Raw genomic sequence first — 72089 nt, 5'->3', positions numbered from 1 at the left:
GATGAAAAGGTGGAAGAGTAGGCCCCCCCTCTCGAGCCACCAGAAGAAAAAGATGAAGAGAAAATCGAGGAGCAGATTCTTCCTTTTGAACCGTTGGCCAAAACTAAGGAGGTTCACTCCAAGGGTCTGACTCCTCTATCTCCGTGGCATCTGGCGAACCTTTCGTGAATGAGATTCAGCAAGAAGCTGATGCTCTTGATAATCTGCTGGTTCAGCCAGAATAAGAGGTAGAGAATATGGATAGGAAGCCCGAGGGTTTCGAGGCTGAGACCTCGAAGGGTGCTGAAACGTTGAAGGGAGCTGAGGTAAAATCAGAAAACATAAGTTCAGATCAGGTCAAATAAAAAAAAATAAGTTCAGATCAGATCAGATCAGAAAAAATAAGTTCAGATCAGAAAAAATAAGTTCAGATCAGATCAGAAAAAATAAGTTCAGATCAGATCAGGTCAGAAAAAATAAGTTCAGATCAGATCAGATCAAAAAAAAAAGTTCAGATCAGATCAGATCAGAAAAAATAAGTTCAGATCAGATCATAAAAAAAAAATAAGTTCAGATCAAATCAGATCAGCTAAAATCAGGTGAACTAAACAGCCTCTAAGGAAAGGAAAAAATTAAGGAAAGTTCTAGCGGAAAGAACGTTATAAGAGAAAGTTAAAGGAGAAAATAGCATATTGCGTTTCATTAATAGAAGCCTGCGTTTTGGCTTGTTGCAGCTAACTTGGCTTCATTTAATGCAGCCAATAATTTATACCATTACACCATTAAATAGTACTACCTATAATACTATACTAATGCGATTCTTTTTTTTCTCTCCAAAAGACCTTAAAATCGAGCCCATTTCCTTCTTTTTTTTTTTTTTTTTTTTTCACCTACCGATTTTTTTTGGTTAAGAGATATTTATGGTGGTTTTTTTTAACCTTTATCACCTACTTTGGTTAACAGATATTTATTGTTGTTTGGCTAAGTACAATACGTTTTGAAATAATACATTAGAATACATTAAATTTAAAAAAAAAATTTAATTTTTTTTTTTACCTTTATCACCTACCTATTTTTTGGTCAAGAGATATTTATGGTTGGTTTTTTTTTTCACTTACCTATTTTTTTGGTTAAGAGATATTTATTGTTGTTTGGCTTCTAATATAATGCTTTATATAATACTATTGTATTATACCAGCTAAAACTACAATATTCCGTCAATAGTATAATCATGTAGGGTTTTTTTTTGGCATATATTCTAATAACAACTAATCTAAATATGTTAACACTAACTTTTTTTTGACATAGATAAACTAAGTTAACATCCCGGGCATCGCACGGGTACACCTAGTGGTGCTATACACATATATTGATATTTACAGGTTCGCCATCCTATTTATTACAAAATAAATAGGCCATATGCGCCAACTCGCAATTGGAGGTGTGAATTCGGATAATCAAATTGAGTTTGGGTCGGGTCTATTCGAGTTGGGTCTGTTCGGGTTGGATATGTTCTGGTCAAAATTATTCTTTTAACTCGGGTCGGGTCAAATTCTGGTCGAGTCAAATTCAGTTCATGGTCTATTGAGTCCGGGTCGGATATGGTCAGGCCAACTCTAGATTGCGCATTTCATGTTCGGTTCGGATAAATTCAAATCGGGTTCAAAACAGATTTAACCGGGTTAATTTCGAGTCGAATGAATTTGGGTCGGGCTGTTTTTGGTTCGGATGATTTCGGTTCGGTCAAGTTCGATTTGATTCAAATAAGGTTGATTCAGTATTTGGTCAATTCGGATTCAAATCCTTTCTGTGTGTATCTAGATTTTGGTCGAGTTGACCAAATTTAATATCCAAATAAGGTCATTTTTAAACTAGAGTAATTATTTAATTTTTACCTTATTATTGGGTCGATATCAAGTCATTCATGCGTCTTTTCTCATATGGTGTGGTTAATTATTACGAAATGCGAAAATTTAGTTTTCTCATTCAATCAATTCTTGTGTAATATTATCTTGGAGCCAAATTTAAATTGAATAATTATCGATGACTTATCATACCTACGTACATAAGTGAGACAATTAGTAATGAACTAGTGATTGATTGATAGATTGATAGATGATAGGCACATATGGTGATATACAAAAAGAATGTCCTCTTTTTAAGGTACTACGCTTTAATTGTTTATTCTCATGAGGCTACGAGTACTATTAGTTTGCTTTATAACTAATTCAATTTGTATAAGATATTAGCTAGAGTGTTAGACCTTTTAACATATTAATAATTAGTAAATTTGTAAATATATAGTTCTCCCTCTGCCTACAATTATCTGCAACATTTGCCATAAATGGGTGCTCTCTATTATATTCAACAAATTTTTTTCTTTCCTCTTTTAGTAAATTTTAAAGAGTAAAAAGACCACCTTACCCTTACTTTTATTTTTTAACTTTGTTTAACATCTTTTAATTACACCCAATTTTCCACCTTTTTCCCACTCACTTTAACCCACCCAAAAACAAAAAATTAAGGGACCACTTCTTTCCCTCTTTTTTCTCACTTAATTAAACCCACCCAAACTTAATTAAACTCCACTAAAATTTTTACCTAGGAGTCCGTAAAAAGGACATTTGGTGCAGATAATCGTGGGCGAGGGAGTAGTATAAGAACTTCAAAAAAAAGGTCAATTATAGGTTAGGTTTAAAATTATGGCCGGGTTAAAATTGGATCGGGTTAAAATTGGATCAGTTTAAAATCGGGTTGGGTTAATATCAGTTTGGGTTAAAACAGATTGGATTAAATCGGTTATTTGTCGGATCATTTTCGGATCGGGTTTAGTTCAAGTCGGATCGAATCAGTTAGGTTTGAGTTCAATTCGGGTCATATAGGGTTTGGGTTGAGTTCAAGTTAGGTCAAATAGTTACCGAATTAAATTTAAATCGGGTTAAATTCGGACTCGAATTAACTATAAGTCGGTTATAGATCGGATTTGGATCCTAAATTTCTCAAATCAAATTGAATCGATTATAATTCAAAACGAATGATTTTTGTTAGATGGTTTCGATTTTGACATCTCTACTCACAATTGGCCTTTTGGGTTACCTAGATAGGCAAATTATGTAAAATTGTAAAGGCAGTAAAACCATATAACTAAAAAGATAATATTCGTTCTATACCCATTCGATTTCTAAAATGGCCCTCACCAACCACGAAGCACAGATTCGAACCTTATGGACCCCACTTAACACAAAACGAAAACGCCAAAACACCGTGGGAAGTTTATTTATTATTTTTGCTATTGAAAAAAATTCATATTTATTTGAATTTTAACCCCAAAGCTTTTTTAGACATACATGCAATATTTTACTAAAAATATCTATTACATATAATGTACAACAATATTTTTTTAAGTTGTTTTTCTCTATTCTTTATCTTTATGTTAAATATATTTAACACTCACAAAGAAATTTTGGTTAAGGAGTATTTGCAAACTCAATTGTTGCAAATAATAAGAGAAAGAGGTACTCTATTTTTCACAATGATCATCCAATATACATGTTTGCCAATGCATTACTTTGATTATAACTATTTTTAATTGCTTAAAAGTATAATATATAAGTATAATAATTAAATATTAATAGATTAATCATCAAGACAAAGTAAATAGGACCCAACATGATTATGTTATGTATTATATATTAAGAGTCGTTTATTAGAAGATTTTGACATTTTCTCATTTTATAAATGGTGGCAAGATCTTAAATGACAAAACCATATAAAACGGAGAAAATAGTAGTTTTTGTCATTAAGTTTAAAAATTTAAGAGAAAGGAAATTCTCAACGTTACACTAGAAATATAACCTTAATTACATTTGCGAAGAGTTTTAAATGTAAAGTCGATCGTAATCTAACAAGATACAACTGCGAACAATTTTATTTTTCTCATTTTGTTTATATGTAATTTTTAATTTAGTAAATAAATAAAACTAAAATATAGGTTGTACAACTGGTTGTGAAGTAAATAATTTAGAGGTGAGCATAATAGGGTACCCTGTTAAAATTATTAGAATTGGAACCGAAATCTGTTGCAATAGGTTCTCATAAATGGGAACTAGAACTTAATGAACAGGTTCCTGGAAATTGGAAACTGAAACCACAACCTGCAAGTTTCGATTCAGAATACCCTGTCTTTTAGTATACTGACTAATTTTTTGCAGAATTATTTTTAAAAATTTGGACGGTTACTAATTTATAACAATTACAACTCGCATATGCTACAAACTAAAAGTAGTTGTTTAGTAAATATAATACATATACTTATACTTATTATTGTTATTTTTATATTTATTATTTAAAACTTTAGCTTAAATTGGTGTATAATTTGAATTTAAGTAAAATCTTATATCAAGTTACAAGGTATCTTATAGGTTCCGATTCTAAAAAACTGAGAAAATAAATTGGAACCTGTTGCAATATGTTCTCAAATTTACCATTTAGAAGCTTCCATCAAAGAAAAAGCATCAAGAATTTTAACCCTATAATGGAATTGGTCCAGCCATATAATGTCGGTATAAGTCGCCCTACAACCATAGCCAAGTGATTGATACGTAGTACTAAAAAAATTGAACATTATGCAATATTCATTTAATTGCTATGCATTACCCCGTTATGAAGTTAAAGTTTCATTTATGATTTGCACATAGTTTTTTAAAAAAGGTGAATAAGATACTGAGCTAATGTTAGAAAAATGGGAAATGAGCTAATGTAGTTTATTGGATTAGAATCCCGTCAAAAAAATAAATTTATTAGATTAGAATATATTAAAAATTAATTAATACTCCGTTTTCCGTAGGTTCTACTCGTAATTAATTAAAATCAAGATAGATAGTGTGAATTTGTCGATTTCAAGTGAACGGAATTTTAGCCAAAATTAATGTTTTACGTCAACCTTTTTCATTATTTTGGCTTCTTAATATATACTGTAAATTCTATGTGGGAAAATCAAAAGGATTTTTTTTATTTTTTTTTTTGGTGTTCAAAAAAATAAAAATAAATTGATGAGATTTTTTATTTTTTATTATTATTTTTTTTTTTATCTTTTTCTGATAAAATACCAAGTTCTTCCCCTGATTTCTTTAAAACGCAATACTTTTCATTACATGTTTGCCAATTAGGGGCGGAGCTGCAGCCCAATCCCGCGGCCCATATTTTTTTTAATGTGGCCCATGTAAACTTTAGGCTTATATACTATTGAACTCCTTTATATTTCATACCTATGCTCTTGGTTCAACGGTAAGCCATTGTAATCTTTACACATGGGTTGCTGGTTCGGGTCAAAACGTAAATTTTTACTTTTGTCTAATTGTTCAGTACTAATTTGTCTATAGATCACTTTTTTTTAGGTTGATATGACATGATAGATATAATCATAAAATAAAAAACTCTTAATTTTTAGAGTGAATAAAAAATTAGTTAAACTTATTAAAATCTTGATAATTTTGAAAACTGACAACAGAAAAATGGAAACACCTTTTTCTTGTTTCCTGTTTTTGGTTTTTTGTTTTCCAAAAAACAGAAAACTGAAAACAAAAAACGATGTCAAACAAGCCCTAAGATTTTAGGTTTTACTCCATTTTAGAACCCTAATGTATATAAAAAAATATCTTATTCCTCACCAAAAAAAAAATGATTATATCCCATATACAATTATAAGTAAAAGTCTTGTATGTGACCACGTTTATTTATAAAAGTAATCATTAATTTTTTATATCAATAGCCTTAATTATTATTCATGGTGGTTACCTTAATTTGCCCATAGAGAAACCCAACTTCATCACTATACGAGTAATATCAATTACATACAAGAATATATAGCTCCAATTATTCATTCGAGTAATCCTCTTTTTTTTATGTTGACTATTAAATATTGGCTACACTTGTTTATAAGTTCAACCCTATTTTCCCATTACAGTAATTCCTTATTCGTCAAAGTAACTTCATTTATTTGTTCATCGTCGTAACCCTCATAACTTAATTAATTGTTTATATCTGAAGTGGTTACACCGTGTGGCTATCCACATACTTGTATAATAAGAATTTGTGTATAATTATAGTTTATGGTTTTTTAAACATGTTAATGGAGCATATGATTAATTGTCACTACTAGAAATAGGCTGATTTTCGATGGAAACACTCCGACGGACCAGAATTTCCGTCAGAAATTTTGAATTTTCCGAGGAAATTTAATTCGTCGGAAAATTCCGACGGAATATGCTTCGTAAATTTTCCGACGGAATTAATTTCTCTCGAAAATTAATACTTCCGATAGAATATTCCCTCAGAAAATATCTTCCGACAGAAAATTTGGTCGGAAGTATTAAGTTCCGACAGAAATTAATTCCGTCGGAACTAATTAAAAAAAAAAAAACCAATGCTTATCTTCACTTCTGCATTGTATCGAAATTGAAATAGAAAAGGAGAAAGAGAAAGAGCGGCGACTACTAGATCCACCGCCGCAACCACCGGCCTTACACCGCCGTTATCCCTTGGCCGCCGTTGGGTAAGTGTAGTGCATTTTTTTTTTTAATTTTAACTTTTTTCGGTCGGATCCCTAACCGCAACCACCATGTCTACAGCCACCCCCGTTCCTCCTTCATCGGTGCGACCAGAACCACCTTCTGGCGCCCCTGACGCCGCCGCGAGATTAGTATTGTTGTTTTTTTTTTCAAATTATTTCAAAGTAACCTGCGCTAAACCCTAACTACCTCTTCGCAGCCACCAGCGACGCCACCTCCACCAAGCTACCTCCGACCTCCTCCCCTCCGTCGCTGCGACCAGAACCACCACCCTTTCCCCTTACTGAAACTTCCGGTAAGTTCTCCTACTTTTTCCCTTTTTAAAAAAAAAATTTAATGAATTAATTTCCTCCACCACCCTTATTTTGCAACCACAACCGACGCTACCTCCACCAAGCTTGCCGTGCAGCCACCACCGAGTTTATATCTACCCATAGTGAGTTCCTTTTCCCCTTTTTTCAATTCAATTTTATTTTGGTATAATAATAAACCCTTATTTTTTATTTTTTTGTAGGATTTGTACAATTAGTTGGTTTAATTATCAAAAAGAAGTGCAGATCTAAAGGTTAGTCACATTACAAACCCTAATACAATGCATGTTAGTTTAGTTTAGTTTATTTTAATATAATGTAGTTTAATTTAGTTTAGTTTTATATAACGTATGTTAGTTTAGTTTAATATTATGATATGTTAGTTTGGTTTGGTTTAGCTTAATATGATGTATGTTAGATTACTTTAGTTTAATATAATGTAGTTTTGTTTTGTTTTGTTTAATATAATGTAGCTTAATTTATATAATGTATGTTATTTTGGTTTAATATTGTGATATTTTAGTTTAGTTTGGTTTTGTTTGATTTGGTTTATTTTAATATTATGATATGTTATTTTAGTTTAGTTTAATTATGATATATTTGTTTAGTATAATGCATGTGACCTTTACTTTATATATTTTGTAAATGAATCATTTGCATAACCATATACCCATTCAAGGCATACACATTAGGAGTATGCGTTGAATAGTTCCTAATTTGGACTGTCCTTGTACGCTTATTCTCACTTAGGTGGTGAATGTATGCCTTGTTATTAATTCTAGGGAATATCCTGGCTTCTCATTTCTCTACAATGTTCTCTAGGTACATATAAAGGTGTGTCTAATCGCCTACATTGTGTACTTGGAGAACTGCAGGGAAATGCTGCTAGATTTTCCATAGAATTGAAAACCTAGCTTACATTCACTAGTGGGATTAAACTTACAAGGATGGGTTAAGTTGGAGTGAAAAGGACCCCTGGACATCATTTCAAATCTCATTTGCATTTCCATAACACTTTGATGGATAATGAATATTATATACGCTTTGTGACTAATGTGATTACACGTATACGTGAGTTGTGTAGAATTTGTAATCATGAAACGAACAGAACGTAGCTGGATGTATGAAAGGAAGGTTGGGCTTTCTATTAATCCAGAGTTCGTGAAAGGGGTTGATGAATTCATTCAGTACGTTAAAAATCATCCCAAAAGTAGTAACCCGAATGAAGTTAGGTGTCCATGTTTTAAATGTAAGAACAAACGGCTTTGGGATGCGGAAACGATTAAAATTCATTTGTTTCACAAGGGTTTTGTACCTAATTACTATGAGTGGATGTGTCATGGGGAAGGGTTTCTAGGAGTTCTTGAAGTGCGGTCCAATGAATATCGTGAAATGGTTTTCGATGCGTTTGGTCATACTCAAGATCAAGGGCATTCTGAACAGTTTGGTGTTCCATCAGAGGAGGAGCCTAATGCACAAGCCAAGCATTATCTATATTTATTGAAGGCTTCTTAACAACCATTATACAAAGGGAGTTTATTGTCTGTGTTAGAGATGGCTGCTAGAATTACTAGTCTAAAGTGCGAGTATAATTTGCCCCACAAATGTGTTAATGGGTTTTCTTCTTTGGTCAATGAAGCGATTCCTAACAATGACCATATGGCCGACACATTCTATGAGGTGAAGAAGATTGTGAAGGGCTTGGAGCTGCCTTATGAAAAGATTTATGCATGCCCGAAAGGATGTATGTTGTTTTGAAAGGATGATGCTCAGCTATCTACATGTAGGGTGTGTGGCAGCGACCGATACAAGAAAACTTCTAAAGGTAGCTTAGTGCCTTTGAATGTTTTATTTTATTTCCCGATCACACCCAGGTAGCAAAGGCTCTTTGCAACCAAGAACATTTCGGAGGAAATGACATGGCATTCGAAAAACCCTTGAGTTCAAGGCACAATGGCACACCTTAGTGATATTGAAGCTTAGAAACACCTCGATAGTTGCTTCTAGAGTTTGCCTCCGAGCCTCGTAATGTTTGTCTTGGCTTGTATACAGATGGTTTTGCTCCTCATGGTAAGTTTGGGGGACAATATTCTTATTGGCCTGCCATTTTGACCCCTTACAACTTACCTCTCTCAATGTGTATGAAAAGACAATTCATGTTCCTTTCGTTACTCGTTCTTGGTCCTAAAAACCCTAAGGGAAACTTAGATGTGTACATGCAACCGCTGATAGAAGAGTTGAAACAATTATGGGAAGTTGGCGCAAATACTTACGATATTTTGAGGAAAAAAAATTTCAATCTTCGAGCAGCCATCCTATGGACCGTTAATGACTTCTCGGCTTATGGTATTTTGTCTGGTTAGACCACATCTCGTAAGAAAGCTTGTCCATATTGCATAGAGAAAAGCAAAGCATTTTGGCTCAAACATAGTGGTAAAATTTCTTGGTTTTGATTGCCACCACCAATTCCTTTCGACAGATCACCCTTTTCGGAATAGTAGAAATGCATTTTGTAAAAACAAAGTTGAAAAAGGTGCACCTTCATACATCATGTCAGGAGAGAAACTGTGGGAATGTGTGAAAGACCTTCTGAAGCCTACAGATGGGCCCGAGGCACTTAAACGCCTCAAAAAAGCTAAAAAGGGGTGGTTGAAGAAAAGCACATTGTGGGAGCTTCCATATTGGAAGCATCTGCTCATTCGTCATAACTTAGATGTAATGCACATAGAAAAGAACTACTTTGATTAGTTAATTCACATTATATGGATGTGAAAAGGCATACATGTGACACTCCATTAGCTTGAAATGACATTGTCTAATATTATAAACAGCCGCAGCTTCATCTTCAGGAGGATGATAGAGGAAAAGAGTGCATGCCAAAGGCTCCATTCGCTCTTGACAAGGCTCAGATAAAAGTTTGTGTGAGTGGGTTAAACAGCTGTGATTCCCTTATGGTTATGCCTCTAATTTGAGCAAATGCGTAGATTTACAAGCATGTAAGCTACGCGGAATGAAAAGCCATGATTGTCACGTGTTCATGGTGAGGTTGTTGCCCACTGCTTTGAGGGAATTGCTCCCTGGCCATATTTGGAGTGCAATTACAAAGATCAGCCAGTTCTTCCGCGATTTGTGTTGCTACATAACCATAGTTAGTGACATGGAGCGATTGGAGAAAAATAAGTTGAGATCCTTTGCAAGCTTGAGAAGGTCTTCCCTCCTGCATTCTTTAACTCCATGGAGCATTAACCTATTCATTTGCCATATGAGGGCAAGTTATGTGGTCCTGTTCAATATAGATGGATGTATCCCTTCGAAAGGTAAATGAAAGAACCTTTTACATCCTCTTTTTTACTTCCCATTCATTGTCATGACTTGTTTATACATTTATATAACTATAATTGCAGGTTCCTCAATCACTTGAAACGAAAAATTGGAAACAAGGCTCGAGTTGAAGGTTCCATATGCAATGCTTATCTCACCGAAGAGATAGCAAACTTCTGCTCTAATTACTTTTAGGCTTCAGTTGACACAAAAACACGAGATCTCGGTCGAAATGTGAATGCCGACATGGACTCCACAATGAACAACGTTGAAATACCAGAGTTGTTCACGGAGGATAGTAGTCGTGTGTCAAATGAGGGTAAAACTCGATTTTTAGATGAAAAAGAACTCGAGTGTGCTCATTTGTTCGTGTTACGAAACAACGACATTCTTGGTGTATACGAAAAGTATAATATGTTTATGAATGATTTGTATTCAAAGTTATGAACAATTAAAATGATTACAATGTTGGTTTAGCGCGTGTCTTTGACCTCGTAGGAAGTTCGAGGACTACATTCACTACGACAAAATAGGGCTATAGCAACGTCAATTTTTGCAAGTTTGGTTAGTGTTGCTATAACTAGACATATTGCAACAATTTTTATTTTATTAATGTGATTAGTCTCGGTCTATTAAAAATTGTTGCTATACAAAATATATGGCGACAATTTTTAATGACCGTGTCCAAAAAAGGTATGTGGCAACATTTTACTATCCTAATAAAAAAAATATAAAGAATAATATGGGATGAAAATTTTCGCTGTTTATTGAAAACTGATGAAAATTTTCGATGTTTATTTTTTCGATAAAATTTTCAGTAGGCGCTGTTTATTAAAAATTGATGAAAATTTTCGCAGTTTATTTTCTTGATAAAATTTTCAGTAGGTGTTGGTTTCCCTCATTTTCCCACTGTTCTAAAATTCCCCAAATTAAACCCTAATTTTTCGTTTCTCTATCCTCACTTAACTGACATCTCAAACTACAATCAATTGGTGAATTTCGTTCTTGTTTCAAAGACTAGGCAAAAGGGGGCTGATCATTCAACAGTTTAGGGATTATTTCTGCTATCTTCAAGATCGACATAGAGGTTAGTAGTAATTCGGTGTTTCTAATTTTTTTCTATTTGATACTATTTTCACAATTCTAAGGTATTTAATTGGGTGTACTAGTGTTGATAAGGGAAAATTGGGTTCCATTGATATAAAAATTAGGCAATTTGCATATTTGATGTAATTGTAAACAATCTGTATGCATTAATTCATAAAGTTGTTTATCAATTTCTAATAAAATTACGTGATATAGTTTTATTAGATGGGAAATTCGTATGATAATTTTTTATAGTGTTTGTGATTTTTGTTAGATGGTTTAATTACATCACAAAAGCTATCGCATTATTAAATGGTTTATTAGCTAAATTTTTTTATGGGTTAGATAATTTTTTATCTTTTTAGATACTAGCAGCGAGTAGGAGAGTGAATTGATCTAAAAGCTTTGTTAGGTTGTGTTTTATTTTTTTTTTATTTTTTTTTTGGACGCATTGTTAGTTCAGCAGCAAGTTTTGTGATGTGAATGTCATTCAAGCTTGATTGAATTTGAAAGACAAATCATGAATGACATGGAAAGCACTGAGACCTTAAAAGGTCTTCAATTGTTGGGTACTAACTAGCTTCTCAGGTGCACTTATGGGCTTGCTTCGATTTTGTGATATCCGAAGATCCAGATAGAAGCATTCTCTAAAAAACCTCTAATTTATGTCCACACTATCAATTGTCCTTATTTTCTAGCAGGTTATAGAAGCATTCTCTGAAAAACTTCTAATTTATGTCCACACTATCAATTGTCCTTATTTTCTGGCAAGTTGCTGCATTCTCTAGATTTTAATGAAACAAAGTAGTTCTATGAATGGTGTATAAATAGTACTTGTTAATTGTTGCACAAAACAAATAGTTCTATGAATGTTGTATAAATAGAGAGAGTGATGTTGGCTCCTAATGCAAAAGTCAAGCAGAGTAGACTATCACCGAGAAATGATATGTGTGATCCTCTCTAGACAATCCTGTTATTTAGCCAAAAAAATGCATAGAAAACTAAATTTCCTCTTATTCATGTACATTTGGAGTTGTGCTAATAACCAGACAAGTCATAGACCATTTTTCTCATAGAGCTGCTCTGTGAACTGATATTTTTTTTTTGCTATAGTTTGAAATTGAGATGGATGTTGGAGGGCTTTTTTTAGGTCCCAAGGCTTGTTGATGTGTTTGTGAGTTTTTGGACTGATATATATTTATATAACAAATACCTATTGGATGAAATAATTAAAAATGGGTGTCGAAATTATAGAAAGTATTTGGTTTGAAATGAATGTAATATGTAATTACTATTTCAGATAATAATACTCTATCCTTCCTATAGAATAGGGGCAAGAATTTTTGGTTTAAATTTATTTGTTTAGTTCAACTGATAAATAGGGTTTAAAATGCGCTGATATAAGTGAGATATTAGTGAAACATCTTGCAGAGGAGCAACCTTCTGAGGATTGGCTGAAAATATTCCATCGCTACTGAAGTAAAAAATTAAGGACACACCATCTATATCTTTTCTTTTTTAAAAAAAGAAAACTGTGTTGACCACTTAGCACCTTTCCTAGTGCAATGGCCTTCACTTCAAAATTACTAACTTTGGCTACACAAAGCCTGAAACCTGTGACATCAAGTATAAATTACATAGACTTATCCACTACAGTCTTATGGCTTCTCTTCTCATATATGAAACTGATATTATTGGGTCTTAATGTACTCTATAGATTACGTGTTCAATTTACACTGATAATAAGTACTCTCTCCATAGTGGTGTAAACAAATAATAATTAGATGATGAGATGATCTGATGAAAATTCTGCATTGACTGTTGAGCCTTGTTGTAAATGGTTGAGCAACTCACACAGAAGGATTAAATACTTGATGAGCAAGAATATGTGGAATAGTTTGAAATATAGTCTAAGGAATTTGAGATATAATGTCTGAATTTCCATTTGAATGGATGGCTATAAATGTTGGTGAGCTCTAATAGTTCCACTTAAATTTGGTATTTCTTGCTGTCAATAGAATTGTGATAGTATCTAGAAATAGCATCTTAAAAAGCATGGTAAAGAAATATAATCTTTCAATTTATTCTTCCTTTGGATTATTGCAAACTAATTATGATGTGGCCATTTTCATGGGCAGGATTCAGTCACTGTTGTAGGATATCCCCTTGGAAGAGATACAATTTTTGTGACAAAGGGGATGGTTTCAAAAATAGAGGTTTTCCTTTACTTTGAAGTATTAAACAAAATATTTTGCTGATGTCTCTCATGTACATTAGTACATATGAAACCTGTTATTATTTACTTGTTGATAATCAAAGCATTTCTTTAAAAATTAGTGATTTATATAAGCATCTGAATTCTCTTTTTCTATTATGTTTCTAGTTTTACATTCCTTAAGTTCCCACTTTATTACTACCTCCGTTCCATTATGCTGTTCTGAGTATCTCTAACCACACATAATAATTAAGATTTTAGAGAGTATAATTTTACTTTATCAATCTTATATTTTAACGAGATTAAGCGTATGTGAACCTAAAGATAGTTTTTAGCTAGAGATAGTTGATGCCAAGTAAGTGTTCCTTATAGACCAGTAGCATATTTCTTATTAGTCGGGAATTATTATGAGTTAATGGAATAATGTCTACCTAACTTTTATTTCATAGTTAGTGGTTTCTTACACTACTAGAAAACAGGTCATTTCCAACGGCAAAATTCCGTCAGAATCACCTTGAAATTCGTCGGAAAAGGTCGTTTCCGACGAAATTTCCGTCGGTACGGGTTGTTGGAAAACTTTTGTTGGAAAAACGACCTTTTGACGGAATTTTCGACGGAATTTCGTCGTTGGAAGAGGAATTCCGGTCACCGGAAAGTCCGTCGGAAATTTCCGACGGAATACAATTCCGCCGGAAACTTCCGATGGAAATTCCGTCGGAAATAACATTAAAAAAAATAAAAATAAAAACCTAGCACCACCCCAACCACCCTATCCAGCCACCACCCCTACCACCAGCCCACCCCCTGCCCCCCTACCCACCCATACCCCTACCAGCCCCACCCACCACCCCCACCACCAGCCCTAGCCTAAACCCACCCACCCACCTTACCTGAACCCACCCCCCTAACCCACCACCCTTAAACCGACACCACCGGCCTGCCCCCCTACCCACCAGCCCACCCCCTGCCACCACCCTTAAATCGACACCACTAGCCCATCCCCTACCCCCTACCCACCAACCCACCCCTACCCCCCTACCCACCCAGACCCACCACATTCCCACCCCAATACGAAACCAGACACCACCACAACAGCCCACCGACACCACCCCACCACAACAGGCCACCCTACCCCACCACCACCGACACCACCACACACCACCACCATTCCAAAAATTCAGTAAAAACCGAAATTAACCCCAAAAAACCGAAAATTAACCCCAAAAATACGAAAATTAATACAACATAATAAAATTTTACGACAAAAAAAATAATAAAAACCAGATCTACATATTAATCAGAATTTCAATAAAAAAATTTAACAAAAACGATAATTAACAAACGAAAATTTAAAGAAATAAATTAATATACAATTTTATCATAAATTTTATAAACTAATATTACAATTCCATACCTAAATTACAAGATCTAAAAAAAATAAAAAAACTTTGAGACTGGTGCAGTGCCTCGCGACGGTGGTAACTCGGTGTTGCTATGGCCGGTGATAGGCTTGAGAGAGGAGAGGAGAGAGAAAATACGTGTTGCTATACTCGGTGCTATGGCCGGTGAGGGATGCGGAGAGAGAAGAGAAAAGGAGGAGGAGGAAAAGAAAAAGAATGAAAAGAGAGAAGAGAAAAGGAGCAGGAGGAAGGAGAAGTGAAATGAGGAGAGAGAGAGAGAGGAGAAGAGATGGAGGCGGGCAGATGAGGAGAGGAGAGAGAAATGGGAAATAAAAGGGGGGGAGGAGAATCGGGTTTTTTTAAGGGTTTTTAGGGTTATTTTTTTATTATTATTTTATTATATTTCGACGGAATATTCCGTCAGAAATTTCCTACGGATTTATTTTCCGCCGGAAAATAATTGTTTCGACGGAATATTCCGTCGGAAATCTCCGACGAATTTTATTTCCGTCGAAACATTACGGTTCCGACGAAATAATCCGTCGGAAGGCCCATAAATTTCAACGGATTTTTATTTCGTAGGAAATCCGTCGTAAATTTCCGACGGAATAAAAATCCGTCGTAAATTTCTGACGGAAAACATGTCCGTCGGAAATCGGCCTGTTTCTAGTAGTTTTATTTGAAGTTTTATCTAAACACTTTGTAATTTTCAGTCTAGTTAGTGAGTACTACTAGAAATATGTACAATATGTACTATATTTTGGTTTATAACTAATATGTGTACGTGTTTAGATATCATAGATGATCTTTATATGTATTAGCTTCAGATTTCTATTTTCAGCTTTAGTACTGTATACTTTTCCAATTAATATCTATCAAATCTATTCTTTCATTTCATAATATAGATGATCGCTAAATTTAGTTGTTTGTGTAATTTAGGAATTGACAAAAATTAAGTTATATATGGATCAAAATTGGATGAACTATCCTAGAAGTTCGGAGGACTTTAAAGTTGCTTTGAATATTTTTCTTGATGATTATTTTGCCAAGGATGCCATTGGAGATCAAATATTTTTCCCTTGTAAAATGTGTTCGAGGCGTTTTTGCCATTCTAGAGATGATGTTTATGATCATTTGATTGTTAATGGGTTTGTGAAGGGATTCAAGGAGTGGGTCTTGCAAAGGGAGGGATATTCTTCTAATGATAGGCAAACTATGCATGAAGTAAATAATCAAAGTAAAAATGATGATATCGATGGCTTAGTACATGATACTTTTAGAGATGTGGGTGAAGGTCTAAATAGAGATCATGAGGTTGAAAGTGAGCCAAATGAGGAGGCTAGAAAGTTTTTTCATTTGGTGGAAGAAGGAAAGAAAGAGCTCTATCCAGGCTGTAAAACTTTCTCAAAATTGTCTTTTATAATTCGTTTGTTTCTCTTTAAGTGCCTTAATGGCTTAAGCAATGTAGCCTTTGGTGATCTTTTAGAGTTATTAAGAGAGGCATTTCCAATGGCCGAACTTCCTAAATCATTTAATGAATCTAGAAATATAGTGAAGAATTTAGGTCTGGATTATAAAAAAAATCCATGTTTGTCCCAATGATTGTATTCTTTATAGGAATGAATTTGAAGGAGCGGATGTTTGTCCTAAGTGTGGTACATCTAGGTGGAAGTCTAACAATATTCTTGCAAAAGTTTTAAGGCATTTTCCTTTGATACCTAGATTGCAAAAACTATTCATGTGTTCCAAAACAGCCGAATTAATGGTTTGACATGACAAAGGCCGAATAAAAGATGACAAAATTAGACATCCGGCAGATGCCCAATCTTGGAAGGACTTTGATTCATCATATCCTGCCTTTAAAAATGAAGCACGAAATGTACGTTTAGCTCTTGCTAGTGATGGATTCAATCCATTTCGAACTATGAGTGTTGCTCACAACACATGGCCTGTTGTGTTGATAAATTACAACCTTCCACCTTGGCTTTCTATGAAACCGAAATATTTTATGTTGTCTTTGTTAATTCTTGGCCCTAAGTCTCTTGGAAATGACATAGATGTTTTTTTACAACCATTAATTGACGAATTGAAGGAATTATGGGAATTTGGGCCTGAGACTTATGATGCATTTAAAAAAACAATCATTTCAATTGCATGCTGCATTAATGGGGACGATCAATGATTTTCCAGCTTATGCCATGTTGTCTGGATGGTCAACTAAAGGAAATTATGCATGTCCTAATTGTAACCATGATGTGAAACCTAAATACTTGCATCACAACAAAAAGAATTGTTATATGGTACTCGAAGGCATCTTGATATGGATCATCCTTGGCGGAAAAATACAAATTCATTCAATGGAGAAGTAGAGGATAGGTGTGCACCTTCTCCGTTATCAGGTACTGATTTGATGAATGAATTAGAGAACTTTGAAAATGATTTTGGGAAGAAAAGTAAAGGTGGAGGTGGTAAAGGTCCATGGAAAAAAATATCATGCTTTCTACAACTGTCTTATTGGTCTAATATTAAATATCGTCATAATTTAGATGTCATGCATATCGAGAAAAATGTCTTGTGGTAGGATGGATTATTTTGTTTAAGTGTAGTTGGATGGATTGTGGTAGGGGAATGAACATACATGAACAATACAAGCTTGTCGAAGTAAATCATACTAAGAAATACCCCAAGTATGATCCCTTTGTATTATCTTACCAAGTGACTCAAGTGTACTACACATCATACCCTAGCCTGAAACTAGATCGAGTTCAATGGTGGGCTGTGTTTAAAACACAAGCAAGGGCAGTGGTTGATGATCCAGTGGACTTAGAGTTTTTGCAGGCACCATCCCCACAAGTACATGCAACGCTTGCCATTCTAGACTATGTCCTAGATGATGATGATGAAGATGATGACGATGGCTTTGTTATCTCAAGCGATGAAGATGATGAATCTAGCATCGACTCTAGTGGTAGTGACGAGGATGATGACATCGATGTATTATTAGATGATAGTAGTGATGATTACATGTGATGAGATTAATGAATAGGAGAATATGTTAATCTCTATTAAGAATTTGGTTGTTATTGTAATATCAAAATATGACTTGGTTTTATAATAAATAGTTACTTTTTGTATAAAATTTTATTACATTACACTATACTAGTAATTTATAATATCATGTAATGTTACTAACAACTATTTTAGGTGGTCATGGGGGGGTAGAGGTGGAGAATTGTCGAAGAAAACAAAGGGGAAAGGGAAAGCTCCCGCCGTTGTGATCGACGACTATGCTGAAGACATGGAAGATGCACTAGTACAAAACTATCCTCAAGTAACACCCAAAAAGTGTTACAAAAAGTGGTACAAGTGTTATTATATACAATAGGTAACACTTTAGTGGGTGATACATCCGCCCATGTTACCTAAGGTCTTATGTAACACTTTGGACAACATATGGTAGCACTTTTCAAAGTGTTACTATATAACCTCTTATGTAACACTTTTTTAAATCATTAGTATCATTTTTAAAGTGTTACTTTTTATTTCTTAAGTAACATTTACTTATCTTTAGTAACATTTTTCAAACATATAGTATCACTTTATCCGACATTATGTATCACTTTTTCAACCTAATGTAACACTTTGTTGATTATTAGGTAACATTTTTCAATCATCTTTTGACATATAGTAGCACTTTATTCAACATTATGTATCACTTTTTACAAGTTAATGTAACACTTTATTCATTAATAGGTAACGTTATTATTACTATTATTATTAAATCATAAAATGATACGAAGTACTTTACTTGTTCATCATAAGCTATATTCATTATCAATAAAACTAAATTCAATCTTTAATTGATAAAGGTGAAGTCAAATACAAGAAAAAACCAAATAAATCAAAACTTAGTAGTACTCCATTACACTATTACTATATACAATTAAAAAGAAAAAAAACTGCACAACAGCTCCAAGGAAATTAAACTAATGGAATCAATTTTCTCTCTATCTTCTACTAATTGCTTGAAGATTTACGAGTATCTTTGTCTTCAATTAATCTGGACAATAAGCAAAAAAACTAAAATTAAAAATCAATCAAATATACACTAAAGTTAAACATAGAGACATAATTAGGCCTAACAAGTGAACACAAAAAATGTATACAGAAGCCTATAAAGATTGCTTAATTACTGGTAGAATACAAAAAAAAAAAAAAAAAAAAAGGAGTGAAACCATACTAATACTTGGCAGGCGTATTGGCGATTGCAATGACAAGCTAATTCAAATTCTCAATAACTTTATAAGATTAATTAGTTAAAATTGTATCTCACCTGAACAATAATTAGTTCCAAATTCAATTTTAACTAGAAATTTTAGCTTGGTTAATTTACCAATTCCAGGTCTCAATTTATATAAATGAGGTGTATCTAGAAAATTGAAACTGATAATTCCCCTAAAAACCTACAGGAATCTTAACGTACTCCTTAATGAAGGTATGAATTTTAAAATTAGCAAGCCATTAACGACAAGATTCATACAAAATTAAACCAAAACAGAAACCAAATTGACAAATAAATAGGTTTGACTACACTAATGATATGCTACAAGTTTATAAGATCAAAATATAGATTAAAAACAACATCAAATTCAATTAAATCAAAGAGTAACAGTTTATCGATAAAGAATCACAAATAAAATGTGGAGATTGAAGAAAAAAGCAAAGAATAAAGAGGGGAAAGAAAATATGAGAATACTTACAAAATTGTTGTATCAAACTGGCTCATAGAGACTGAAATTTGCTAGTGCAGTTGATTAGCAGGGGTGATTTGAGATCTAACAAATGAAGAAGGTGGTTCCCTTTAGACCACCTATTCTCCTTTTACATAAATATAGCCGGAAATCATTAGCTGGTCACTGTCTGTTTGCTTTAGAATTACCATTACATGCATTCAGCTAGCAAGAAAAATTAAACTTTAGACTTCTACGAGTAGTACATAACTTGCCTTTACTTTTCTCATAACAAACTCATAGAGATTAATACACTTATCTCATGCTTTTTCTCGAATTTCTACCTCTTTGTGAAGAAAGATGAACAGGAAAAATACACTAACATAGTGGAATTTAGATAAATCATAAATCACGTGCCTTGCTAGCACTAAGTCAATGCATATTCTAATTACTCATTCAAACTTTAGTCATTGCATAACTCAAGTACCACTTTACGGTAAAGTAAGACTATCATGCTGAACTACTAGTCCTTGTACAACTACTCAAGAAAAATAAATATAAAAGCATAGAAACTTAAAAACCATGGCCTCTATGGCTCAAACAATATCGTAGTTTCTAGCTAATTCAATTTTGTTTAGTGCTTTTCATGAAATGAATACTTATTAAACGGATGCCCAAGTAGCATGTTTTAGCGGATACTTATTAAACAGATGCCCAAGTAACATGCTAAAATGATATAGACTCGGAAAAACAGGCTTTGAATCAGAGCAAAATCAGGCTATATCATCATCACAATCTATAGCAGAACCAGTTTTTTAGCTACTGTCTGTGCCAAATTCTTCTAGGCTATATCATCATCATCACAATCTGCCAAATGCATAAACCTTTGTTGTGTAGAATTATACATGTCATAGGACCTCTACTGGTCACTTTCATTGATTAGGATACGGGTTTAAGAGCTTAATACCTTAGTTAGGCAGACAATTATGATCCCACTTGACTGCATATTCAAGTACCTGAGCACCTGAGTAGAGAAAGAGCACCCGATCACCTGACTTTACATAAAACAAAGTCTAGATTATTAATTCTTCCATAATCTTAGTAGAAAGGGTATTGCAGGCATTAAGTTTGGTAATCATAGGATTCAGAACTACGACATACAGACCAACCACCATAAGATTCCAAGGCATTAATTTTTTTTTCCACGAATTTAAGCAGAAAAAGAAAAAAATGAGATAGAGTCAGGAACAAAGAAAGAGCACCTGACTGACTGCAAATTCAAATACCTAAGCACAGAAAAAGCAAAAGAGCACCTAAGTGACTGCAAATTCAAATACCTAAGCACAGATAGAGCACCTGATTGCACACAAATGCAGTCTAGATTAATTTCTAACATATTCTTAGTAAAAGGGTAATACAACAGTAAACTAAATGTAATTTGGGTCCTGATGAAATTAAGAATGGCCCTCTGAATATTTAACAGCTCATAGGTATTCAACTACCACTATAATATCAAACCTCAAGTAAATTCAACCTGCAAAATAGAGTCAGAGCTTCTCTGTTACACAACACTAAATCACTAACTTACAAAAATCACACCATAAGCTTCTCTGTTGCACAACCAATAACCAGCTTAGCCACATTCATTTCAAAAAATCAAACATGTAAGCAGAAAATTCTTGACAGTACGGGACATCACTCTAGACAATACCGAATTTAAAAGCATGTAAGCAGAAAATTCTTGAAGGTGTTACTTTCATTCATAACAGTAAAATGAAGAAAGTAAAGGGGGGAGGGGGGTGACTAATCAAGCATGCAAAGTATATTGTAAATAACAGTAAAATTTTGTGAAAAGTTGAATAGGGATCATACTCAAAACAAACAGGAAGTAACGTAGGTGGCACCCAGTACATATCATATTTTTCACTATGAAACTATACCCAAAATTATTACCTAGACCTTCCATATATTTCCCAAGACTAGAATAATTGAAAGGTAAAGCTATAAATTTAGCAATTTCCATGTAAGTACATTGTAAATAATCGATTAAGATCACCAAATCATCACCCATATCAACTAAAAAATTCATCATGCAATGTATGTGTAAAAAATAGAACAAACAAGGAAACTCTATAATCACACTTGATTAGGGGATTTTGCTCCCACCAATCGGAATGCGCCACGTGGGCCAATCAGGTCCTGCCAAGTGTCCCCCAGTTGGAACTGTCAGGGCTTGCCACATGGCACACGCTTATTCGTCCACCTTGGACCTATTATGTCATGACACGTGGCATACTCCATGCCTAATGGAGAAACCGGCCACCCAGGCCCAACTTCCGAGGGAAGCCCAATCAGCCCTAGGTTAACCTAAACCTAGGATTGGCACGTTTCCCGAGGTTATAAATACCTCCCTTAATCCTCATTAAGGGGGATTACATGCAGATCACGCGAACAACGCAGATTAAGCAATTAAACACTCTCACCTAGAGAGACCCAATCACTTTAATTTCCGCATTAATTACTCCTTAATCAAGTACTAACTTGACCGTCGGAGGCGGAGCTCCCACCACCAGGAGTCTCCGTTGTTTTGCAGGTACAAGCGTCCGGTTCCAGTCTCGGAATTGTAACTCTCCCGCAGGACATCAGAAAACCCCGAAACATCTGGCGCCGTCTGTGGGGAGAGTACTTCTGAGATGGCATCCACGTTTGTACCGACTCCTGAAGAGAGACGTCCCCTGGACGACCCTCTAGTTCAGTCGGACCACGATACTGAGAATGAATTTGAAGTTGAAGCTCACACAGCTTCAGACGAGACCCTAAGGGCCCGACGTACCCGTCATACCGAAAGGAAGGAACGGGAACATCTTCAAACTGGAAGCGAGCCAGCAGGCGCACCGCCTGTTCGGCAACAGCCGACTGACGGGTCTGCTCCCATCACAAGGAACGAACTCATGACCTTCATGAGGGACTTCAAGGGAGAAATTCAAGAGTTGATCAACAAGAAGCCGCCTGCTCTGGACAAGGAGCAGTCGGCTAAGAAACCCTCCACTTCACAGAAGAGGAAGCCAGTTCAAGGGCGAGAGGCGACTCCTCATCCTAAATCTAGGAAGCGGGAGCCGACTACCCTTGATTTCACAAAATACCGTTTTCCTACTTCAGGAACTAGGAAACCTGTTCGTCATATTCAGGCGGACGGGTCGAGGAAAACATACACAGACGCTCGGCTACTGCTAGAGCAGAAGAAGAGTGACCGATTGTCAGAGTCGGCCTCTACTTCAAACTTCCAAGACAGTCTGCGAAATACCTCGATGAGGCATACTCAGTCGTATCGTGAGAGTCAGTCAGGCGGCACCTCCCGTCAGTCCGGCTTTTATAGCGACCAGGCGGTACCAAACTTACCGTTTGTACCGCAACAACAGTATTTTTTACATCCACCTCCGTTTGGTGGACATGCAGCAAAAAATGTCCAACCTATGGACTGGCAGCTACGGTTGCTTAGACTTGGTGAACAGCCGTCGGCCTTCTCCAAGGAAATTACTGAAGCCGCTCAGCCGGCCAAAGTGAAAAATGTATTAGTAGGCGCCTATGACGGCACTACTAACCCAGAAGACCATCTGATGGCATTCACCAACCTGATGTACCTTCAGGGGTTGGATGATCCCACTTGGTGCAAGTGTTTCCCAGCGACTCTCAAAGGAATCGCACAACAATGGTTCGGCAACCTGCCGACTGGTTATGTAAATAACTTCAAGACACTTGCTTACTTATTCACCTCCAACTTCGCCATGAACATCCCTGCGAAGAAGACGACCCTTGATTTAGGAACAATTCAGCAGGGCGAGAAGGAGGGGCTTCGTTCTTACATCAGGCGGTTTAACCTGATGAGAATACAGATTCAAGGGTTACCGGATGAAGTAGCCTATACTGACTTTTTCAGAGGTCTCAAAGACGGGTCGACCTTCAAATTTGATTTGGTCCGAAAGAGGGTGGCGACTCTTCAAGAGGCCTTGATTGAAGCGGAAGCCTATATACAGGCGACTGATCTTTGTAGTACGGTAAAACAGTCAGACGGGAAAAGGTCCGACAAAAGAGAAGGACGACAGAAACAGTCGTCAAACAAAGACGAGAAGTGAAAAGAGGTCTGGGCGGCTGATTCCTCTAAACAACCGGCCCAGAAAAAGAAAAAAGAATTCAAACCATACTCCCCAAAGTATGCGTTTAACAAGGATAGCCAGTTTATCCTAAAGGAAATCAAGGGACGGATCTCAATTGAGAAGCCGGTCCCCATGAAGGGTTCTGCAAACAGTCGGAACCAAGAAAAATTCTGTGATTATCATGAAGATGTTGGTCATCACACCAATGATTGCATCAGTCTCATGCGGTATCTGGACCGCCTGGCTGAGCAAGGTGATCTTGACACTTATGTCAAGAAATCTACGGGGAACACTTCCTCAAAAAAGCAGTCGACCAAAAAGAATCAACAGGCCGACAGCTCCGATACAGATGATGCAGTCGTCTACACCATTGCAGGCGGCTTCTCAGGAGGCGGCCCCACTATTAGGGGCAACAAAGACCATATCAGGCGGTTAGATGTAAATTCCGTTCACCAAGAACGGCCCTCCAAATATTCATTTCCTGAGATTGTCATCACTGAAGAAGATCTAGGAGGGGTAAGAGGGCCGCATGACGACCCTATCGTTATTGAATGTAAAGTGGCCAACCAGAGAGTTGGCCGAATCCTCATAGATACCGGAAGCTCCTCAGATCTCATCAGTAGCAAATGTCTGTCGAAACTAAAATATCAGACTGATTGCATACATCCGGCATCCCACCCTTTAGTAGGGTTTGGAGGAGGAGTCGTCCACCCAGTGGGACGAGTGGATTTACCCATCCGCCTGGGCGAAAAAGGGGAAGGACGACACATGGTAGTCCGGTTCCTGGTAGTAAAAGAACTCTAGGCCTACAACATGATTCTGGGACAACCAACCCTGAATAATTCCAAGGCTGTTATAATCCCATCTCTTATGTTGCTCAAGTTTGAGAGGGATAATGGAACAGTCGGGTCCCTAAGGGGAGATCAGAGGATGGCCCGAGAGTGCTATCTCTCGGATGTCAAGCCCACTGTTATGGCCACTGGGACGACTGGTGGAAAAACAGACCTTGACAATGTCAAGGAGAGTGCGCATGTTCAAGAAGCAGGCGGCAAGGAGAGAAAGGCATCCTAGACAGAAGCTCAACCTGGATGGATCCAATCAGGGCATATCTGACAAACGATACCCTGCCGGATGATCATCAACAGGCGGCAGCACTGGAAAAAAAAAAAAAAAACGAGCAACCAGTTTTGAAATAATAAAGGGAGAACTTCACAAAAGGGGGTACCTTCAACCCTTCTTAAAGTGTGTTACTCCAGAAAAGGGACGAGAGATACTAGACGATCTTCAATCTGGTTACTGTGCTTCCCATATAGGCGGTAGGACGCTTGCTCAACGGGCAAGGCGGCAGGCCTACTTTTGGCCTACTTTAGAAGCAGATGCGATGGTGATGGTGAAAAAATGTGAAGTGCCAAAGGTTTGGCAAACTAATTCACCGTCCGGCTACTGACCTCACTACCATTCATAGTCCACTACCGTTTGCTAAGTGGGGCATGGATATTCTGGGTCCATATACGCCTGCTACAGGCGGAAGGAGGTACATACTTGTTGCCGTCGACTACTTCACTAAATGGGTAGAGCCGGAGGCTGTAAAGGGAATCAAGACGAAGGATGTAATTTCATTCATTTGGAAAAATGTCATCACTCGGTTCGGGGTTCCCATGTCTATGGTTTTTGATAATGGTCTCCAATTTGAGACGCCTGTTCTCAAAAGCTGGTTGGGTGACCAAGGAATTTCACACTACTTTGCATTTGTCGGCCGTCCACAAGCAAACGGCCAGGTAGAAGCCTTTAATAAAATCATCTCAGACGATCTCAAGAAAAAGATTGAACAAGCAGGCGGCCTATGGGCAGATGAATTACCACATGTTCTCTGGGCCATTAGGACGACTGAAAAAGGGGCGACTGGAGAAACTCCATTCCTCCTAACTTATGGTGCGGAAGCTGTTCTTCCAATAGAACACTACGAGCCGACTCTTCGGGTAATGCTATATGACGAAGAGGCAAACTGGGAAGCCATGCGCCTGGCATTAGACTCACTTCCTGAAAGGAGGGGCAATGCTGTCTTGCGCCATGAAATTTACCGCCTGAGAATAACTAGATCATACAACAAAAAAGTACACAAACGTCCACTCAAAGTGGGGGACTTTGTACTTAGAAAAATGGAAGCAGTTGGTAGGGCTAATGAGTCTGGCAAACTAACTCCCAACTGGGAAGGACCCTACCGAATCTGTGAAGAGGTCAGGGACGGTACCTACCGTCTGGGAACACCGGACAACTGTTGCCTCGAACTTGGAATGTAGATAATCTTAAGAAATATTTCTTTTGAATGATGTAAATAGTCAAGGGCTACTTAATAAAAGTTTGCATACTTAATATTCAATTTTGTACTAAGAGGGGCACGCCTACTAACAAACAGTCGGCTACTCTCCATAGTTTTTATTCTTACTTAAGAGGGGCATGCCGCCTATACATTTACTTGGCTACTCTCCATTGAGTATTTTACTCTATCTTCAGAGGGGCATGTCGTCTGTACCTTTACAGTCGGCTACTCTCCATTGAGTATTTTACTCTATCTTCAGAGGGGCATGCCGTCTGTACCTTTACAGTCGGCTACTCTCCATTGAGTATTTTACTCTATCTTCAGAGGGGCACGCCGCCTGTACCTTTACAGTCGGCAATTTTCCATTGAGTATTTTACTCTATCTTCAGAGAGGCAGGCCGTCTGTACCTTTACAGTCGGCTACTCTCCATTGAGTATTTTACTCTATCTTCAGAGGGGCATGCCGTCTGTACCTTTACAGTCGGCTACTCTCCATTGAGTATTTTACTTTATCTTCAGAGGGGCATGCCGTCTGTACCTTTACAATCGGCTACTCTCCATTGAGTATTTTACTCTATCTTCAGAGGGGCATGCTGTCTGTACCTTTACAGTCGGCTACTCTCCATTGAGTATTTTACTCTATCTTCAGAGGGGCATGCCGCCTGTACCTTTACAGTCGGATACTCTCCATTGAGTATTTTACTCTATCTTCAGAGGGGCATGCCGTCTGTACCTTTACAGTCGGCTACTCTCCATTGAATATTTTACTTTCTTCAGAGGGGCTACCGCCTGTACCTTTACAGTCGGCTACTCTCCATTGAGTATTTTACTCTATCACCATAGGGGCATGCCGTCTGGACATATAGTCGGCTACTCTCCATAAAAGAGGGCCGACTGGTTCCAAACACACAGCCACCCCCCTTATACTTAACTAAAAATGATCAGGGCCTGGCCGACCCTGTGCCTAACAGGCGTCTACCCTCCTTTTACTTAGCACCTACGTTCACCAAGAACTAACCAAGGCCACAGGCCGAATGATCAGACCAGGCGCCAAGCCAACTGATCCAATCTTCAAAACTAATACGACCTGTCCCAACATCATAGCAGGCGTCCGGCGGCATCCCTCCGGATGAAATTCGTCGCAGAGAGAAGCTCCCTTTTGGGTGGAACATTTCTCTATAAACTAATTACACGACACCTATACGACTGTCCCCAAGGGCAACCACGTAGCCGTTTTTGAGACAAGGATAACTCTATCACTAACCAAACCAGTGGTAGCAGTTGACATCTGAGTCAGATGACTGCCTGTATTACTTGGGATAAATGCAGGGGGTACCTCTTGAGTTAATAGCCAACAGACATTGGCGAATCAAAAGGTTCAGCCGGCCTCCGCCGCCTGGTACCTTTACTACTCAAGCAGGAGTGACGGCGACTGAGTAACTCCAAAGTTAACTCATAGTCACTCTCTCAAACTCCTGCTAGGTTAACAACTTATGAGTTAAAAGCCAACAAACATTTGCGAATAAAGGGGAACAACCGGTACCCACCGCTTGATACCTCTACTACTCAGTTACTGGGCGACTAGGTAACAATCATGTTTACTTGGTCAAACCACTTTCCTACTTGGTTAATTTTACAAATGACAGGACCGCCTGCCTAAAGGGGATCCAGTCTTTAAAATGGTTCGAATACCGATTGGATAAATGGTCGACTGATCGTCTAGCCTGGAAACAGACAACCAGTCGTCCAGGGGCATAGGCGGCGTGACTAACTATCCGTACCTGTCTGCAACTATCGGCCATGTAAAACAGTCGGTATAGTGTACAATTGGATATCAGAATATTCAATACACAAATTTGAAGCAAAACAAAAAAAATTCATTAAAAAGAAGCCGGTCATTAAAGACCGGCAAAATATTCAGAGCCCCGGCCCCCTGGCCGGGTAAATACAAACAAACGGCACGCAGGCCGTGGAAAGAAGACATAAAGCTTAAGAAGGGGGCAGATCTTCAATATTAGCAGCTGCCGCCTGGTCAGCACTCTTCTTGCTGGACTCGGCTTCAGCTGCATCCTTTTTTGATGCATTACCCCCAAGCGGCACAAGCGCCACTACCGGCTGCTCCTCCTCCTCCAACGCCTCCTCCAACGCCTCTTCCTCAGCAGCCGCCAGGATCTCTTGATTATATATATCAGAACACTGGCGGTACGTTTTTTCCCATGAGGCAAAGTCGGCATTGGGGAAGAGGCGGCCCCAAGTCATGCGCTGGATTTGAGCAGAGTCTTCCATCATCTCCCGGACCAGCTCTTTCTTTTCTTACTCGGCCTTTTCCGAGAGCTCCTGAGTAAGACTCTTCTCCTGGGTCACCAGGCGTACCTTTACGCTCGCCAAGGATTTATCCAAGGTTTCGTATGAGGACATCTTTTGGCGAAGAGGTCTTAGCTCGGCCTTGAGATTGTTGATGGTCGTCTCCAGCTCGCTATTCCTCTTCTAGGCCGCCTCTAACTGAGCCCGGATAGCGGCGGTAGCCTGCGCCTGATAATAAAGAATATCAATGGTCAGAACTTCATTTTGGGCAATTTGAAACATTGCCTTATCACAGTCAGAGGCGGCCATAGCTTTTGCAGCCTTTACCTCTTTGTTCTTCCGGTCAAGCGGCTTGCAAAGGCCGTTCACTCGGAGCAGGGCCTAAGTAAAAAGGGGAACAGGCGTCAGTTTCCAAACAAAAAAGAAAACAGGCGTCCTGGAATTCAAATACTCAAAAATATGCTAAGTATACCTCAGCAAGGACCCCTGCGATCCCGTCTAGGTCAAGGGTGCCGACACCCCTGACTGCCTCCCTTTCAGCTGGAGGAATGACCTTGATCATAGACTTGGCCACCTCGACCAAGTCAGGCTCCTGAGGGCCGGCTGCATCAAGCATATACAAACGGATTAGACCTAGTAAAGAAGGGAGCAAGTCTAAAATTTACAAGGACAATTTCATACTTCTAGGTGGCCCAGCTGGAGTTTTAGAAGAAGTGGCCGGCTGTTTCTCAGCCGCCGCATGTTTCCTGGCAGAACCAGGAGAGCTCGCAACAGTCGTCTTCCGGGCCTTGGGGTCCGGCTGTTGGGAAGAAGAAGCTCTTGGAGCGCCCGTCTAAAAAAGAAGAAAAGAGTCATTATATGCATAAACACAACTCCAAAAAGAGGGTGAAAGGTTCGAAGCCCACCAAGGGTGCCCCCTTGTTGGGGGAGTCGGTTGAAGACTGTTGCATGATGGAGGCCCGTAACATGGCCGCCGCAGCCTTGGAGGCGGTAATTTTTCTCATGGCGTCCGCTGCAAAAACAATTAGCAAAGTTAGTAAAAGTCATAACAAGAAATGCACGGAACAGCAGAGTATTCGACAGGCCGGCTACCTCTTGAGCACCGACTGCTGAGGCCACAGGCGGCCAAAAAGTACTCGTCGTAGAGCCATTTGAAGCTCGGGACGCAGTGCAGGGGTACTTGCTCTCGTACCCCTGAAGTAGAGTTCACCTTCGACTCTACTTTGAAGAGTCCTTTATCTAGGATCTCTTTCTTAGCCTTGGGGGGAACAGGCTGCATGCTGCGGCCGCCTGCAAGAAGGGGCGGATTCCTGTTCCACCTGTTGAAGCGCTTGTTCAGCTCTGTTTCTGAACTCTCAATGATGAGGAAGGTGCTCCGCCAGTTCTTCCATTTGTTTGCTTTACCTCTCGTCATGAGGTAGCCCATGTGACTCGTCAATTGATACCAGCCGGTACCGCCTGCCTTAGGGGTCTGGCTGAGGTAGTTCATGTGGGCGAAAGCCTCGAAGCTCGGCTCCACCCCGTGCAGTTCGCACCCGGCCACATAGCCGAGTACGTTGACCCAGGAGTTCGGGGCTAACTGCCATAACCCCAACTCATACTCATCCAAGATCCGCTGAACAGCCGGATGTAGTGGGAAGCACAGCCCAACCTTGATGGCCGCCTCGTAGCAACCAAAGCAGGCGCTATCATAACTGGTACCAGCCGGCCAGACGACTGTGTCTTCTGGATCCGGCACGAACACTAAAAAGCCGGGGCCCATTGTGTGGTTTGCGATAAAGCTCTCCACTTTCTCTTGCATGGCTGTGATCCGGCCCCGAGGTACCGTGCAGTAGTAGGGGGTATTTTGCTCTCGGTGAGAGGCGGATGGCTCCGCCCAATCGTCTCCCTTCTCAACTGCGTGAGAAAGCCTCGCCTCTTGCAGGCGACTGTTTTTCTCTTCTGTGTCCAGAGAAGCATGGCCAGAAGAGCTAGACTCGGAATCGTCCTCTGACGAGTCCGAAGAGGACGACTCCTCCCCTCTCCCGGAGGGGCCCGCCTCCTCTCCTTTAAAAGGAGCAGGAGAGAATGTAGAATTGTCAACAGTAAAATGGGAAGGGGTCACTTTGACTCCTCCCTCAGAACTGCCGGCTTTCAAGCCGCTTTGTTTCACTTCCACATCTGGCGCCTGGTCAGATGTTTCACTAATCGGCACCCTGTGGGAGGAGCCGTCTGAGTTTGAGATCCTGGCAGTCTTTTTTGTTCTGGCCATCATACTCTGCATAGACACAGATACAGTCGGACTTTGAATAAAGGGTAAAGATGGGTCCAGAAAAAGGCAGGCGGCACTCCTAGTTCTAGATTCAGCCGTCCCCGGTGACCGGCTGATCACTAACCTAGGTCGTGTCGTGTGCTTCCGTGGTGCCATTTCAAAAAAGAATAAAGTAAAGAGAAAATTAAGAGTAAGAGAACCGACGGTTACCTGAACGAGTGACGATTGATGAAGTTCTGAAAATCCTTTGCAGTCGGCTTGTCAGAACAGGCGGTAGGCAGAAAGGGTCCAAAATGTCAGAGCAAGTTCAGGGTCCGAATGTTCTCTCAAAAAGTTAAGTGTGAAAATGACTGAAGTCAACACTCCCTTATATAGGCGAAGTGAGAAGGCGAAGGGTCACTTCCAGAATTCATAATTTGGGCGGGAGAATCTCTCGGCCTTTCGCCGAGTGACACCTGTAGCAGACCGTCGCCTGTTACAGTGCGACACCTGTCACAGGTAACACGTGACCAGTCACGTGCCACCTGTGAGGGGCAAATGATTAGGAGATTTTGCTCCCACCAATCGGAATGCGCCACGTGGGCCAATCAGGTCCTGCCAAGTGTCCCCCAGTTGGAACTGTCAGGGCTTGCCACGTGGCACACGCTTATTCGTCCACCTTGGACCTATTATGTCATGACACGTGGCATACTCCATGCCTAATGGAGAAACCGGCCACCCAGGCCCAACTTCCGAGGGAAGCCCAATCAGCCCTAGGTTAACCTAAACCTAGGATTGGCACGTTTCCCGAGGTTATAAATACCTCCCTTAATCCTCATTAAGGCGGATTACATGCAGATCACGCGAACAACACAGATTAAGCAATTACACACTCTCACCTAGAGAGACCCAATCACTTTAATTTCTGCATTAATTACTCCTTAATCAAGTACTAACTTGACCGTCGGAGGCGGAGCTCCCACCACCAGGAGTCTCCGTTGTTTTGCAGGTACAGGCGTCCGGTTCCAGTTTCGGAATTGTAACTCTCCCGCAGGACATCAGAAAACTCCGAAACAACACTCATGTAACAACAAGTAAGGATAAGTTACTTTACCCAATTCCAACTTCCACTATAATAAATTACACACATGGGTATATAGGTGAAAAGAAGAATTCAAGTAACAAAGCAACAAAATACAAATGGAATTTTGCATAACTCTATATTTCATTGACTATATCCAAACTCATCTAAATCAAGTTTCAAAGCCCACATACTACGATTATCACCCCACTTTCCACCATGGATACCCATTTCAAACAATGCCCAATTCCAGTAATTCAATTTGCTATCCAACAACAAAAAAAAGCCCAAACAACCCCAAAATCATGTCAGCAAGAAAAAAAAAAAAAAAAAACCATCCCAAAATAAATAAATTTACTCATATCAACAGAAAAGAATTCAAGATATTAACAATGGCCTATAACTTTGAATCTTAAAATTGTCAAAATAAGATCAATTCCACTTAAAATGTGGTTGCATATGAATCTTCCATTTGTTCAGTAGCAATAGAAGTAATTACCATTAAATCACATGAAATTCTTCTCGCTTATAGAAATTGACAAAATTGCTCGGTATAATCTTTCAAAAGTTCAGTAATTATATACTATAGTTCAATATTTTACTTTAGAAAAACCCTGAATTGACTATAGTGATAATTTAATCAACGATAAACCCAAGATTGTGAAATTGATAATTGAAGGATAAACAAAAAAAAATAAAATATAATGTATTACCTAAGAAGCTCCTTTATTGGAGAAGAGAAAGCTCATATGTTGGTTTAATGAAGAATTTTTAAGTACGCTTCAATGGAGGTGAGCGAGAGAAGTGGGTACAGACTACAGCCTTGAAGATTCAACATTTAGGGTTTCTTTAATATCTTCGATAGTAACGCCGCCGTAGAAGCAGTCAAGCCGATGTCGGTTTTCGAAGGAGGGCAGTGGTGGGAGGGTGAGAGCAGAGCAGGACTAATAAAACCTAAGATTATTAGGAGTAAATTAAAGTTGAAATGAGTGTTTTTTTTTTTTTTTTTTTTTTTTTTTTATCGAAAAGGGTTTTGATTTTCTTTGATTCTAGCGGTTTTAGTTGAATGAGGCCAATGTTTTTTTTATTTTTATTTTTTTGGCGGTAATACCCAACTTTTTTTAATAGAATTTGGGTATTAACACTAACTTTTACTTTATTATAAATGTTTAATTTACCTAAAAATAATGTAATACCTCTTTGTGTTACCATAAAATGTTACTAATTTAAAAAGTGTTACTTTGAAATGTTACTTATGTTAAAAGTGTTACATTAAGTGTTTACATTCTAATAAAGTGTTATCAAAGTGTTACTTATAAAACTAATATTTTGCATTTTAAGAAGTGTTACTAATTACGTGTTACATAAACTCAATTATGTACTAGTGATGCAGAGGCACATGATTTAAGTGCCACTCTGGAGCACCCCTTCACCCATCCACAAGATCAGACATAGGAGCATACAGAGCTGCCGGTATTAGACCCTACTACGCTCTGGTAAGTACGTACATTTAATGAATTGGACTTATATTCTTATTTTCGAAAAAGTAACCTATTTATTACTTCTAACAAGTTCTACATTACTTTTTGTTGATGATCATCTAACATTGTTGTTTCTCATTTATTGTAGGTTTGATGATAACAAGGTGAGGAGTACGGTCTCCGGTACGCTAACTGGATACTATCGAGCCCCTTGGAGGAACTATGGAGAGGTAGATTAAGGAACGAGACAACACTGGTGGAACTTGTTCAGCGTATGCTATTTTTAACTCAGTTAATACATGTTTTATTAACTGTATTGATTGAGTTGAGTTTATAACTTTTAAATTTTTATCATTCGCAGAATCAATTCACATGGGCACCTCAATTGAACAAGCATGTGAAGATCACGTTTGAAAGGAAGTTTGCAACTTGCCTGCGTGACATGTTCCACACAGTCACACACAAGATGAATGGCGCCAAGCCAGGCTGACTCAATCAGGAAGTCCACAAGAAGATGATGAACATTGTTGCCACAGATCCAACGTATAAGAAGTAGTCTGCCCAAAATAGGAAGAACAGAAGGGGCGGTTCGATGGAAAATATGGTTGAACCAACCCACTATCAGGGTTCTATGTCAGTTATCCAACATGCAAAAAGGATGGTATGTTTGTTTAATAGGCAAGTAAAATAGAAGGCATTTGTGCATTACAATGTAATGGTGGTGTGACATTTATAACGATGATTTTCTGCATATATAATCAAAGGCGGCGAAGAATCAAGGCCAGCTACCAACAGCTCCTGAGCTTTTTCTGAAGACGCACTTCAAGGATGTGCCTGGGAAAGGCACAGTGCCAGCCAACACCAAAGCGAAGCAAATTGCGGTAACAACTTCAATATAACTTAGAATCTAAACTTATTTGATTGATTTCAAGAAAATGGGCAAAGTAGAACTCACTTAGGCCATATTTGGATGAATTTGGACCAAAATGGTTTCTAAAACTTAGGTAATTGGGTTTTTTTTTATGATTTCAAGTCCTATACACCTAAAACTACCTATCATTGACATGTTATGAGAAAGAAAGAATTCATTTGGTAATAAATGAAGAAAATGGGCAAAGTAGAAGTAACTTAGGCCATATTTGGATGAATTTGGATCAAAATGGTTCCTAAAACTTAGTTAATTGGTTTTTTTTGTGATTTCAAGCCCTATACACCTAAAACTACCTATTATTGACATGTTATGAGAACGAAAGAGTTCATTTGCTAAAAAATGAAGAAAATGGGCAAAGTAGAAGTCACTTAGGCCATATTTGGATGAATTTTGTTAAAAATGGTTCCTAAAACTTAGTTAATTGGTTTGTTTTGTCATTTCAAGCCCTATACACCTAAAATTACCTATCATTGACATGTTATGAGAAAAATAGAGTTCATTTGGTAAGAAATGAAGAAAATGGGCAAAGTAGAGGTCACATAGGCCTTACTTGTTCTATTTTGTTGAAAATGCTTCTACTTACTTAGTTAATTGGTTTTTTTTTTTTGTGATTTCAAGCCCTGTACACCTAAAACTACCTATTATTGACATGTTTTGAGAGAGAAAGAGTTCATTTGGTAAGAAATGAAGAAAATGGGCAAAGTAGAAGTCACTTAGGCCTTACCTGGTTCTATTTTGTTGAAAATGCTTCCTTAAATTTAGTAAGTTGCTCCTTTTCATATGTATATCTTGTAGGAGGCCTACCAAAAGAAGGTTGAAGAAGCAAGCACTCAAGGGATTCGGAAGAGTGCGAATGAGTTTTACTGGGAGATTCCGGGTGGTCACAACAAGAAGGGTCATGTGAAGGGACTTGGCCAAAGTGCAGAGTTGTACTATGGCAACCGGATGGGTCGAGTTTCCACGTCTTCACAGCATTACACACCTTCCATTGTTTCTCTAATGCAGGATCATATGGAGCATAGGATGCAAGCTCTTCGCAGTGAAATACGGAGTGAATTGGAAGTCAAGATGGAAGCCCGACTTCAAGCCCAAATGGCCGCAATGGAGAGGAGAAACCAGGAGAGGTGGGATGAGTTTATGATCGTTTCCCCAGCGGCACATGTTCCACCATTCAACCTCAGAGTCGAGGCCCCAAGGATGACCCGGGTAGTGGCGGAGCAAGGTAGGGTACCCCGGCTGTAGCTTAGTTGTAGTTATGTAGTATGTACATGTACTTAGTTTGGATTATGTTTTATGGCCGCATACAATTTATATATTATTTTCGTAATTAAATTAATTTAGTTTTATCGTGAATTAGGTGCAGGAGATATAGGTTTCGAATGGTGGTAATTCCAAAAAAAAGTCGATTGATTTGTTAAATTAGCAGTTGAAATTCCGACAGAATTTTTTATGGTATTATCCGTCGGAAATTCCTTCTGCTGCGACGGAAAAATAATCCGTCGGAAAATTGCGATGGATTTTCAGATGGAAAATTCCGTTGTAAAGGCTATAGTTTCCGAGGGAAAATAAATACATCAGAAAGTTGCGACGGAAAACCGCATTGTAAAATTCCGACGAATTTAAATTCTCTCGCAAAATACAGAAATTACGACTGGAAATTCCGTCGGAAACTTATCGGTTTACAACGGAATATTCCATTGGAAGAGGTAAATAACGACGAAATCCGTTTCGTCGGAAAGTTGCAACAAATTCTCAATTTCAGTCAAACCACGCGCCGACAGATATAATTCCGTCGGAATTTTGTTTTCTGACGGAAAATCCCTCGGAAAAAGGCAAATTTCCTACAAAACGTTTTTTCGACATACCTTTCCGACGGAAAGTTGATTTCCGATGTATTTTCAAGTGATTCTGACGGATTTTTTCCGTAGAAAAACAACTATTTTCTAGTAGTGTGATTTCAGCTCATCTAATTTTGACCTAATATTTTTTTTATTTTTTTTTTATTATTATTTTTTTTATTTTTTTTTTGTTTTAGTAACACCTAATTCATTATTAGAACTTTGAAATTATGACTCTACATTTGGGGCTAAATTGATAGAATTTGAACATGCGTCAATTCATTTGTTATTTCAATTTGCTTATTTTACACAAAATTTACTTGTATTTTTCTCTAAAATTTTGATTTTAATCTACAATTCTAAATTTGGATTTCTCATTTGGTTTAAATTATTGATATCATTTAATACAGGCTTTATTAACTAAAACTTTGACCAAACTGTCATCAAGTAGTGGTACAAGAACCGTAAAAAGGAAAAGGTAGTTGTAGTATTTTGCAGAATTTAAAATATAAGGTAATTGTTCAAAAAAGTCAGATTAAGATGCAGAACAATTGTTGATAAAAAAGTCCTAATAGGAAACTTTAATATACGCAATATGGGATTATGCGTAGACATAGCAAACTGGTCATTCGAGACGTGTCAAATTTGGTTCAATAAATTATTCAGATCGGGTCAGGTTTTGGATCAATTCGGGTCAATAGATTAGTTCGGGCCGAGTTCGGGTTAGGTAAGTTCTAGCGGAGCCAATTTGGATCTGGTAAATTTTCGAGTCCAAATGTCGTGTAATGTTCGAGTCGGTCATATTCAAGTGGATACTTTGAGTCAATTTCAAATTGGTAAATTTATAAATGATATTGTTATAATTGTTAGTTTTTTTCTAGGAAATATAATTGTTGGATTGTTAGTGTCATAACTCTGTCGGAAATAATATATTATGATAATAAATACCCTCTCTACTTGTCTTTAAAAAAAAAATTGTTAAGACTATTAGTGTTAATATCATTATTTTTTGTCATCATTATTCAGAATATTGTTATGATAATTATTATTCTGAATAATTTATAATACTCCCTCAATTTTAATTTTAAGTGCTTCGTTTTATTTTTTAGTTGGACATGGATGCTGATGCAGAAATTTGATCAATAGTATCCTTCGTATTATAATTTTGGGTATAAGGTAATTCTAGTTGGGGTTACTTTGGGTTTTGAGTTTGTTTGGTTCAATAATTAATTTGGGTTAAAATCAGGCTGGGTCACTTCAAGTATTAGGTCACTTCGGATAGTGGGTCGATTTTAGGTCAAGTCACTTCGGGTATTAGGTAAACTTCGGGTCGGATATAGTCGGGTCAACTTTGGACATCGAGTCAAGATCGGCTCAATTCCACTTCCAACCGGGTTTGGGTTGGGTAAATTTCGGATTTCGGGTCAATGTCAGATTGCTATTTCGGGTCAATTTCTAGTCATGAATCGGGTCGTCGGATCCAGGTCAGGATTGCCAGCTCTAATTATACGTACTAAAGATGATTTATAAGCTATAAGAATGGGAAACACGATTAGAATAAAAGACATATGCCTATTCTTTGACGAGATGATTTTTTGTCTTGTACACTTCTAAAAAAATTAGGTAATCCTTTATACTACATACTTAAATAGTAAGGTTTTGCATTTAAAAAAACATGCTTAAATAGTAAGTATAAATAAATGAAAAGTTACGTTGATTCTCAAATTTTAACAACTCAGTCTTGTCTTAAAATAGCATTCAAATCTAATAAGCAAGTGTCTTCTATTTTGATAAACTGCCATCAATTAAATTAGGGACGTGGAAAGTAAAATTGATACCTAAAGAGACACCATAAAGAGGACATGTATCCACTTGTAATAACTGTATTGTATTATATATATATATAGGGGTGGGATCATGAGAGAACCAAGGCTTATATGAGAACCCTCTTAAAATAAGAACCAATTTTACACCATCAATTTTGAGATTATGGATGGCTGAGATTAATTATCACTTTCCCATGCATTTTCTTGGGAACACGCATTTCAGTCATTGGTACATGCTTTTTAATTTTCTTGGGAACACGCATTTCAGTCATTAGTACATTTCACACATATGGTATGGAACAATGTATAATATTTATGGGACAATAGTTCATATTTCTGGAACAATATAAATAATATTCGAATGGAATATTATATGAAACATCAATGATTTTTATGTATAAAACAATGTCATTAGTATATGAAACAATACATATATTCTATGGAACATAAGTAGTATAAAATGAAACATAAGGTATGTTTTTTGAAACATCAATAAGGTATAAGAAATCACAGTAAACCTAGTTCATATAGAGCCCAACTATATGAAATAAGCAATAATATATATGAAACATTAATATTATAAATTGAAACACTTGATATATTTTACGAAACATCATTAATGACGTACACTTCAACTACATTTTAACGTAACGTTCGAATTTATGTGAACCTTGCATTTTACTGAACAATCTATTGGTTTTCCAATGCAAATTAACGTGTTTCAATGCAATAAATAATAAAAAGCATATAATAATGACAGCTTTTAACAGATTTTGTGTCCCAATACAAAAAACAATATCATTAGTATATGAAACAACACATATATTTTATGGAACATAAACACTATAAAATGAAACATAAGGTATATTTTTTGAAACATCAGATAAGGTATAAGAAATCACAGTACACCTAGTTCATATAGAGCCCAACTATATGGATCAGGCAATAATATATATGAAACATTAATATTATAAATTGAAACACTTGATATATTTTACGAAACATCATTTACGACGTACACTTCAACTACATTTTGTGTTTCAATGCAATTAATAATAAAAAACATGTAATAATGACAACTTTTGACAGATTTTGTGTCCCAATGCACAAAAAAAAAAAAAAATACAAACAATCATTACAATTAATGAAGGTGGCCCACGTGAATTCCCACTAATGAAACAATAAATCTGAACTATTCATCTAATAAAAATGAATGGTGTTAGATGGGTTCTCATTTTAAAATGGTTCTCACCTAAGCCATGGTTCTCACATGATTCCATATATATATATATATATATAAGAATTGCGTAAGTAGTGTTGTACGTAAAATTGCATTATAATATACATCTAAATATGCCGATGCCTAGAAGTTGAGAGATGCACTTGTTCTAGGACAAGTGATTGGAGATGTTTTGGATCCCTTTATTAGGTTTGTAGACCTACGAGTGATTTATTGCTTCTGAGTTTAGGCCTTCTCAAATTGTAAACCCACCAAGGGTTGAGATTCAGGGTAACGATCCTTCGGCATCATAGTTCTTTACTTTGGTATGATCTTCCTAAGTTTTACTACACTACTTTATTTCAACTTTTTTTTTTTTTGTTTTTTTAATTCTTTTTTTTCTTGAAAAGTTGGAATATATAAAACATTAAGTCTGGTCTAAGGCGGACTTACATTAAATTTATTGTAAGACGTTCAGTTTAAGGGTAACTTTAGCAATTTTTATGGTAGATTTATCCATTTAAGGGTAACTTTTAATTTGTAATAAGTTTGATTTAAGTTTGATTGTATTTTTATGTAAAATTTCTAATGGATACATGTTATGAAGGTTAATATGATTAATTTACATTAAAAGTGTTTTAAATTGGTAAAATTTATGTTAGGAAAATGGTAACTTTGTAGTATATAAGGGTAACTTTAATTATTTTTAGGGTAACTTTAACCTGCCTTACAATTACTTAATGAAAGTCCTCCTTAATCAAGAATCTGTATGCTTAAAATTCGATAATATATAGTATATATGATTTATGTTGTTCATATTTCTTTACATGTTTGATCTCAAAATTATGAAGGTCATGGTGGATCCTGATGCTCCAAGCCCTGACAATCCAGCAGAAAGAGAATACTTGCATTGGTAAATCAGCAAAATGATATTCCTTATGTAAATTCCATTAGTAATAACATGCACTTGAGTTTCTATCAAAAGTGGTCGTCGTACACTCCTACAACTCGCTAGGGGCGCTAGCACGTCGTGATCTTAGCTAAGTAATTCATGAATCACGAGTGATTTTACTGGTTGTCCGGCCGGTTGGGAGTATTGTTTCGAGTAAAATATCGGATGCACTATGTAAACTATTGTTTTGAGTAATATCGGATGCACTATGTAAGCTTCGAGCATACATACTAGTAGTGCATGTAGGCATCTATCGAGTAGAATTTTACCCCACCTATATATATAGTCACGTGAATATATTGCTAACAACATTTTGTACGAGAAGGGTCTCGCGGTCTCGTCGAACATGTTAACAACCGGGATAAAAAAAAAATTCTTAATGTTACACAACGATCTTCAATCTAATCCCTCAATGATAGCCCCTATGCTAGTTTTTGGCTCAAATTTTAAAATTGTTGATAAAAAAATTCTCATAATCCATAGAATATTATTTATGTATGAAAAATCTAGATAGATTTGTTTTAATGTCTTGTAATATTTTTGTGTACAAAATTAAAGATATTTACGTTTTCAAACGTGTATTGAAGACTTTGAAAAATTAAGTAGTGCAATCTTTAAATAGACGAATGGATTATAATAGTTCTCATGACTTAGGATGGGAAAAAAATTTAGATACAAAGATAAAATAAGCTAAATTATATTACAAAGCTTCACAAGAAAGGTAGTAACAAGAATATTCAAAGCCGAGCCATACGGCGACCATCCAAGCTAAGGGTTCACAACGATCGGACCCATAGACATGAGCGGCTAACGTACCACCTATTTGTTTAGTTTAAACCTCCTCTGCAAAAAAAAAAGGGGGGGGGGCAAAAAAGGGAGTAACAAGCCGAATAATCAAATCAGTGCGAAGAGGAAGAAATTAACTATAAACTATACATTACTCCGTAATTGTTAGTAACATTAATTATAAAGAGAAAAAAGGTTCTATAACAAAATTAACAGTTACATACAAATATTGCATGTTTTCCTCATTTCTTGTTATCCTAGGTAAAATGGACGATATTATGGGATTTAATATTGCATGTTTTCTTCATTTCTTGTTATCCTAGGTAAAATGGAAAATGTAGCTAGGGCTACTATATACACTTTTTATTTTTTACACGTTTTGTGTGCGATTGGCCACATTATGTGGACGCTTGTAAAAAAAGCAAAATAACTCCTATAATACTGATTGATTAACCCCTGTAACAATGACCAAGTAACCCCTATAACACTGATCGAGTAGTCCCTATTACACTGACGAAGTAACCCCCGAACACTGACTGAGTAACCCCTATATAACACCAATGAAGTAACCTCCATGATAACTGGCCACACTGTGTGGCCAGGAACATATAAGAATTTGTGTTTCATTTTAAGTGCAAGATATAAACAGGAGAGACTGAGAGAGGAGGGGTAAACAAAGCATAATGATATTGATAATTATTAGGAAAATTGTGAAAATCTAAATAAGAAAATAAAAAAGCACGAGAATGGTAGAATTGGGATCTTGAGATATGCATAAAAGGTGTCTTCATTAGAATGGATAAAAAAAAAAGAAAAATTGCTTTAAATAATACCACCTTTCACCCGTCCGCTAAAAACAAGTCCACCTTTTGTTTATTTCAGAATAATACTACCTTTGGGGAGTGTCCGCTTTAAACAAGTCATTTTACCTACAACCTGAATAACCGGTTAAATTTTATTTCCTTTTTAATAAATTCATTTAACAACTTTTAATAAAAACTTTAATTATGATTTATTAACAATTAATATATTTTTTAAAAAAATTCTTAAAAAAAAAACCAACTCCTCCGGCCACCCACCAGCCACTGCACACCAGGCCCAGCCTACTCCCAGCCCCTGGCGCCGGCCACGGTCGGATTCTTTCTCCCTCGGCGCCGGCGCCGGCGTCGACACCGACCCCCTTCCCCTGCGCGCACCCCTTCCCTCTTCCTCGGCGTTGGCTTGAACCACCGAAACCCCTTCCCCAAAACTCGCCCTCCCCCGCAAAACCACTAAAAACCCATCCTTCACCCTTGAAAAACCCTAACCGAAACCCTAGTGGTGGCTGGGGAGGTCCGATTCGGGCTTTTCGAGGGTAGGGGATGGGTTTAAGGTGATTTTGCGAGGGAGGGAGGGTTTCAAGGAGGGGGGGTTTCTCCTTGACATTGTCGATGGTGTCCGAGCTCTCAACCTCCAAGGTAATGGTCTTTCCAGTCAAAGTCTTGACGAAAATCTACATACCTCCCCTCAAACGAAGCACTTGATGGAGAGTAGACTCCTTCTATATGTTGTAGTCGGCCAAAGTACGACCATCCTCAACGTCTGCTGGGGTGGGTAGGTGGTTTGTCGGGGGTGGCTATTGGGGTTTCTAAGTGGGTAAGGTTTTCGGCAATGGGTGGGTAAGTGGTGTTTTCGGTTGTATGGCCGGTGGTGGTGGAGCTGGGCGCCGGCCGTACCGTCGCCAGTGGAGTCGCTGCATGTGGGGGAGGGGGAGAGGAGGTGGCTAGATCGTGGGGGAGGAGGAGGGGGAGGGGGATGGGGATGGGTGGTTTTTTTTTAATAATAATTTTAAAAAAGTTAAAAAAAATTATATTTTTAGACCAATAAAATGATGACACGTGTCCATATAACCTATTAATCAGGTTACTAACAGGTTACAACTTATTTAAAGCGGACACCCCCCAAAGGTCGTATTATTCTGAAATAAATAAAAGGTGGACTTGTTTTTAGCGGACGAGTGAAAGGTGGTATTATTTAAAGCAATTTTTCCTAAAAAAAATTAATATTCAATATAGATAAGTTAAGATGATTTATTAAAAACAATATAAATCAAATTTTATAGCCAAAAACGTCAAACGCTATCCTAATAAAGAATCAATAAATTAAGTTTTTTAGTTTGAAAATAATTAGTTTAGAAAAACATAATTTAAATATAAAAATTTTAAAACATAAAAGTTATAATTTAATCTTAGTGAACATTGAGTGAAGAGAAAATGGCCTAACTCACAGTCAAGTGATGTCGATTAGGGTAAGGTTGATCCATGGGAAGTGTATCTTTGTTAATTGGGCCAAGGTTTGGACCAGACACTTTGCGAGAGTTGTAAGTCTGATTTGTGATAAATATACATCGAAAAATGTGAGTGGTGTTAGTTTTTAATTTTTTTTTAAAATCCAGAAATTAATAAAAGTTAGTTAGACTACCCAGAGTTGTACTAGTTGTACTAGTTAATTGGTGTCAAATGACATTAGCAACAATATAGTATCAAGATCTCATACAACATAGTGACATACAAGCAAGTTTCAGCATTGAAGACATGAAGGTTATTTAATACACTTGTGTTCCGTAAAACATTTGTCTTTCTTTATATTATTAATATGTAATAAGTAAGCTTGAACACTTGAAGTCTTCAATGTCTTCGTAAATGAAAGAAGTAAATGTAGGGTTTCGTAGTGACCCGACACTACGCGGAAGGAAACCCACCAAGACCCACTCCTTAATTAAAACAATTAACAAGCATATTAAACTTAATTAAATAAGATTAAGAACAAGAATTATACCTTTGACGCGTGCTTCGCTCCCAAAGAGCTCTTACTTCAAAATCCCGAAAACACGAGATTTCCGACGGATCGTACCCTCGACCCGACCCGAGCGTCCTAAGTCTTGAAGGTTAGTCAAGACCCGGACAAAATAACTATGAGTTTTACGAATCAAAGGTTTACTCTTACTTAGAGTTGCCTTTTTAATTCCACTCAAGGTTGTATTCTCAAAATCCCAACCAAGTGGGTATTTATAGAGAACGGGGACTTGAAACCCCTTTTCATGATCAATGTGGGATCATGTGCAATTGCAATAATTTATTTAATTCCAAAATAAATAATTAAGCAAAAGCAATCACAAGGGACCAAGTGGCAAGAGGAGAGAATGAGTTAGGTGAGGACCATATCCCATGGGGGGACCATTGCCTTGCTCCCCAAGGGAAGCCTAGATGCTTTGGTCCCCACCTCTCCTAAACCGCCACTCACAAAGGCAACTGGGCTGGCTGCCAGCCGGTACTGTCAGCACGCCCAGCCAGGTAGCACAAGCTTGTAGCTCCCTCGCATGCACAGCACGCCCAGCGCTGCTGCTCGCTAGCTAGCCAGGCGATGCTGCCTGCTAGCTAGTGCTGGCTGCTGGCACACATCACCATCGCACACACGCTAGCATAGCCAGCACTCCCTCTCATCCTTCGCATTCCCATGCCCTCGCACTCCATGCCAGCCAGCCCTTCACACACGCAAAGCCTAGCATGCGTGCTGCTAGCGAGCCACGCATGCTGGGCGACAGTGCACACGCACACGCACACACACACACGCATGTGCCTAGCACTGCGATGGTGCTGTGCGTGGTGCCATGCTTGCGATGGTGCCTGGCCTGCGTGCTGCGATGCCTTCCACGCACATGCTCACGCACACAAGGCCCAGCATGGTGCTGTGCTTGTGCGAGGGGCATGCGATGGTGCCTAGCACCCTAGCACGCATGCTGCGATGCAGTGCCATCCGAAAGCACGCATGTGCGCAGGCATGCTGGTTGCGATGGTGTGCTATGGTGCGCATAGCACTTGCGATGGGCTGCGATGGTGTGCTATGGTGCGCATAGCACTTGCGATGGGCTGCGATGGTGTGCTATGGTGCGCATAGCACTTGCGATGGGCTGCCTAGCACACCCAGTGTGCTTGGGCTTGCGCCTAGCCATGCTAGGTGCATGCTAGCCTGAACTACCTTAGCATCCACATGGCTAGGCCAGTGTGGTGCTAGGGCTATGTTCATACTTGTTGCTTTGTGATTTCGCGACGCTCGGTCTCGACGCCCTAGGATCGATATCCGGCGTCTGTATTCGTAAAACTCTGCTGACTCATTAAATCCTTTCGAATTAATTCGTCGTCTCGGATCGGTGATTCGATTGGGTTCGACCCGAAGGGTTCAGTTAAGATTAAGCTGTAACATCAATTGTACATTGATATTACTGATCGGAAGCGGCCTCCACCTAGGCATTCCGATCACTTGACCTTACTGAAGAATTAGCTCCGTAATAATTCTGAACCCTCTATCGGAAGAATACACTTGTTGAAAGGACACCATTCCTTTCAGTAAAGTGTATGTCATTGGGGACCATACTCAACTTTGTTTTGATCCAGCCCATTTAAAATAAATTGTGCTTGTGTTGAGTGAAAGCCCAATTTTACAGTTTTATTTGACTCATATTTCAATTCTAGCTCATCCAACATTGAAATAAAGATTTAAATTTATTATTATTTTTTTATTTTTTATTTTTTTTCCTTCTTTCTTCATTTTCTGCTTTTGTTATATTTTCTATGTATTTCCTCTCTTGCTTCTACTAAATTTGTTATTTCTTTCTTTATACCCCTTACTTTTAAACAAATTTGTTGATTAGTTTAATTGCCTAAACGTATGCAATTAACACTCGCGTAAACATCATCGATTACTTTGATTTCTTCTAGTGAAACCGTTTGTATTCTTTTGATAAATCATCAATGAATGTGAGTTTTTTTTTTATTAATAACTAGATTTTTTGTATTTTTTAATGATCAAAATAAAATTATTGATATTATTGTAATACTTGTTAAGATATATGTAAATATCTTTATTTTTGTTAAGTAAATATTCATGTATAGTCTTTCCTATTTTATAGCCTCAGATTATGCATTGTATATGGATATATATTGTATGATATTTAATGGAAATCCTTCAAGGAAAATATTCCCTCATCTTTCATGGTATCAGTTGCCTAGGGCACGATCTCTTCTCTTCCGCTGCTATTCTTGTTTCCGCTCACCATTGTTGCCTTCTCTTCTCTGTTTTCCGTTCTTTCTTCTCTTCTTTATCAATGGGTGATTCTAAATCCTCTTTTCATCTGGAACTTGCCGTTTCTAATATCAAAAACAACATTTCCATTACCCTAGAAATGGAAAATGTGCAATACTCTACGTGGGCGGAGTTGTTCAAGATTCACGCAAAATCTCATCGGGTTCTTCATCATATCATTCCCCCTGCCGAGACATCCAAAGGCAAGGAGAAGGTTCCGTCTTCCGAGGAAGAACAGGAACTATGGCAGACCCTTGATGCCACAGTTTTATCGTGGATAGATGCTACTGCCATGGATGCTTGGAATAGGCTGCGTGACCTATTTCAGGACAACCGACATTCTCGGGCTGTTACTCTTAAGCAGGAGTTTTCCACCACACATTTGGAGGACTTCCCTAACGTCTCGGCATATTTTCAGCGCCTTAAATCTCTCGCTGATTAACTCAAGAATGTCGGAGCGCCAGTTTCGGAGAGCAGGATGGTTCTTCAATTGGTTGGAGGCCTTACAAAAGCGTACAGTGGTGTGGGTACGCTTATTCAGCAGAGCTATCTCTTACCTGCCTTTTATCAGGCCAGGATCAATGCTCACCTTAGAGGAGGCAGGCATGGCCAAGGAGGCGTCGTCAGGGTCCGCTTCAGCGATGATGGTTGTGTCGCCTGAAAATTTACTTCTTGATTCTGGTTCTCATGGTTTTTCAAAGGGCCAAAAACAGAAGAAGGGGAAATCCGGTGGAAACCGTAAAAATTCTGGTGGTGCAGGCTGTGGGTTCGCTGGTGGCAAAGCTAGTCAGGGGTCCGGCGGTGCAGGTCACAGTTTAGGTGGGCAGCAGCCTCCACCTCCATACTGACAGCCTCCTTATTCGGGTTGGGGGTGGATGCCTCAGCAATGGCCCATTCCACCTTGCCCATATCCAACTCAGGGATGGGCTAGGCCTCCCATTCAGCAGAAGCAGCCTAGTATCTAGGCCCACGCCCACAACAAAGTCAGCAGGCCTATACAGCTTCCTCTACTGGGCAGCCCGGTTCGTATGCTCCAACGGACATCGAGGCCGCGATGCACACTATGTCTCTATCTCAACCCGATCCATCGTGGTACATGGACACTGGGGCTACCTCTCATATGACCTCCTCTCCCGGTAATTTCTCGTCTTATTTTAATTTGAACACTCATCCTAATAATGGCATTGGTGTTGGTAATGGTCATACTATTCCTATTCTTGGTTATGGTCACTCTAACTTACCTTCCCCTACCAATCCCCTCTCTTTAAAGAATGTTCTTCATGCTCCTAAACTCATAAAAAATCTCATTTCTGTTAGAAAATTTACCACTGATAATTCTGTGACAGTTGAGTTTGATCCTTTTGGGTTTTTCTGTGAAGGATTTTCGGACGGGGAGACCAATCATGAGATGTGATGCAATGGGGACCTTTATCCTATTACCAACACTCAAGCTCAATCTTCTACCTTCGCCGTCATCTCTCCTAAGCTTTGGCATGATCGGTTGGGTCATCCGGGTGTTCCTATCTTAGATGTTCTTAGGCATAATAAAAGCATTGAGTGTACTAAATATTCTAGTTCTTGCATTTGTGCTTCTTGTGTTTATGGCAAACATGTTAAATTGCCTTTTGTTACATCTAAATCACACACTCTTTTGCCTTTTGATATTATTCATAGTGACTTATGGACATCTCCTATTTTGAGTTCGTCAAGCCATCGTTATTATATTGTGATTTTGAATGATTTGTCGAAATAATTATGGACTTTTCCTATAGCTAAAAAGTCGGATGTTTATGACACTTTTCTCACTTTTAAAGCTCATATCCTCACCTAATTTGAACGAACAGTAAAAAATATACAATGTGATAATGGGAGGGAGTTTGATAATGGTCCATTCTGGGATTTTTGCAAACGAAATGGCTTATCTTTTCGTCTTTCATGTCCCTATTCTTCTTCTCAAAATGGGAAAGCTGAACGCAAAATTAGGTCAATTAATAATATCACTAGAACCCTTCTTGCTCATGCCTCTCTACCACCTTCTTTTTGGCATCATGCATTGCAAATGGCCACGTACGTCCAATATATTCTTCCAAGTAAGTTGTTGGGTCAAAAGTCTCCGTTAGAGATTCTTTATCAACGGGTTCCCTCTTACTCTCACTTACGGGTTTTTGGGTGTTTGTGTTATCCTCTTATTCCATCTACGACCATTCACAAATTACAACCAAGGTCCACTCCTTGTGTTTTTTTGGGTTTTCCTCCTAATCATCGCGGCTATAAGCGTTTTGATTTATCTTCAAATAAAATCATTGTGTGTCGCCATGTCCTCTTTGATGAGAAAGTGTTCCCTTTTGTCACACTTCATACCCCCACCACTCATACGTATGATTTCCTCGCTGATGGGTTGCATCCTTCCAACATTCATCATCTAACCCAGGCTAATGATCTCCCACAAATGGCCCAAACCCACTCTCCTCCCCCAACTACTGCTCACGTTCCTTTGAGTGTGCAAGAGTCGCCTGGGCCTCCCTCTCCTCCAAGCCCAGTTCGCGTTCCCCATCCTCATTCCCCACCCATGGCCCAGCTGCAACACAGCTCACCTAGGCCTTCCTCTCCTTCCGGCCCAGTTCGCGGCCCCCTCCCTCCTTCCCCTCCCTTGGCCCAGCCGCAACATAGCCCACCTACTCCCTCTACTGCTGCCCACTCTCCATTGGGTTTGCAAGAGGCGCTTGGGCCATCTCCTCTATCCAGCCCAATCCGGGTCTCCCATGGCTCTCCTTCCCCCTTGGCCCAACTACAAAACATCCCGCCTACTCCCACCATTTCAGTCCAGCAGCCTGCCCCTAATCCGGTCCAGCAGCCTACTATTGTGACTCGTAGTCAGAATGGCATCTTTAAGCCAAATAAGAAATACTTGTCCAATATTGCGGTCACGAGGTCTCCTTTACCTCGTAATCCGATCGCGGCTTTGGGTGATCCGAATTAGAAAAAGGCCATGGATGATGAATTTAATGCTCTAATTAAAAATAAGACGTGGGAGTTGGTGCCCCGTCCGCATAATGTGAATGTTATTCGTTCTATGTGGATATTTACTCATCAAGTTAAATCTAACGGTGATTTTGAGAGGCATAAAGCCCGTCTTGTAGGTGATGGTAAAACTCAACAGGTTGGCATCGATTGTGGCGAGACTTTCCGTCCGGTTGTCAAACCAGCTACGATACGTACTGTTCTTAGTCTTTCTTTGTCAAAGGCATGGCCTATACATCAGTTGGATGTCAAAAATGCTTTCTTACATGGTTACAAAGATCGGGTTCGCCCTGATTACGTTTGTCTCTTGCGTAAGTCACTTTATGGACTTAAGCAGGCTCCCCGGGCTTGGTATAAGCGTTTTGCTGATTATGTGTTGTCTCTTGGATTTACTAACAGCAGGATGGATAACTCTTTGTTTATATAAATTCAAGATATAAAATTTGTATAGAAACTAATGCATGTAATATGAGATATATAAAACATGATAACCTATTAAGCAAAATATACAATAAGTAATGCATCTAACAACTACTGACATATGCAATGAACAATCCGTTAACCTATGACTCATACATGCATATAAACATACATAGGACTCAAAATAATGCAAGACACTGTATAGTGTGGATTTAAAAATCCATATTTCATTGGACCTTTGGTCCATGATAAACTTTTGATCATTATCATTATGTCGACATCAAAATGGACGTATACATTTCAGATCCCTTATTCACTAGTCCATTTTATCATGCATATGCATATTATTTATCGGTTCCCTTGTGTACCGGTATCATAATATTCCTTTAACGTACATTTCGCATGCTATTTTACTATGATATCTGAATACATTTCTTATTGGTACCTTCATAACTTCCTTACATCATAGGCCATATATTGTAATAATTCAGATATCTATACCACTTTTAGGGTATTTCATACACTATGGTATTTATATACTATTACGCCATTAGTATTATCTGCACTATCTTGCCATATATCATATCCATTAGAGATATCTTTATTTTTGGAACCGATCATGTTGGGTTTCGTAGTGACCCGACACTACGCGGAAGGAAACCCCCCAAGACCCGCCCCTTAATTAAAGCAATTAACAAGCATAATAATTAAGCAAGACTAAGAATAAGAATTATACCTTTGTTGCATGCTTCGCTCCCGAAGAGCTCTTACTTCAAAATCCTGAAACTACGAGATCTCCGACGGATCATTCCCTCGACCCGACCCGAGCGTCCCAAGTCTTGAAGGTTAGTCAAGACCCGGACAAACAAAACTATGAGTTTTACGAATCAAAGGTTTACTCTAATTACAAGAGTTGCCTTTTTAATTCCACTCAAGGTTGTTTTTTTCCCAAATACCCAAACTTTGGTATTTATAAGGAAATGAACCCTTGAACTTCATTTCCCAACCAATGTGGGAGAATAAGTAATTTTGATATTAATTTAATTCCAATATAAATTAATAATCAAATCAATCACAATGCAACAAGTGTCAAGGAAAGAGAGAGAGTTAGGTGAGGACCAAAGGCTTGGGGGGGACCATTGCCTTGATCCCCAAGCCATTGCTCCAAGCAATGGTCCCCTCATCCAAAACCGGCATAGGAGGAATGCTGGGCTGGCAGCCAGCTAGGCACGCCAGCCAGTGCTGCCAGCTAGCACCAGCCAGCAAGCCTCGCATCACCCCAGCCAGCATATGCGTGCTGTGCTGGGCGATGCTTGTGCTGCTGCTGCGTGCTAGTGCTAGTGCTAGGCGCTGCTAGCTGCCAGCGCTGGCCCTTGCCTATCTCGCCATCACACACGCACATGCAGGGCAATCGCACGCATAGCCCCTCGCACTCCCAGTCCCACGCACATGCACAGGCCCTCTCGCACAGCCAGCACACCCAGGCCAGCTAGCCCCTCACGCACGCAAGGCCTGGCATGCGTGCTGCTAGCGAGCTACGCATGCTGGGCTTGGTGCTGGGCGATAGTGCACACGCACACGCACAGAGCGAGGCTCGTGTTGCTGCTGCGATGGTGCGAGGCACACACGCACACACACATACGCAAGTGCCCAGCACTGTGGTGGGTGTGCTTGGTGCGTGTGGCCTACGATTGCTATGATGGCCCCTAGGCACATGCACACGCACACACGCATAGGCCTAGCCATGCGATAGTGCTGTGCATGGTGCGTGTGGCCTGCGATGGTGTTGACATGCCATGCGAAGGCTGCGATGGGCTGCCTTGTGCACCTAGCACGCATGGCGCGCCTAGCACACACACGCTTAGGCTTGCGATGATCTAGCCTAGCCTAGCTACGACTATGCTCGTACTTGTTGCTTGTGATTTTGCGACGCTCGGTCTCGACGCCCTAGGCTCGATATCCGACGTCTATATTCGTAAAACTCCGTCGAGTCATTAAATCCTTCGGATTAATTTTTCGTCTCGGATTGGTTGTTCGATTGGGTTCGACCCGAAGGTTTCAGTTAAGATTAAGCTGTAATATTAATTATACCTTAATATTACTGATCGGAAGTGGCCTCCACCTAGGCATTCCGATTACTTGACCTTACTGAAGAATTAGCTCTGTAATAATTCTGAACCCTCTATCAGAATAATACACTTGTTGGAAGGACACCATTCCTTTCAATCTCCCACTTGTCCTTCCGGACAAGTGTGCATTTAGTGTATAGCCTATTTCCTATGTCACTTAATGTCTCTTCGTGAACTATAAGGTAAGATTCATCGTCATCCTTATTACGTTCAGAAGTGTTTCTCGATCTCTGAGTTCGACTGTCAATAAACAAATGATTTCTAAAATCCATCTCAGCACGGCCATGCATTTTCACAGTCTCGCTCATCGAGCGACCTTGTAAAAAACAAAGACACATTCCCTATTGTTAATAGGGGGACATTCCTACTCTCGCATTGTAAGTTTCTCTTACTAAGAGGACCTAATTAGCGAAGCATATGGAATCTGATCCATTCTCTCTCGCTTAACAGGTGTCTGTGGACACTGTTTCTTGCTGAGAGTTACGCCATGGGACATGGGTAGATGCCCTCTCTTGGCATTCTCCATGTTGAATCGTGCCAGTACTTTATCAATGTAAGTACTCTGGCTAAATCCAATCATCCTCTTAGATCTATCCCTGTAGATCTTGATGCCCAATATGTACTGTGCCTCTCCTAAGTCCTTCATTGAAAAGCACTTTCCCAACCAGTCTTTTAAGGACTCAAGTAATTTTGTGTTGTTTCCAATGAGCAATGTCATCGACATATACGACTAGGAATGCGATGTCACTCCCACTGACCTTCTTGTATACACAAGATTCATCTAGATTCTTGATAAAACCAAACTTGTTGATGGCTTCATCAAATTGCAGATTCCAACTCCTGATGACTTGCTTTAGTCCATAAATGGACTTCTTTAGCTTGTAAACCTTTCCAGCGTTGCTCGAATCGACAAAACCTTTTGGCAGTGTCATGTACACAGTTTCTTCCGAAATCCCATTTAGTAAGGCGGTTTTGACATCCATCTGCCATATTTCATAATCGTAATATGCAGCAATCGCAAGAATAATCCGGACAGACTTTAGCATTGCAACTGGTGAAAAGGTTTCATCATAGTCAATCCCGTGGACTTGCCTACAAACTTTTGCCACCAGTCTAGCCTTGTATATCGATACATTTCCATCCTTGTCTGTCTTCAATTTGAAGATCCATTTGCAACCAATGGGTGTGTAACCCTCGGGCAAATTCACCAATTCCAGACTTGATTTTCAGACATGGAGTCCATCTCGGATTTCATGGCTTCTTGCCATTTAGCAGAGTCGAGGCTCGTCATAGCTTTCTTGTATGTCGCTGGCTCATCTCCATCCATGACTAGGATGTCCTAATCATTGGTTAAGACAATACCAAGGTATCTGTATGGTTGAGATCTTTGCCGTTGTGACCTACGAAGGGTAATAGGTTGAGCATTTACATTGTCTGTTTGATTCTGACCAATCTTTCCAGATGTTTCCAAAGCACTTAGATTGTCAGTTTTATCAAGTTGACATTGTTGCTCGTCCTCTCCAACTTCGTCGAGTTCGATTTTCCTGCCACTTGTCATTTTGGAAAGGTGTTCCTTCTCTAAAAAGACACTATCACGAGCAACAAACACTTTGTTCTCGGATGTATTGTAGAAGTAATACCCTTTGGTTTCAATTGGATATCCCAAAAAGAAACACTTATCCTATTTGGGGTGAAGTTTGTCCGAAATTAATCGCTTGACATATGCTTCGCATCCCAAAATCTTGAGAAAAGACAACCTAGGCGGTTTCTTAGTCCATAATTCATATGGAGTCTTTTCAACAGCTTTTGACGGAGCGCGGTTCAGTGTTAGTGCCGCAGTTTGTAGCGCATGTCCCCAGAAAGAGATAGGAAGTTCACTAAGACCCATCATTGATCGAACCATGTCCAACAAGGTTCGATTCCTCCGTTCGGACACTCTGTTCCATTGAGGAGTTCCGGGAGGTGTCAACTCTGAAAGAATACCATTTTCTTTCAAGTGATCGTTGAATTCATGGCTCAAATATTCGCCACCTCGATCTGATCGAAGTTCTATAATTTTCTTGCCAAGTTGATTCTCAACTTCTTTCTGAAATTCTTTGAATTTCTCAAAGGATTCAGATTTATTCAACATTAAGTAGATATAGCCATATCTACTAATGTTTGTTAACGAAGTTGAAGTCTTAGATGTCTTAGTTATTGGTATCATCTTTTGTCTAATCATATGTAAAAATATGCAATTTCCATTGAACATATATTTGCAAGACAATTTTGAAACAACTATTGTCAAAGTCTTACATGAAAAATAACTAGGTGTCCAACACCATAGATCATAGTATGTTCAAAAGCATGATGAAAAACTAAGATAAGTTTAATTACATGTCATAGACAAAATAGTGCATGCAAGCACGACCGAAAACCATCTTCGTCGTCTAATTGTCCATGCACCAACACTTGATAAGCTTCTCACTTGGTCCCTGAAAAGGCAACATAAAGTGAGTCATACTTGGTATCTAAAACCTATGATAAGCTTAATTCACAAGTGTTTAGGAAGGTACCTGAGGCAAATGCTCCATTTCTCTCCTCTTCTTCCTTGAAGAGCTTGCATTCTCTTTTGTAGTGGCCTTGCCCACCACAATAGAAGCAACGCATCTTCTCCTTGACCTTCTTGAACTCCCTTCTCCTTGCTCTTAAGGGTCTCTTGGTCATTTCACATGCGGTGGCTCGGCTGAGTAGTTGCACCACCTCCATTAAGGAGTGTGTCTCTTTTCCTGCAGCTATATGCACTCTAAGTGCATCATAGCCCGAGTGGAGCGAAGCAAGCAAGATATGCTCCGTCATCTCATCCTCCAATGAGATTCCGAGAAGATGCATGTGTTTGAAGAGCCTAGTCATTCCAAGCACATGAGGTCGGAGGGGCATGCCGGGTCTCAATTTGGCATTGTAGACCTTGGTCCAAAGCCGACGCCTTTCCTTAGCAAGACATCCCACTTTTAGTGGCTTTGTCCTCATGTTTGAGAGTGACCTAGTCAAGTCAAACACGAGTCCATCAAAGTTGCCATTTTCACTCTTGGTGACTCTTACATTGACAACGCCCTCAAGTGCTTTGAGGAACATGTCCGGAAGGTAGGAGGAAAGGGTTTTCATTCAATCTTCCGGGATGGAATTTGCCATAAGTCGTGAGACCCTTTTGCAATTGGAAAACCATTCTTCATGAGCCTCATCGGTCATGATCCCTTTGGAAAAGAAGCTTGGAATAGGAGTATCAAGAGTATACTCCAAGGAACAATTCCGGAGAGTTCTCCTGAGTTCCTCCTCCCATTCCTTGAAGTTGACCAAGTTTAAAGAAAAGGCAAACTTTTCTGGGAGTTTCGGGCACACATGGTTGTTGTTTGCAGACATTGTTCTACAATTGAAAGAATTTGAAATGAAAAACCATTCATAAATCAATAAGTTTAAATTTAAAAGCGTTTATGCAAATTTTCAATCTTACTGAGCATTTTATCCACACATTAATAAATTGTCCCTTATGGGCGAGAATAAAATGATTCCGAGATCCCAATGATCAAGAAATGGTTAAGCATGCTTTGGCTTGTCTTAATCATTAAATATCTTAAGGTAAGCAATCCAATTGCTAATAGCTCCAAGCTACTCTCGTTTTGATAAAATGTCGCATCTAATGCATCCTTGACATTTTATCTCTTTTGCCACGACATCTAAGGACTCCTTACTGATATCGTTGAGCTTAACCAAGACAACTTGTATACCTAGTGTACCTTACGTTCCTAGGGAAGTAGTGATGCCTCGCTTTGGCGTAGCCCATCACATACGCGCATTAGTTCGGTAAGTGTTGTTCTTGAAACGACAAATTTTAGCTCAATATTATTAAGGGACCTAGGGTTTCTATGTTGGTTTGATATAAGTGAACTTAACTAATCGTCACAACATATGAAATCCTAGACATGCATCTAACATTCATATATAACAATAATATATATAAATTCTAAATTGATGCATTTGGCAACTAGCATGATCCCTTGAAATCTTCAATTTCCATGGGTCTTCATCTTGGCTCGTCTTCATCGAAACGTCGTCTTGAGACATCTTGGCCGAAATAAAATAACTAGCTAGTACGACTAAGATTAATATAAAGTACAAAAATACTTAACGGTTCGCAGACCGTATTTAGATTTACAAAAATACATAACGGAACGCAGTCCGTATTTTCTATTCTAGTCGGGCCCCACTAGTTGCCATTTTCAATAACCTGTTTTGAAAACAATCTTCCATTCATCCATTCACTATTTGTGAATGCCCATGCAATTTTACGAAATACATAATTAAACACGCAAAACTAGTAACTAACTTAGGTGGTTAATCCGATTAACGCGCCTAATTAAAACTAGTCAAAGTTGTTTAATCCATTATTTCTAAAAGCAAAATGCTCACACAATTAATTAAGCTCCCACTAAATTCCGCATCCATACTTAATTAATTCGATTAATTAAGTCGGCATAACCCAAAATTTGTCAAAATTTTGTAAAACCGAAAATCAAGGTTTTAAACCTCGTTAAATTAATTACTTAAAATATTTTAAAGACGAGATAATGCAAAAAATCATAGCCCAAGTTTTAAGAAAAATTGCCCCAACATAACCCTTTGAGGGTGCGCACCTCCCATGGCCTGGTGCCATGGTGCATAGGCGAGGTACGTTGTCCCAGCATGCTCTGCTGCTAGCGCCAGCTGCCTACTTGCATGTTGTGCATGCTTGCTAGCACGCTCGTGCCTGCGAGCATCTGGCCTGCTTGGCTGGCACCTCTTGATGCTAGCCAGCATGCACGCACTCCACACAGCCACACAGCCAAGCCTATGCTGCTGCGCTCAGCGCCTTCCCTGCCACACAACCACACGCATTGGTGCAATGCCCTTGCGTGCACCATAGGCAGCCTACATGCGGGCTGCTGGGAAGCCCGGCTGGCCTTGGTGACGCTTGTGGTTTTGCATCAATTTGCGTGCATTTCCTCGAAATTTTAATTCCGATTTGTGTGTGACAAAAATTAATTCTAAATTACATTTTAGAATCAATTTGAGGAAAAATAAAATAAAATAAAACAAGTCTTAAATAAATTTAATTTTATTGGTGCACAAGCCTAAATTATCCAAAAATTTCATTTTTGAACAAAATTAGGTCTTTCTTTATGCTTAAAATAAAATGAGCTATGTCCATAATTAATCTTGCCAATATGCAAATTAATAATGGATTTGACAAATGGGAGTTGGAAAAATAAACTAATCATCTAATGAAAAATTTTCCAACTTACATCATTGTGTAAAATACCAAGATTACACCTTCCAATATGAAGATTAATGAAATTTTACTCACAAGTAATTGAACTTGATGGATTTTAATCAAACAAACATGAAAAATCCAAACTTTGTTCAATATAGAATTTAGGGTTAGGGTTCCAATCATTTAAACCTTTAAAGATTAGAACTTTAACATTTTAGGAACTTAAAATTATAAGTTCACAACAAGCTTTCACATATTTTTTTTGCAATTTATTTGCAAAATTTGTGAAAAACAAGTTTATGTGAAAAATGGTATATCAACTTAAGCACTAATCAAAACTCCATTATTATACTTAAGGATATTTATAAAACCAGTAGATTAGTGATGCAATTGTGCATTTAATCTAACCTTGTAATGCTTGCATTAATCAAGGCTTAAAAAGAATTAAAATTTTCGTTGAAAAACGAAAAACCCTAGAAAAAATGGGGTTTTGGTTCGAATTTGGCTTTTGGACAGCCCTTGAAGAGAATTGAAACTGTTTCAGAAGGTCGATTCCACCCAGAATTTACTATTTTTGAGCCAAAATCTGGGTTCGACATTCAAATCGAGAATATAACCGAGTTTTAAAATTAATTAAAACGAGCTTCTAATCTAATTAGAAGAACATGAACCAGAAAAAAAAACTCTTTTAAAACACCTTAATTAATAAGTAATTGCAAAAATTAAAAGGAGCATGGCTCAGATACCGCTGTTGGATTTTGTAGTGACCCAACACTACGCGGAAGGAAACCCCCCAAGACCCGTCCCTCATTTAAAGCAATTAACAAGCATAATAATTAAGCAAGATTAAGAACAAGAATTATACCTTTGTTGCGTGCTTCGCTCTCGAAGAGCTCTTACTTCAAAATCCCGAAACTACGAGATCTCCGACGGATCGTACCCTCGACCCGACCCGAGCGTCCCAAGTCTTGAATGTTAGTCAAGACCCGGAAAAAACAAAACTATGAGTTTTACGAATCAAAGGTTTACTCTAATTACAAGAGTTGCCTTTTTAATTCCACTCAAGGTTGTTTTTTTCCCAAATACCCAAACTTTGGTATTTATAGGGAAATGAACCCTTGAACATCATTTCAACCAATGTGGGAGAATGAGTAATTTTGATAATTAATTTAATTCCAAAATAAATTAATAACCAAATCAATCACAATGCAACAAGTGTCAAGGAAAGAGAGAGAGTTAGGTGAGGACCAAAGGCTTGGGGGGGACCATTGCCTTGATCCCCAAGCCATTGCTCCAAGAAATGGTCCCCTCATCCAAAACCGGCATAGGAGGGGTGCTAGGCTGGCAGCCATCTAGGCACGCCAGCCAGTGCTGCCAGCTAGCACCAGCCAGCAAGCCCCGCATCACCCCAGTCAGTGTATGCGTATTGTGCTAGGTGATGCTTGTGTTGCTGCTGCGTGCTAGTGCTAGTGTTAGGCGCTGCTAGCTGCCAGCGCTGGCCCTTTCCTATCTCGCCATCGCACACGCACACGCAGGGCAATCGCACTCATAAGCCCTCTCGCACAACTAGCACACCCAGGCCAGCTAGCCCCTCACGCACGCAAGGCCTGGCATGCGTACTTCTAGCGAGCCACGCATGCTGGGTTTGGTGCTTGGCGATGGTGCACACGCACACGCAAAGAGCGAGGCTCGTGTTGCTGCTGCGATGGTGCGAGGCACACACGCACACGCACATACGCAAGTGCCCAGCACTAAGATGGCTGTGCTTCGTGCGTGTGGCCTGCGATGGCTGTGGTGGCCCCTAGGCACATGCACATGCACACGCAGACACGCATAGGCGTAGCCATGCGATAGTGTTGTGCATGGTGCGTGTGGCCTGCGATAGTGCTGCCATGCCATGCGAAGGCTGCGATGGGCTGCCTTGTGCACCTAGCACGCATGGCGCGCCTAGCACACCATGGTGCGCCTAGCATGCATGGCGCGCCTAGCACACCATGGTGCGCCTAGCACACACATGGTGCGCCTAACACACACATGGTGCGCCTAGGCTTGCGATGATCTAGTCTAGCCTAGCTACGGCTATGCTCGTACTTGTTGCTTGTGATTTTGTGACGCTCGGTCTTGACACCCTAGGCTCGATATCCGACGTCTATATTCGTAAAACTCCGTCGACTCATTAAATCCTTCAGATTAATTCGTCGTCTCGGATTGGTTGTTCGATTGGGTTCCACCCGAAGGGTTCAGTTAAGATTAAGCTGTAATATTAATTATACCTTAATATTACTGATCGGAAGTGGCCTCCACCTAGGCATTCCGATTACTTGACCTTACTGAAGAATTAGCTCTGTAATAATTCTGAAACCTCTATCAAAATAATACACTTGTTGGAAGGACACCATTCCTTTCAGATCATACAACCTACACTTCAGGTGTAGTGATTGAAGTATAATTGGCAAGATTTTATCTCAATGTATACACATAATATGACCAAAAAGTATCTTCAACGCTATGCAACATGAGTCATAATTAAATACAAATCATATCATAAATGTGTAACATATCTTGATAATATATAGACAAAAGTTGGCATATAACTTTTCAAACTACCTTTATAGGGATCATTAATTATATTTTCTGATTTTCACAACTTTTGCTAATTCTTCTCCCCCTAAGTTGGTAAAATATCTCATTTATAGGGGCGTCTAATTCTATACCAACTTAGTATACAAATTTGCATTAGAATTCTTTTCATCGGGAGGATCACAATCGAAATAATTATCTCAGAAGATTTGTATTAAACAAGTTTTATCTCTTCTAGAGAACAATTTCAATGAAGAATCATTTCTTCATTAACTTTACATTGCATGTTTATTTATTGTTACACTTTCCATAATATGTTCTTTTCTGGAAATCAATGTCAATGGGGAGACATGTGTTGTGCAGCTATACGTTTTTCCTTCTTTTCCAATTTCTTTTGTGCTGTCATATAATAGCCTCAATCAAAAGAATTGGTATACAAGCGAATCACTTGCTTGTAATTCTACTAGGTGGTGATCTTCTAGATCTTTGAAGACTTAAATAGTGTATTTGGTGAGCTTTTGGTCACCTAATATTGGACAATAATATATAAGTTATTCTGGTGAACTTCTGGTCACCTATTGCTCTTTCGTATATATGAAAATCAAAACCTATTAACTCTTGAGATTTTCATCAACACAGATTATAGCTCAATCTCAATGTTATGTCTTGCCATTCAATTCATTTCATATATCTAACATTGAGAGAGTGTCAGCACATTATCAAATGAAACTTCAGGTTTCCATAACGGGTATTTATTGAACCCGGATGGCCTAATTTAATTATCACATCCAATCACATTTCTGAAATTGAACTCTAGTTAGTTTTCCAACACTAGTGATCACTTTATTAAACTTACTTTCTGCATGGCCATGAGTATGATGTGATATTAGAACACCAACATGTGTTTCTTTATACTATTGGCAAGACAATCGACTTATATTTTATCCAATAATTACTCATATTTTGCTAGAGTTTTAACTATAATCTTGATACATGTTAATCTTGTTGGACATTTCATACTCATCTAGAGTCTTTTATATAATCATGGTACATATCCATATCATTTTGAAATATATTAATTAACACGTGACCACTTTTATTAAATAAAACGTTAATATTTAAGTTAATGTATGTACCAAACTGACCATCAATATATTTTTATTATATATGTGCAAGGATTACACAAAATAATGAAATAAATACTATCTCCCCCTAATCCTTGCATGTAGGGGAATTAAATTAATCTAATTACCTTTAAATCTCTTGTACCTTTTAAGCCATAAATTCTTTTATCAATGCATGTATCAAGCAAAGTAAAATGATTCTTATAAAACTCATATTCGTTCCTCTTGCCCAATTATATGAATCTTTATACTAAAAATTCTCAATTTAATATTCTAAAATAAGATTCACTAAACCAAATAACTTAAACTAATAAATGACTGATAATGATAATAATGAAAAATCCGAAAACATAAAAATATCCAAAAACATAAAATTGTCCAAAAACAAATGTCCCATAAAGCATAAAATCATAGTACTACGATAAAAATCTATAATAAATGCAAGCTAATTAATATAGTTTATTCGCCAATGGATCATAATTTATTCAATTATTTTCTTCAGGATTAGGAAAGAAATCAACTACTTCAAGGTGAGTTGTATCACCGTAATCAAAATCACCTTCGCCATCCTCGTACACCAAATTTGTTTCCACTTTCTATCCTTTCTATTTGATTGATTGTTGATAGAGGTCTACTAGATGTTTTGGTGTGCGACACACACGAAACCAATGGCCTTTTCCTCCACAACGATAGCATATATTTTCATTTTTATCCTTCTCATTCTTATTTCCATCTTTATTGTCCCACTTCTGGTGAGAGTATGAGTTCCTAAAATGACCACCTCGACCACGATCATTTCCACATCCGCGGCCGCGACCACGACCTCGATCACGGCCTCGACCACGACTGCTGGCGTGGTCTCTAGCCTTTTGCTCTTTCCCACATATGGGATGTCGCATTCGCTTCAGGGAATGGAGTAGAGCCAGTTGGGCATGATTCATGATTTTTCATTAATAGTTCATTATTTTGTTCAGCCACAAGAAGACAAGATATCAATTCAGAATATTTTGTAAAACCCTTTTCACGGTATTGTTTCTGCAGGACAACATTGTTTGCATGAAAAGTAGAGTATGTTTTTTCTAACATTTCTACATCCGTGATTTTCTCTCCACATAATTTCAATTGTGATGTAATTCTAAACATGGCTGAGTTGTATTCACTTACAGATTTAAAGTCTTGTAATCTTAAATGTAACTAGTCATAACGAGCTTTTGGTAATATCACAGATTTTTGGTGGTCATACCTTTACTTTAGATTACTCCAAAGGACTTGTGGGTCTTTAACAGTCAAGTACTCAGTCTTAAGGCGTTCATGAAAGTGATGGCGAAGGAATATCATAGCTTTAGCCTTATCTTGGCTTGTTGCAGTGTTGTTTTCTTTAATAGTATCACCAAGTCCCTTTGCATCTAAATGTATTTCAGCATCTAACACCCAAGAGAAGATAGTTGTTTCCAGTAATATCAAGAGCAATAAAAATTCGAGTTTTGCAAGGTTTGACATGATTCACTGATATTTAAAACAATATTATAAATTAGGAACTAAGATGATATAATAAATACATACACACACACACACATATATATATACACACACACACACACACACATATATATATATATATTCCAAGCTTCAAATGAGACGACTAATTTTAAGTAATTAATTATAACAAGATTTGCAATAGTATATCTGCCAACTAGGGCCAAATATAGACATATAGACGATATATTAGTATATAGCACAAATTTTATGATTTTCGAAACTAACTATAAAGTTTATATTTTTTTTATTTGTTTTTAGAAAGGAGAAATGCAAATTACAGTAGTAGAATGCAAATTCAATCATTTTACGAAGTATTATTTTGATTCCACTACGAAAACTGCTTCTTGATACACACCCACATGTGCATATCAAGGTTATCAACTTGGAGTTTCCCTAAAAATATATTCATTAGATTTCAATATTCATTTAAGGTAACAAGTAATTCATCTAAATATAATACTATTCTCCTATCAAACAAATTACTAATCACACACCTATTTTTGCTTGGGAAGAGTGAAGTCCAGAAAAAAAAAAACAAAAAAAACAACAGACCAAACGCCACCCACTAGAAAGAGAAATACTCTAAAAGAGGTTTTAGAGAGAGAAAGTTTCTGTAAAAGGGGGTTTTCATGGAAGAAGAGAGTGGGAAGATTTATGTCTACAAAGTCAGATTTAGTAGTGTTTGGGGCTCCCTCATTGAAGCTCTCTTATCAATTTTACTCAATCTTACCAAATATTCTCAATTGTATTTATTCTGATTAGGGGATTTTTCCCTACCAATCATCATCTGACAAGTGGACCAATCAGGCCCTGCCATGTGTCCGCCACATGGGCCAATAGGAGCTCGCCACGTGTCAGGCGTTGATCTATCCACCATGGACTGATTGTGTCACGTCACGTGGCCTCCATATGCCAAGCAGGTCAAACGACCACCTAGGCCCAATTTCCAAGGGAAGCTCAGTCAGCCCTAGGTTAATAAACCTAGTATTTGGCACGTTTCCCAAGATTATAAATACTCTAATTAATCCTCATTAAGGGGGATTTAAGCAAATTAATTACTCTCACCTAGAGAACCTAAACACACTGATCACTCCTCCCCTAGAGGAACCAAATCTCTCAACCTTTACTTTTCCGCACTTATTTCTCCTCAAACAAGTACTAACTTGACCAACGGAGGCGGAACTCCCACCACAAGGAGTTTCCGTTGTTTTGCAGGTACAGGCGCAAGGATCCAGTCCCGGAATTGTAACTCTCCCGCAGGACATCAAAAAACCCCAAAACATTTTGGCGCCGTCTTTGGGGAGAGTACTTTCGAGATGGCATCACAGTCTCTACTGGAACTAGAAGAGAGGCGTCCAGTGGACGACCCTCAAGTCTACTCACACCAAGATACTGAAAATGAGGTCGAGGTTGAAACACACACGGCCTCAGATGGGACCCTAAGGGCCCGAAGCACCCGTCACACCGTAAGGAGGGAACGGGTAGATTGCCAAGCTGGACCCAGCAATCCAGCCGGCCCACCGCCTGAGCAACAACAGGCGGCTGAAGGATCTTCTCCCATTAAAAGGAACAAACTCATGACTTTCATGAGGGGGTTTAAGGGAGAGATTCAAGAGTTGATTAAGAAGAGGACGCCTGTTCCTGCAAAGGAACAATCGGCTAAAAAACCCTCTCACTCTGCTAGGATGAAGTCAGTCACTGATCGTGCGGCAACCCCTCACCAAAAACTTGGGGCTAGTCGGCCACCGATGATTGATTGGACGAAGGTTAACTTCCCGTCAACTGGGAGGAGAAAGCCCATTCGTCATGTTCAAGCGGATGGGACGAAGAAAACGTACATTGATGCTCGGTTGATGCTGGAGCAGAAGAAGAGTAACCGACTGTCAGAGTCGGCCTCTGCTTCAGATTTTCAGGATAGTTTGCATAATACCTCCATGAGGTATACTCAATCAAATTATGAGAGTCAGACAGGCGGTACCTCTCGTCGGTCCGGATCTCATAAAGATCAGTCGATACCGAATGTTACATATGTACCGCAACAACAATACTTCTTGCAGCCTCCTTTGTTTGGAGGGCAGGCGGCAAGAAACGTCTAACCATTGGACTGGCAACTACGGTTTCTCAGACTTGGAGAACAACCGTCCGCCTTCTCCAAGGAAATTATTGAGGCCGCTCAGCCGGCCAAAGTAAAGAATGTGTTAGTAGGCGCCTATGATGGAACTACTAACCCAGAAGATCATCTAATGGTGTTCACCAACCTAATGTACCTCCAAGGGTTGGATAATCCCACTTGGTGCAAGTGCTTCCCAGCTACTCTCAAGGGAATTGCACAGCAATGGTTCGGCAACCTGCCGACTGATTGTGTGAATAATTTCAAGACACTTGCCTACTTGTTCACCTCCAATTTTGCTATGAACATCCCTGCTAAAAAGACGACCCTTGACTTAGGGACCATTAAACAGGGTGAGAAGGAAGGACTCCGTTCCTACATCAGGCGGTTTAACCTGATAAGGATTCAAATATAAGGGCTACCAGATGAGGTAGCCTACACTGACTTTTTCAAAGGTCTTAAGGATGGGTCGACTTTCAAGTCGACTTGGTCCGAAAGAGAGTTGCGACTCTCCAAGAAGCATTGATTGAAGCAGAAGCCTATATACAGGCGACTGATCTTTGTAACACTGAAAAACGGTCGGATGGAAGGAGGTCTGACAAGAAAGAAAGTCGACCAAAGCAGTCGGCAAATAAAGATGAGAAAAAGAGAAAAGAAGACTGGGCGGCCGACTCCTCTGAACAGCCGTCCCAGAAAAAGAAGAAAGAATTCAAGCCATACTCTCCCAAATATGCGTTCAACAAGAATAGCCAAGCTATCCTCAAACAAATCAAGAGCCGGATCTCAATCGAGAAGCCGGCCCCCATGAAGGGTTCTGCAAGCAATCAGAAACAAGATAAATTCTGTCATTTTCATGAGGACATTGGTCATGAAACTAATGAATGTATAATCCTCATGCGCTACCTAGACCGCCTGGCTGAAATAAGCGACCTTGACTCCTATGTCAAGAAGTCCAAGGGGAATGCTCGCCCCAAGCACAAGCAGTCGGTCAAGAAGAATCATCAGCAGGCCAACAGTTCAGATACTGACGATGCCGTCGTTTACACTATAGCAGGTGGCTTCTAAGGAGGCGGCCCCACTATCAGGGGCAACAAAGACAATATCAGGCGGTATTGTACACCCAGTGGGACGAGTGGATCTGCCCATCCGTTTGGGTGAGAAAGGGGAGGGCCGTCACATGGTGGTTCGGTTCTTAGTAGTTGAAGAACTGTCGGCTTACAACATAATCTTGGGACGACCCACCCTGAATAATTCTAAAGCTATCATTATCCCCTCTCTTATGCTGCTCAAATTTGAGAGGGATGATGGAACAGTCGGCTCCCTAAGGGAAGATCAAAAAATGGCACGAGCGTGTTACCTCTCGGATATCAAACCCACTGTGGCTGCTGCTGGCCCAAGTGGTGAAAAAACTGACCTTGAACTCATCAAGGAGGATGCGCCTGCCCAGGTGGCAGGCGGCAAGAAAAGAAAGACTACTCAACTGAGGGCCGAGAGAAAAGAAAAAAGATAGCAATCACTGGCAGAGGAGCGGTCGGAAAAATTCCGCCCTCAGCCGGCTAGCGAGCACACGGATGTTGTCCTGGATGACTCACGTCCTGACCGAACAGTCAAGGTAGGGACAACTGCTCTTGAAGTATTGGATGAAGATTTTCACTAACTTTTGAAGAAGCGGAACCGTGGTGAAGAAAGAAGTCAAGCGGCTGCCACCGAGGTTAAAAAGCTGCTTGATGCAGGGTTCATTCGGCAATGTTACTTTCCTGATTGGGTTGCAAATGTTGTACTAGTAAAAAAGCCGAATGGTACCTGGTGCATGTGTGTGGACTACACTTATTTAAACAAGGCGTGTCCCAAAGATAGCTATCCATTGCCCAAGATTGACAGCCTGGTCGACTCAACAGCCGGCCACACTTTAATGAGCTTCATGGATGCCTACTCTGGCTTCCATCAAATTCCGTTGTGGAAGAAAGATCAGGAGAAGACGGCTTTCGTCACTGATCAAGGGCTGTATTGTTACACGGTCATGCTGTTTGGTTTGAAGAACGCCCTGGCTACCTTTCAAAGAATGATAAAAACGGTCTTCTTTGACCAAATTGGAAGTATGTCGAGGCATACATAGATGATATGATTGTAAAGTCCAAACTTCAGACAAATCATCTGGGTGACTTCCGAGAAACATTCACCACACTCAGGCGGCACCATGTCATGCTTAATCCCAAGAAATGTGTTTTTGGGGTTGAGACTGGGAAGTTTCTTGGATTCCTCATTAATCAGAGAGGTATAGAGGCGAACCCTGAGAAAGTGCAGGCGGTCATTGACATACAGTCGCCTCGCACCGTCCGAGAGGTTAAGAAGTTAATAAGTTGTTTGGCGGCCCTAGGAAGATTTCTCAGCCGGTTAGGCGACAAGTGCCTTTACTTTTTTCAGGCAATAAAGAAGAAAGCAAGGTTTGAATGGGGGCCGGATGCTGAGGCGGCCTTCCAAATACTGAAAGTTCATATGCATTCTTTACCAAGGCTGGTCAGTCCCTTGCCCAAAGAAGTGCTCTACATGTATCTCGCAGTGTCTGACCATGTTCTAAGCGCCGTCCTTCTTGCCGAAAGAGACGGCTGCCAGCTCCCGGTCTACTTTGTCAGCCATGTATTGAAAAATGCCGAGTTGAGGTACCCCCTAGTGGAGAAATTTGGTTTTGCTCTCTTCATGGCCGTTAGAAAATTGAAGCCTTATTTCTTGGCACATTCAGTCGTCGTATACACAGATCAGCCAATCAAGCGACCACTCACAACCATGGAGTCGTCAGGTCGAATAATCAAATGGGCAATAGAGTTTCAGAGCCTTGAAATCACATTCGAGCCAAGAAAGGCAGTAAAGGGGTAAGCATTTGCTGATTTTATTGTAGAAATGACTCGGCGCTCTGATTCTCAAATTCCAGACCAAGTCTGGAAGGTTTATGTGGACGGGAGCTCCACCTCAAATGGTTGTGGATCAGGCATCATATGTCAGTCGCCAGAAGGCGACAGGTATGAGTATGCTCTACATTTTAACTTCCAAGCCTAGAAAAACGAGGCGGAATATGAAGCTTTACTGGCCGGTATCCGCATGTGTAAGGCGGCTGGAGCTAGAAGAATAGACGCCTGCTCTGACTCACAATTGATAGTGAGTCAGTATAATGGCGAATACGAAGCAACCCATCCGGCCATGATCAAATATTTGCAGGCGGTACGACAAGCGGTCGGGTCACTTAAAGAGTTTCGTCTAACTCAGGTACCCAGGTCTGAAAATAACCAGGCAGATGCTCTTTCAAAGTTGGCATCCTCGGTCTCCTGTGACACTCCAAGAACCGTTTTCTGGGAAGTTATGGAAAAGAGGAGTATTGAAGAAGATCCTATTGGAATTCTAGATCGAAGTTCAACCTGGATGGACCCAATCAGGTCATATTTAACAGACGGAACCTTGCCGGATGATCATCACCAGGCGGCCTTACTGAAAAAGCGTGCATCTAGTTTTGAGATGCGAAAGGGGGAACTCTTCAAGAAAGGGTACCTTCAACCCCTCTTAAAATGTGTTACCCCAGAAAAAGGACGAGAGGTCTTAAAAGATCTGCACTCTAGATACTGCGCCTCACATGTAGGCGGCAGGTCGCTTGCTCAACGAGCAAGGCGGCAAGGTTACTTTTAGCCTACCTTAGAAGCAGACGCCATGGAGATGGTGAAAAAATGTGACAAGTTCCAAAGGTTTGGCAAATTAATTCACCGTCCGGCTACTGATCTCACTGCCATCCATAGCCCACTACCGTTTTCTAAGTGGAGCATGAATATCCTAGGTCCCTATACGCCTGCTAAAGGTGGCAGGAAGTACATACTTGTTGCAGTCGACTACTTCACCAAATGGGTTGAGGCTGAGGCTGTTAAGGGAATCAAGACGAAGGATGTGATCTCCTTCATCTGGAAAAATGTCATCACTCGGTTTGGGGTGCCCATGTCTATGATTTTTTATAATTGTCCCCAATTTGAGACGCCTGTTCTCAAAAATTGGCTGGGAGACCAAGGCATCTCACACTTCTTTGCGTTAGTCGGCCGTCCAAGCAAACGACCAAGTAAAAGCTTTCAATAAGATCATCTCAAATGAACTTAAGAAGAAGATTGAACGAGCAGGCGGCCTATGGGCAGACGAACTACCACATGTTCTCCGGGCCATTAGGACGATTGAAAAAGGACCGACTAGAGAGACTTCATTCCTCCTAACCTATGGTGCAGAACCTGTTCTTCCAATTGAACACTACGAGCCGACTCTTTGAATAATGTTGTATGATGAAGAGGCGAACTGGGAGTCCATGCGCCTGACATTGGACTCACTTCTAGAACGAAGGGGCAATGCAGCCCTGCTCCATGAAATCTACCGCCTGAGAATGACAAGGTCATATAACAAAAAAGTGCACAGGCGTCCACTCAAAGTGGGGGACTTTGTACTAAGAAAGATTGAAGCTGTCGGTAGGGCTAATAAGTCAGGAAAATTAACTCCCAACTGGGAAGGACCCTACCGAATCTATGAAGAGGTTCGGGACGGCACCTATCGCTTGGAAACACTAGACGACCAACCCTTGCCTCGAACCTGGAATATAGATAATTTAAAGAAGTATTATTTTTGAATGATGTAAATAGCCAAGAGCTACTAATAAAGTTTGCTATTTTGCTTCATTAAGTATTGTACTTAGAGAGGTATGCCGCCTGCTCCATGAGCAGCCACCTACTCTCCGTTTTTTCCATCAATTGAGGGGCATGCCAACTGGTAAAACAGTCGGCTACTCTCCATTTTACTCAAATATGTATTCAATTAAGAGGGGCACGCCGCCTGTAGCTATACAGTCGACTACTCTCCTATACTTAGTTCGCCATGAACCTAAGGCCCATGGCCGAATGATCAGACCAAGCGCCCAGCCAACTGATCCAATCTTTAAACTAATACGACCTGTCCCAACATCATAGCAGGCGTCCGACAGCATCCCTCTGGATGAAATTCGTCGCAGAGAGCAGCTCCCTTTTGGGTGGAACATTGTTCTATAAACTAATTACACGGCACCCAGACGACTGTCCCCAAAGACAACCACGTAGCCGTTTTTGAGACAAGGATAACTCTAACACTGAACCAAACAAGTGTTAGCACTTAACATCCGCGTCGAATGACCGTCTGTATTACTTGGGATAAGTACAGCCGGTACCTCTTGAGTAAATAGCCAACAAAAATTGGTCAATCAAGGGGATCAGCCGGCCTCTACCGCCTGGTGCCTCTACTACTCAAGCATAAAAGATGACGAATGGGTAACCTCAAAGATTATCCATAAGTCACTCTCTCATACTTAGTAATGATTCAAAAGGTATGACGAGTCCGCCTGCCTAAAGGCGAACCAGAGCTCTCGTACCCCGACCCTACTAAGATGATTTCTTTTCAAACCAAACGTGTTTGAAAATCTGGTTCATAGGTCGACTGCTTTTTGGAAAGCAAGGACTCAAGAACTATTCTTATCTCACTAGTAGAAAAAACTAAATAGGCACCCCCCCTACGGCAGCGGTTCATGAAAACCGGTGCCAACTAAAATGAGCGCCAATTAAAATTTCAGAGTTGGCACCGGTTAATCGTTGCCAAATGTTTAATTTTTTTTAAGTAAAAAAATAAATAAATAGGATAGAGTTGGCACCGGTTAACCATTGCGAACTGATTATTTTTTTTTAAAAAATAAAATAAAATTAAAAGGGTTAGAGTTGGCACCGGTTAACCGTTGCCAATTTTGAAAAAAAAAACCCGAGTTTTATACTGTTACATTGGTCTTCTTCTTCAACTCTTCAAAATCAAGCGCGTTTTAGGTTCCCGTCCTCTCTTCTCCTTAGCACGCTGCTTCATTCAACTCAGCTCCCCTCTTCGTCGTTCCTCCATTGAAGCTAAGTGCCGCGAGCTTTCTCACCTCCATTGAAGACCGTACTCGCGTCGTACTCCGGCAATAACTCCCTCCATTGTCTTCAACCTAAGGTAAGTAGCAATTAGGTTTTACTTATATCCCTCCATTGATGAATTTTTTCGACTTTTTGGTGGATTTGCTTTACAATGTATTAATTATAAGTTCCTGTAATCTAGGGTTTTTCAATATAGACGCGCATTGCCCCCCCTCCACGTACAACAACCTTCTTGCTTGCTCTCACGGTTAGTCTAAGGCGCCATTTCAGGTAAAATTTCGAAACCCATTATTCATGACATACAATTATACAAAGTACTCTTTATATTAAGCATTATTGATTTAATGGTATGGTAGATTTATAGTTGTGGTAGATTTATAGTTGTGAATTAAAATATGTTATAGTTAAGTCTAAATTTAATTTGTCTAATTTAATTGTTTGATTTAATGGACTTTGACCTTAATTATATATTGATGCATATATAATAATAAAAGTATTGTTATTGCCTTAGGGGGGGGGGGGTGTTAGAATGAACCATTGAGGGGGTGCATGCATAGTTTCACATTTGCTTGCTAACTTCACAGTATCTCCATTTTCTCGTTCTCTTTAATCATATGTCCCTATTTGTATTTATTATCCATTTCTCATAAATACTTACTAACTTTTAATTTGTTTCTTGTTTTGTTTTTTCTTTTTGCGTTTTATAGGTTCATATGTGAATTGAAGTTGAAGCTAGTTAAGTTTGAAGACTACACATTAATTTAGCTCAAGTGGGAAGTTAGAAAGAATACATCCATTGTGTTGGTATGAATTATAAACTTCTCTAAGCTATAAATATTTCTTTCTCTCTATTATTGTTTTAATAAATGTTTTTTCATGCTAGCTATTAGATTTGTGTATTATATAATGACAAACTAAATACAACAATAAATATATGAAATGTTTGCATCATCATATGCCTAGATACCCGTTCAAGGCTTTCTCATTAGGAGAAAGTCTTGAATAGTCCCCGATTGGGACTGTTCTTGAACGTTTACTCTCACTTAGGTGGTGAATGTATGTCCTTTTTTTTTAAGGAACATCTTGGCTTACCATTTCCTCGATCACCATGTTCTCTGGGTACATATGTGGGTAAGTAATTACCTACGTCGTGTACTTGGAGAACTGGGGGGAAATGCTGCCGGATTTTCCTTAAAATTGGAAAGTTGACATACATTCACTAGTGAGAGTAAACGTTCAAGGATGGGTTAGGTTGGAGTGATAAGGACCCTTTGGAAGCATATATTCATTTTTGTATCTATATGAAAGTTATATGAATGGTGTGTGTTTGAATTTGATTTATATATATAGTAGATGTAGCAATTATACATTACTCGTAATATGTTGCCATGTTTAGAGACAATTTACCTAATGGAGAAGGATCGTGGCTGGATGTATGGTAGACGTGATACATAGGAATTCTTTGATGGGGTTCAAGAGTTTTGCGAGAGGGCTTTATCTTATCAGCGGAGAATGGGTTTCGAGTGCCTCTATTGTCCTTGTGTTGATTGTAATAATGTGAAGGTGGTCAATAGTGTTGATATCATTAGAGATCATGTAGTTTGTCATGGGTTTAGGCTTAAATACCATGTGTGGATTTGGCACGGTGAAGAAGGAGAGTACAGTGGGGATGTTATTGGGAATGATGTGCATGATGATAGAAGCAATGACATTCGTGTGGACGAGGAATACAAGAATAATGATGAACATATTGTTGATACTGGTGCTGAGGATGGATTTGAGGATGATCATGTGGATGAGATCGAGGATGAAGGGGTGGATGAGATGATGCGTGGTTTTTAAGGTGCCGTGTTTGAGTTATTATCGGAGGCTTTTAAAAAGCCTTTGTATCCTGGGTGCAAAAATTACTCCAAACTATCAGCCGTGCTAACACTTTTTAACATTAAGTCGAAGCATGGGTGGATGGACAGTAGTTTTACTTCATTGTTGAGCGCGTTAAGTGAGATGTTGCCCGAAGGGAATGAAATTCCTAAGTCTTACTATTACGCTAAGAAGCTCATGTGTCCATTTGGTTTGGAGT

The 72089-nt window shown here is 39.1% G+C and overlaps 1 protein-coding gene and 1 long non-coding RNA gene across 5 annotated transcripts; one reads left to right on the top strand and one right to left on the bottom strand.

Moving 5' to 3' along the window:
* Positions 1–18719: 18719 nt before the first annotated feature.
* LOC110698002 lies at positions 18720–33149 on the bottom strand. Of its 4 annotated transcripts, none has more exons than XR_002506625.1 (4): positions 32414–33127; positions 20579–20666; positions 19642–19836; positions 18720–18941 (listed from the first exon to the last, which is right to left on the bottom strand). It is a non-coding gene; the product is annotated as an uncharacterized LOC110698002 (long non-coding RNA). The 4 variants fall into 4 exon arrangements; XR_002506626.1 differs by having other exon boundaries at positions 19642–19759; positions 32414–33122; XR_002506624.1 differs by having other exon boundaries at positions 19642–20666; positions 32414–33149.
* A 12727-nt stretch (positions 33150–45876) lies between these two features.
* On the top strand, positions 45877–46296 carry LOC110698230. Its single transcript, XM_021875629.1, has one exon. The coding sequence runs from the start codon at positions 45877–45879 to the stop codon at positions 46294–46296; it is 420 nt and encodes a 139-aa protein (XP_021731321.1).
* The last annotated feature ends 25793 nt before the right edge of the window (positions 46297–72089 follow it).

This window comes from Chenopodium quinoa, unplaced genomic scaffold, assembly GCF_001683475.1.
Source record: "Chenopodium quinoa cultivar QQ74 unplaced genomic scaffold, ASM168347v1, whole genome shotgun sequence".
Classification (NCBI taxonomy): Eukaryota; Viridiplantae; Streptophyta; class Magnoliopsida; order Caryophyllales; family Amaranthaceae; genus Chenopodium; species Chenopodium quinoa.
This window is presented reverse-complemented; position numbering and strand designations above follow the sequence as displayed.

Excerpts from the sequence above, each read along its gene's own strand:
- LOC110698230 (XM_021875629.1), top strand. The coding sequence starts at position 45,877 with ATGGGTGATTCTAAATCCTCTTTTCATCTGGAACTTGCCGTTTCTAAT.